Source organism: Schistocerca gregaria, chromosome 9 (genome assembly GCF_023897955.1).
Source record: "Schistocerca gregaria isolate iqSchGreg1 chromosome 9, iqSchGreg1.2, whole genome shotgun sequence".
NCBI lineage: Eukaryota > Metazoa > Arthropoda > Insecta > Orthoptera > Acrididae > Schistocerca > Schistocerca gregaria.
The window spans coordinates 47,103,440-47,175,528 of NC_064928.1; positions in this window are offsets into that span (position 1 = coordinate 47,103,440).

Consider the following 72,089-nt stretch of genomic DNA (forward strand, 5'->3'; position numbering starts at 1 on the left):
TGATGAAACACAGGAATTACATCGGGATTGAATACAACAGTCACCATGCGCCTTCCGCCACGGGAGAAATGTCTCAAAGAGTCTATGCTTTGATCGTTCAATGGAAGACCAGTAGTAGTTTCCGATGCACATCTGGTGGCACTCTGTAATCTGTGGACTATCAGAGTGTTGACGAAACACAGAAATTGCATCGGGATTGAATACAACAGTCACCATGCGCACTTTCCTCCATGTTAGTAATGTCTCAAACAGCTACGCTTTGATCGTTCCCTGGAAGACCAGTGGTAGTTTCCAATGCACATCTGGAGGCATTCTGTAATCTGTGGACCTTCAAAGTGATGATGAAACACAGAAATTGCATCGGGATCGAATACAACAGTCACCATGCGCACTTGCCTCCATGTTAGTAATGTCTCAAAGTGTCTACGCTTTGATCGTTCCCTGGAAGACCAGTGGTAGTTTCCGATGCACATCCGGAGGCATTCTGAAATCTGTGGACTATCAGAGTGTTGATGTAACACAGATATTTAATCGGGATTGAATACAACGGTCCTCATGCGCAACTTCCTAAATGGGAGTAATGTCTCAAAGAGTTTTACGCTTTGATCGTTCCCTGGAAGACCAGTAGTAGTTTCCGATGCACATCTGGAGGCATTCTGTAATCCGTGGACTATCAGAGTGTTGATCAAATACAGAAATTGAATATGGATTTAATATAACAGTCACCATGCTCTCTTTCCTCCATGTTAGTAATGTCTCTAACAGTCTACGCTTTGATCGTTCCCTGGAAGACCAGTGGTAGTTTCCAATGCACATCTGGAGGCATTCTGTAATCTGTGGACCTTAAAAGTGTTGATGAAACGCAGAAATTGCATCAGGATTGAATGCAACAGTCACTATGCTTACTTGCCTCCATGTTAGTTATGTCTCAAAGAGTCTTTGCTATGATCGTTCCATGGAAGACCAGTGGTAGTTTCCGATGCACATCCGGAGGCATTCTAAAATCTGTGGAATATCAGAGTGTTGATGAATCACAGAAATTTAATCGGGATTGAATACAACAGTCTTCATGCGCACCTTCCTCCATGGGAGTAATGTCTCAAAGAGTTTACGCTTTGATCGTTCCCTGGAAGACCAGTAGTAGTTTCCGATGCACATCTGGAGACATTCTGTAATCAGTGGTCTATCAGAGTGTTGATGAAACACAGAAATTGCATCGGGACTGAATACAACAGTCACGTTGCGCACTTTCCTCTATGGGTGTAATGTCTGAAACAGTCCACGCTTTGATCGTTCAATCGATGACCAGTAGTAGTTTCCGATGCACATCTGGTGGCATTCTGTAATCTGTGGACTATCAGAGTGTTGATGAAACACAGAAATTGCATCGGGATTGAATACAACAGTCACCATGCGCACTTTCCTCCACGGGAGGTATGTCTCAAACAGTCTACGCTTTGATCGTTACCTGGAAGACCAGTAGTAGTTTCCGATGCACATCTGGTGGCATTCTGAAACCTGTGGACTACCAGACTGTTGCTGAAACACAGAAATTGCATCGGGATTGAATACAACAGTCACCATGCGCACTTTCCTCCACAGGAGGTATGTCTCAAACAGTCCACGTTTTGATCGTTCCCTGGAAGACCAGTAGTAGTTTCCGATGCACATCTGTGGGCATTCTGTAATCTGAAGACTATCTGTGTGTTGATGACACACAGAAATTGCATCGGGATTGAATTCAACAGTCACCATGCGCACTTTCCTCCACGGGAGGTATGTCTCAAACAGTCTACGGTTTGATCGTTAACTGCAAGACCAGTAGTAGTTTCCAATGCACATCTGGACGCATTCTGTAATCTGTGGACTATCAGAGTGTTGATGAAACACAGGAATTGCATCGGGATTGAATACAGCAGTCACCATGCGACTTTCCGCCACGGGAGTAATGTCTCAAAGAGTCTATGTTTTGATCGTTCAATGGAAGACCAGTAGTAGTTTCCGATGCACATCTGGTGGAACTCTGTAATCTGTGGACTATCAGAGTGTTGACGAAACACAGAAAGTGCATCGGGATTGAATACAACAGTCACCATGCGCCCTTTCCTCCACAGGAGTAATGTCTCAAACAGGCTACGCTTTGATCGTTTCCTGGAAGACCAGTAGTAGTTTCCAAAGCACATCTGGAGGCATTCTGTAACTTGTGGACTATCAGAGTGTTAATAAAACCCAGAAATTTCATCGGGATTAAATACAACAGTAACGTTGCCCACTTTCCTCCATGGGTGTAATGTCTGAAACAGTCCACGCTTTGATCGTTCAATCGATGACCAGTAGTAGTTTCCGATGCACATCTGGTGGCATTCTGTAATCTGTGGACTATCAGAGTGTTGATGAAACACAGAAATTGCATCGGGATTGAATACAACAGTCACCATGCGCACTTTCCTCCACGGGAGGTATGTCTCAAACAGTCTACGCTTTGATCGTTACCTGGAAGACCAGTAGTAGTTTCCGATGCACATCTGGTGGCATTCTGAAAACTGTGGACTACCAGACTGTTGATGAAACACAGAAATTGCATCGGGATAGAATACAACAGTCACCATGCGCACTTTCCTCCACAGGAGGTATGCCTCAAACAGTCCACGATTTGATCGTTCCCTGGAAGACCAGTAGTAGTTTGCGATGCACATCTGTGGGCATTCTGTAATCAGTAGACTATCTGAGTGTTGATGAGACACAGAAATTGCATCGGGATTGATTTCAACAGTCACCATGCGCACTTTCCTCCACGGGAGGTATGTCTCAAACAGTCTACGGTTTGATCGTTAACTGCAAGACCAGTAGTAGTTTCCAATGCACATCTGGACGCATTCTGTAATCTGTGGACTATCAGAGTGTTGATGAAACACAGGAATTGCATCGGGATTGAATACAACAGTCACCATGCGACTTCCCGCCACGGGAGTAATGTCTCAAAGAGTCTATGTTTTGATCGTTCAATGGAAGACCAGTAGTAGTTTCCGATGCACTTCTGGTGGAACTCTGTAATCTGTGGACTATCAGAGTGTTGACGAAACACAGAAATTGCATCGGGATTGAATACAACAGTCACCATGCGCACTTTCCTCCACAGGAGGTATGTCTCAAACAGTCCACGTTTTGATCGTTCCCTGGAAGACCAGTAGTAGTTTCCGATGCACATCTGTGGGCATTGTGTAATCTGTAGACTATCTGAGTGTTGATGAGACACAGAAATTGCATCGGGATTGAATTCAACAGTCACCATGCGCACTTTCCTCCACGGGAGGTATGTCTCAAACAGTCTACGGTTTGATCGATGGTGAACTGCAAGACCAGTAGTAGTTTCCAATGCACATCTGGACGCATTCTGTAATCTGTGGACTATCAGAGTGTTGATGAAACACAGGAATTGCATCGGGATTGAATGCAACAGTCACCATGCGCCTTCCCGCCACGGGAGTAATGTCTCAAAGAGTCTATGTTTTGATCGTTCAATGGAAGACCAGTAGTAGTTTCCGATGCACATCTGGTGGCACTCTGTAATCTGTGGACTATCAGAGTGTTGACGAAACACAGAAATTGCATCGGGATTGAATACAACAGTCACCATGCGCACTTTCCTCCACAGGAGTAATGTCTCAAACAGGCTACGCTTTGATCGTTCCCTGGAAGACCAGTAGTAGTTTCCAAAGCACATCTGGAGGCATTCTGTAACTTGTGGACTATCAGAGTGTTAATAAAACACAGAAATTTCATCGGGATTGAATACAACAGTCACGTTGCGCACTTTCCTCCATGGGTGTAATGTCTGAAACAGTCCACGCTTTGATCGTTCAATCGATGACCAGTAGTAGTCCCCGATGCACATCTGGTGGCATTCTGTAATCTGTGGACTATCAGAGTGTTGATGAAACACAGATATTGCATCGGGACTGAATACAACAGTCACCATGCGCACATTATTTCACGGGAGTAATGTCTCAGACAGTCTACGCTTTAATCGTTCCCTGGAAGACCAGTACTAGTTTCCGATGCACATCTGATGGCATTCTGTAATCTGTGGACTATCAGAGTGTTGATGAAACACAGAAATTGCATCGGGATTGAATACAACAGTCACCATGCGCACTTTCCTCCACAGATTTAATGTCGCAAACAGTCTACGCTTTCATCGTTCCCTAGAAAACCAGTAGTAGTTTCCGATGCACATCTGGTGGCATTCTGAAACCTGTGGACTATCAGAGTGTTGGTGTAACACAGAAATTGCTTCGGGATTGAATACAACAGTCACCAATCGCACTTTCCTCCAAAGGAGTAATGTCTCAAACAGTCTACGCTTTGATCGTTCCCTAGAAGACCAGTAGTAGTTAATGATGCACATCTGGTTGCATTCTGTAATCTGTGGACTATCAGAGTGTTGATGAAACACAGAAATTGCATCGCGATTGAATACAACAGTCACCATGCGCACTTTCCTCCATGGGAGTAATGTCTCAAACAGTCTAAGCTTTGAACGTACCCTGGAAGACCAGTAGTAGTTTCCGATGCACATCTGGTGGCATTCTGAAACCTGTGGACTACCAGACTGTTGATGAAACACAGAAATTGCATCGGGATTGAATACAACGGTCACCTTGCGCACTTTCCTTCACAGGAGGTATGTCTCAAACAGTCCACGTTTTGATCGTTCCCTGGAAGACCAGTAGTAGTTTCCGATGCACATCTGTGGGCATTCTGTAATCTGTAGACTATCTGAGTGTTGATGACACACAGAAATTACATCGGGATTGAATTCAACAGTCACCATGCGCACTTACCTCCACGGGAGGTAAGTCTCAAACAGTCTACGGTTTCCAGAATGAGATTTTCACTCTGCAGCGGAGTGTGCGCTGATATGAAACTTCCTGGCAGATTAAAACTGTGTGCCCGATCGAGACTCGGTCGGGCACACAGTTTTAATCTGCCAGGAAGTTTCAGTCTACGGTTTGATCGTTAACTGCAAGACCAGTAGTAGTTTCCGATGCACATCTAAATTCATTCTGTAATCGGTGGACTATCAGAGTGTTGATGAAACACAGAAATTGCATCGGGATTGAATACAACAGTCACCATGCTCACTTTCCACCATGTTAGTAATGTCTCAGACAGTCTACGCTTTGATCGTTCCCTGAAAGACCAGTGGTAGTTTCCAATGCACATCTGGAGGCATTCTGTAATCTGTGGACGATCAGAGTGTTGATGAAGCACAGGAATTGCATCGGGATTGAATACAACAGTCACCATGCGACTTTCCGCCACGGGAGTAGTCTCAAAGAGTCAATGCTTTGATCGTTCAATGGCAGACCAGTAGTAGTTTCCGATGCACATCTGCTGGCACTCTGTAATCTGTGGACTATCAGAGTGTTGACGAAACACAGAAATTGCATCGGGATTGAATACAACAGTCACCATGCGCACTTTTCTCCATAGGAGTAATGTCTCAAACAATCTACGCTTTGATCGTTCCCTGGAAGACCAGTAGTAGTTTCCAAAGCACATCTGGAGGCATTCTGTAACCTGTGGACTATCAGAGTGTTAATAAGACACAGAAATTTCATCGGGATTGAATACAACAGTCACCATGCGCACTTTCCTCCATGGGAGTAATAAGTCAAAGAGTCTACGCTTTGATCGTTCCCTGGAAAACCAGTAGTAGTTTCCGATTCACATCTGGAGGCATTCTGTAATCTGTGGACTATCAGAGTGTTGATGAAACACAGAAATTGCATCGGGATTGAATACAACAATCACCATGCGCACTTTCCTCTACGGGAGTAATGTCTCAAACAGTCTACGCTTTGATCGTTACCTGGAAGACCAGTAGTAGTTTCCGATGCACATCAATTGGCATTCTGTAATCTGTGGACTATCGGAGTGTTGATGAAACACAGAAATTGCATCGGGATTGAAATCAACAGTCACCATCCGCACCTTCCTCCACGGGAGTAATGTCTCAAACAGTCTACGCTTTGATCGTTCCCTGGAAGACCAGTAGTAGTTTCCGATGCACATCTGGAGGCATTCTGTAATCTGTGGACTATCAGAGTGTTGATGAAACACAGAAATTGCATCGGGATTGAATACAACAGTCACCATGCGCACTTTCCACCATGTTAGTAAAGTCTCAAACAGTCTACGCTTTGATCGTTCCCTGGAAGACCAGTGGTAGTTTCCAATGCACATCTGGACGCATTCTGTAATCTGTGGACTATCAGAGTGTTGATGAAACACAGGAATTGCATCGGGATTGAATACAACAGTCACCAAGCGACTTTCCGCCACGGGAGTAATGTCTCAAGGAGTCTATGTTTTGAACGTTCAATGGAAGACCAGATGTAGTTTCCAAAGCACATCTGGAGGCATTCTGTAATCTGTGGACTATCAGAGTGTTGATGAAACACAGATATTGCATCGGGACTGAATACAACAGTCACCATGCGCACATTATTTCACGGGAGTAATGTCTCAAACAGTCTACGCTTTAATCGTTCCCTGGAAGACCAGTACTAGTTTCCGATGCACATCCGATGGCATTCTGTAATCTGTGGACTATCAGAGTGTTGATGAAACACAGAAATTGCATCGGGATTGAATACAACAATAACGATGCGCACTTTCCTCCAAGGGAGAAGTGTCCCAAACAGTCTGCGCTTTAATCGTTCCCTGGAAGACCAGTAGTAGTTACCGATGCACATCTGGTGGCATTCTGTAAACTGTGGCCTATCAGAGTGTTGATGAAACACAGAAATTGCATCGGGATTGAATACAACAGTCACCATGCTCTCTTTCCTCCATGTTAGTAATGTCTCTAACAGTCTACGCTTTGATCGTTCCCTGGAAGACCAGTGGTAGTTTCCAATGCACATCTGGAGGCATTCTGTAATCTGTGGACCTTCAAAGTGTTGATGAAACACAGAAATTGCATCAGGATTGAATACAACAGTCACAATGCTTACTTGCCTCCATGTTAGTTATGTCTCAAAGAGTCTACGCTATGATCGTTCCATGGAAGACCAGTGGTAGTTTCCGATGCACATTCGGAGGCATTCTAAAATCTGTGGACTATCAGAGTGTTGATGAATCACAGAAATTTAATCGGGATTGAATACAACAGTCTTCATGCACACCTTCCTCCATGGGAGTAATGTCTCAAAGAGTCTATGATTTCATCGTTCAATGGAAGACCAGTAGTAGTTTCCGATGCACATCTGGTGGCACTCTGTAATCTGTGGACTATCAGAGTGTTGACGAAACACAGAAATTGCAACGGGATTGAATACAACAGTCACCATGCGCACTTTCCTCCACAGGAGTGATGTCTCAAACAGGCTACGCTTTGATCGTTCCCTGGAAGACCAGTAGTAGTTTCTGATGCACATCTGGTTGCATTCTGTAATCTGTGGACTATCAGAGTGTTGATGAAACACAGAAATTGCATCGGGATTGAATACAACAGTCACCATGCGCACTTTCCTCCACAGAAGGTATGTCTCAAACAGTCCACGTTTTGATCGTTCCCTGGAAGACCAGTAGTAGTTTCCGATGCACATCTGTGGGCATTCTGTAATCTGTAGACTATCTGAGTGTTGATGAGACACAGAAATTGCATCGGGATTGAATTCAACAGTCACCATGCGCACTTTCCTCCACGGGAGGTATGTCTGAAACAGTCTACGGTTTGATCGTTAACTGCAAGACCAGTAGTAGTTTCCAATGCACATCTGGACGCATTCTGTAATCAGTGGACTATCAGAGTGTTGATGAAACACAGGAATTACATCGGGATTGAATACAACAGTCACCATGCGCCTTCCGCCACGGGAGAAATGTCTCAAAGAGTCTATGCTTTGATCGTTCAATGGAAGACCAGTAGTAGTTTCCGATGCACATCTGGTGGCACTCTGTAATCTGTGGACTATCAGAGTGTTGACGAAACACAGAAATTGCATCGGGATTGAATACAACAGTCACCATGCGCACTTTCCTCCATGTTAGTAATGTCTCAAACAGCTACGCTTTGATCGTTCCCTGGAAGACCAGTGGTAGTTTCCAATGCACATCTGGAGGCATTCTGTAATCTGTGGACCTTCAAAGTGATGATGAAACACAGAAATTGCATCGGGATCGAATACAACAGTCACCATGCGCACTTGCCTCCATGTTAGTAATGTCTCAAAGTGTCTACGCTTTGATCGTTCCCTGGAAGACCAGTGGTAGTTTCCGATGCACATCCGGAGGCATTCTAAAATCTGTGGACTATCAGAGTGTTGATGTAACACAGATATTTAATCGGGATTGAATACAACGGTCCTCATGCGCAACTTCCTAAATGGGAGTAATGTCTCAAAGAGTTTTACGCTTTGATCGTTCCCTGGAAGACCAGTAGTAGTTTCCGATGCACATCTGGAGGCATTCTGTAATCCGTGGACTATCAGAGTGTTGATCAAATACAGAAATTGAATATGGATTTAATATAACAGTCACCATGCTCTCTTTCCTCCATGTTAGTAATGTCTCTAACAGTCTACGCTTTGATCGTTCCCTGGAAGACCAGTGGTAGTTTCCAATGCACATCTGGAGGCATTCTGTAATCTGTGGACCTTAAAAGTGTTGATGAAACGCAGAAATTGCATCAGGATTGAATGCAACAGTCACTATGCTTACTTGCCTCCATGTTAGTTATGTCTCAAAGAGTCTTTGCTATGATCGTTCCATGGAAGACCAGTGGTAGTTTCCGATGCACATCCGGAGGCATTCTAAAATCTGTGGAATATCAGAGTGTTGATGAATCACAGAAATTTAATCGGGATTGAAAACAACAGTCTTCATGCGCACCTTCCTCCATGGGAGTAATGTCTCAAAGAGTTTACGCTTTGATCGTTCCCTGGAAGACCAGTAGTAGTTTCCGATGCACATCTGGAGGCATTCTGTAATCAGTGGTCTATCAGAGTGTTGATGAAACACAGAAATTGCATCGGGACTGAATACAACAGTCACGTTGCGCACTTTCCTCTATGGGTGTAATGTCTGAAACAGTCCACGCTTTGATCGTTCAATCGATGACCAGTAGTAGTTTCCGATGCACATCTGGTGGCATTCTGTAATCTGTGGACTATCAGAGTGTTGATGAAACACAGAAATTGCATCGGGATTGAATACAACAGTCACCATGCGCACTTTCCTCCACAGGAGGTATGTCTCAAACAGTCTACGCTTTGATCGTTACCTGGAAGACCAGTAGTAGTTTCCGATGCACATCTGGTGGCATTCTGAAACCTGTGGACTACCAGACTGTTGCTGAAACACAGAAATTGCATCGGGATTGAATACAACAGTCACCATGCGCACTTTCCTCCACAGGAGGTATGTCTCAAACAGTCCACGTTTTGATCGTTCCCTGGAAGACCAGTAGTAGTTTCCGATGCACATCTGTGGGCATTCTGTAATCTGAAGACTATCTGAGTGTTGATGACACACAGAAATTGCATCGGGATTGAATTCAACAGTCACCATGCGCACTTTCCTCCACGGGAGGTATGTCTCAAACAGTCTACGGTTTGATCGTTAACTGCAAGACCAGTAGTAGTTTCCTATGCACATCTGGACGCATTCTGTAATCTGTGGACTATCAGAGTGTTGATGAAACACAGGAATTGCATCGGGATTGAATACAGCAGTCACCATGCGACTTTCCGCCACGGGAGTAATGTCTCAAAGAGTCTATGTTTTGATCGTTCAATGGAAGACCAGTAGTAGTTTCCGATGCACATCTGGTGGAACTCTGTAATCTGTGGACTATCAGAGTGTTGACGAAACACAGAAAGTGCATCGGGATTGAATACAACAGTCACCATGCGCCCTTTCCTCCACAGGAGTAATGTCTCAAACAGGCTACGCTTTGATCGTTTCCTGGAAGACCAGTAGTAGTTTCCAAAGCACATCTGGAGGCATTCTGTAACTTGTGGACTATCAGAGTGTTAATAAAACCCAGAAATTTCATCGGGATTGAATACAACAGTCACGTTGCCCACTTTCCTCCATGGGTGTAATGTCTGAAACAGTCCACGCTTTGATCGTTCAATCGATGACCAGTAGTAGTTTCCGATGCACATCTGGTGGCATTCTGTAATCTGTGGACTATCAGAGTGTTGATGAAACACAGAAATTGCATCGGGATTGAATACAACAGTCACCATGCGCACTTTCCTCCACGGGAGGTATGTCTCAAACAGTCTACGCTTTGATCGTTACCTGGAAGACCAGTAGTAGTTTCCGATGCACATCTGGTGGCATTCTGAAAACTGTGGACTACCAGACTGTTGATGAAACACAGAAATTGCATCGGGATAGAATACAACAGTCACCATGCGCACTTTCCTCCACAGGAGGTATGCCTCAAACAGTCCACGATTTGATCGTTCCCTGGAAGACCAGTAGTAGTTTCCGATGCACATCTGTGGGCATTCTGTAATCTGTAGACTATCTGAGTGTTGATGAGACACAGAAATTGCATCGGGATTGATTTTAACAGTCACCATGCGCACTTTCCTCCACGGGAGGTATGTCTCAAACAGTCTACGGTTTGATCGTTAACTGCAAGACCAGTAGTAGTTTCCAATGCACATCTGGACGCATTCTGTAATCTGTGGACTATCAGAGTGTTGATGAAACACAGGAATTGCATCGGGATTGAATACAACAGTCACCATGCGACTTCCCGCCACGGGAGTAATGTCTCAAAGAGTCTATGTTTTGATCGTTCAATGGAAGACCAGTAGTAGTTTCCGATGCACTTCTGGTGGAACTCTGTAATCTGTGGACTATCAGAGTGTTGACGAAACACAGAAATTGCATCGGGATTGAATACAACAGTCACCATGCGCACTTTCCTCCACAGGAGGTATGTCTCAAACAGTCCACGTTTTGATCGTTCCCTGGAAGACCAGTAGTAGTTTCCGATGCACATCTGTGGGCATTGTGTAATCTGTAGACTATCTGAGTGTTGATGAGACACAGAAATTGCATCGGGATTGAATTCAACAGTCACCATGCGCACTTTCCTCCACGGGAGGTATGTCTCAAACAGCCTACGGTTTGATCGTTGGTGAACTGCAAGACCAGTAGTAGTTTCCAATGCACATCTGGACGCATTCTGTAATCTGTGGACTATCAGAGTGTTGATGAAACACAGGAATTGCATCGGGATTGAATGCAACAGTCACCATGCGCCTTCCCGCCACGGGAGTAATGTCTCAAAGAGTCTATGTTTTGATCGTTCAATGGAAGACCAGTAGTAGTTTCCGATGCACATCTGGTGGCACTCTGTAATCTGTGGACTATCAGAGTGTTGACGAAACACAGAAATTGCATCGGGATTGAATACAACAGTCACCATGCGCACTTTCCTCCACAGGAGTAATGTCTCAAACAGGCTACGCTTTGATCGTTCCCTGGAAGACCAGTAGTAGTTTCCAAAGCACATCTGGAGGCATTCTGTAACTTGTGGACTATCAGAGTGTTAATAAAACACAGAAATTTCATCGGGATTGAATACAACAGTCACGTTGCGCACTTTCCTCCATGGGTGTAATGTCTGAAACGGTCCACGCTTTGATCGTTCAATCGATGACCAGTAGTAGTCCCCGATGCACATCTGGTGGCATTCTGTAATCTGTGGACTATCAGAGTGTTGATGAAACACAGATATTGCATCGGGACTGAATACAACAGTCACCATGCGCACATTATTTCACGGGAGTAATGTCTCAGACAGTCTACGCTTTAATCGTTCCCTGGAAGACCAGTACTAGTTTCCGATGCACATGTGATGGCATTCTGTAATCTGTGGACTATCAGAGTGTTGATGAAACACAGAAATTGCATCGGGATTGAATACAACAGTCACCATGCGCACTTTCCTCCACAGATTTAATGTCGCAAACAGTCTACGCTTTCATCGTTCCCTAGAAAACCAGTAGTAGTTTCCGATGCACATCTGGTGGCATTCTGAAACCTGTGGACTATCAGAGTGTTGGTGTAACACAGAAATTGCATCGGGATTGAATACAACAGTCACCAATCGCACTTTCCTCCAAAGGAGTAATGTCTCAAACAGTCTACGCTTTGATCGTTCCCTAGAAGACCAGTAGTAGTTAATGATGCACATCTCGTTGCATTCTGTAATCTGTGGACTATCAGAGTGTTGATGAAACACAGAAATTGCATCGCGATTGAATACAACAGTCACCATGCGCACTTTCCTCCATGGGAGTAATGTCTCAAACAGTCTAAGCTTTGAACGTACCCTGGAAGACCAGTAGTAGTTTCCGATGCACATCTGGTGGCATTCTGAAACCTGTGGACTACCAGACTGTTGATGAAACACAGAAATTGCATCGGGATTGAATACAACGCTCACCTTGCGCACTTTCCTTCACAGGAGGTATGTCTCAAACAGTCCACGTTTTGATCGTTCCCTGGAAGACCAGTAGTAGTTTCCGATGCACATCTGTGGGCATTCTGTAATCTGTAGACTATCTGAGTGTTGATGACACACAGAAATTACATCGGGATTGAATTCAACAGTCACCATGCGCACTTACCTCCACGGGAGGTAAGTCTCAAACAGTCTACGGTTTCCAGAATGAGATTTTCACTCTGCAGCGGAGTGTGCGCTGATATGAAACTTCCTGGCAGATTAAAACTGTGTGCCCGATCGAGACTCGGTCGGGCACACAGTTTTAATCTGCCAGGAAGTTTCAGTCTACGGTTTGATCGTTAACTGCAAGACCAGTAGTAGTTTCCGATGCACATCTAAATTCATTCTGTAATCGGTGGCCTATCAGATTGTTGATGAAACACAGAAATTGCATCGGGATTGAATACAACAGTCACCATGCTCACTTTCCACCATGTTAGTAATGTCTCAGACAGTCTACGCTTTGATCGTTCCCTGAAAGACCAGTGGTAGTTTCCAATGCACATCTGGAGGCATTCTGTAATCTGTGGACGATCAGAGTGTTGATGAAGCACAGGAATTGCATCGGGATTGAATACAACAGTCACCATGCGACTTTCCGCCACGGGAGTAGTCTCAAAGAGTCAATGCTTTGATCGTTCAATGGCAGACCAGTAGTAGTTTCCGATGCACATCTGGTGGCACTCTGTAATCTGTGGACTATCAGAGTGTTGACGAAACACAGAAATTGCATCGGGATTGAATACAACAGTCACCATGCGCACTTTTCTCCATAGGAGTAATGTCTCAAACAATCTACGCTTTGATCGTTCCCTGGAAGACCAGTAGTAGTTTCCAAAGCACATCTGGAGGCATTCTGTAACCTGTGGACTATCAGAGTGTTAATAAGACACAGAAATTTCATCGGGATTGAATACAACAGTCACCATGCGCACTTTCCTCCATGGGAGTAATAAGTCAAAGAGTCTACGCTTTGATCGTTCCCTGGAAAACCAGTAGTAGTTTCCGATTCACATCTGGAGGCATTCTGTAATCTGTGGACTATCAGAGTGTTGATGAAACACAGAAATTGCATCGGGATTGAATACAACAGTCACCATGCGCACTTTCCTCTACGGGAGTAATGTCTCAAAAGTTCTACGCTTTGATCGATCCCTGGAATGCCTGTAGTAGTTTCCGATGCCCATGTGGAGGCAATCTGTAATCTGTGGACCTTCAAAATGTTGATGAAACACAGAAATTGCATCGGGAGTGAATACAACAGTCACCATCCGCACTGTCCTCCATGGGAGTAATGTCTGAAACAGTCTACGCTTTGATCGTTCGCAGGAAGACCAGTAGTAGTTTCAATGCACATCTGGAGGCAATCTGTACTCTGTGGACTTTCAGAGTGTTGATGAAAATCAGAAATTGCATCGGGATTGAATACAACAGTCACCATGCGCATTTTCCTCCACGGAAGTAATGTCTCAAACTGTCTACGCTTTGATCGTTCCCTGGAAGACCAGTGGTAGTTTCCGATGCATATCTGGAGGCTTTCTGTAATCTGTGGACTATCAGAGTGTTGATGAAACACAGATATTGCATCAGGACTGAATACAACAGTCACCATGCGCACTTTCCTCCACGGGAGTAATGTCTCAAACAGTCTACGCTTTAATCGTTCCCTGGAAGACCAGTACTAGTTTCCGATGCACATCTGATGGCATTCTGTAATCTGTGGACTATCAGAGTGTTGATGAAACACAGAAATTGCATCGGGATTGAATGCAACAGTCACGATGCGCACTTTCCTAAAAAGGGAGAAGTGTCTCAAACAGTCTGCGCTTTAATCGCTTCCTGGAAGACCAGTAGTAGTTACCGATGCACATCTGGTGGGATTCTGTAATCTGTGGACTATCAGTGTGTTGATCAAACACAGAAATTGCATCTGGATTGAATACAACAGTCACCATGCGCACTTTCCTCCACGGGAGGTATGTCTCAAACAGTCTACGCTTTGATCGTTACCTGGAAGACCAGTAGTAGTTTCCGATGGACATCAATTGGCATTCTGTAATCTGTGGACTATCGGAGTTTTGATGAAACACAGAAATTTCATCGGGATTGAAATCAACAGTCACCATCTGCACTTTCCTCCACGGGAGTAATGTCTCAAACAATCTACGCTTTGATCGTTCCCTAAAAGACCAGTAGTAGTTTCCGATGCACATCCGGTGGCATTCTGAAACCTGTGGACTATCAGAGTGATGGTGAAACACAGAAATTGCATCGGGATTGAATACAACAGTCACCAATCGCACTTTCCTCCACAGGAGTAATGTCTCAAACAATCTACGGTTTGATCGTTCCCTAGAAGACCAGTAGTAGTTTCTGATGCACATCAGGTTGCATTCTGTAATCTGTGGACTATCAGAGTGTTGATGAAACACAGAATTTGCATCGGGATTGAATACAACAGTCACCATGCGCACTTTCCTCCATGGGAGTAATGTCTCAAACAGTTTAAGATTTGAACGTACCCTGGAAGACCAGTAGTAGTTTCCGATGCACATCTGGTGGCATTCTGAAACCTGTGGACTACCAGACTGTTGATGAAACACAGAAATTGCATCGGGATTGAATACAACAGTCACCATGCGCACTTTCCTCTACAGGAGATATGTCTCAAACAGTCCACGTTTTGATCGTTCCCTGGAAGACCAGTAGTAGTTTCCGATGCACATCTGTGGGCATTCTGTAATCTGTGGACTATCTGAGTGTTGATGACACACAGAAATTGCATCGGGATTGAATTCAACAGTCACCATGCGCACTTTCCTCCACGGGAGGTATGTCTCAAACAGTCTACGGTTTGATCGTTAACTGCAAGGCCAGTAGTAGTTTCCGATGCACATCTAAAGGCATTCTGTAATCTGTTGACTATCAGAGTGTTGATGAAACACAGAAATTGCATCGGGAGTGAATACAACAGCCACCATGCGCACTTTCCACCATGTTAGTAATGTCTCAAACAGTCTACGCTTTGGTCGTTCCCTGGAAGACCAGTGGTAGTTTCCAATGCACATCTGGAGGCATTCTGTGATCTGTGGTCTATCAGAGTGTTGATGAAACACAGGAATTGCATCGGGATTGAATACAACAGTCACCATGCGCACTTTCCTCCATGGGAGTAATGTCTCAAACAGTCTACGCTTTGATCGTTCCCTGGAAAACCAGTAGTAGTTTCCGATTACCATCTGGAGGCATTCTGTAATGTGTGGACGATCAGAGTGTTGATGAAACACAGGAATTGCATCGGGATTGAATACAACAGTCACCATGCGCACTTTCCTCTACAGGAGGTATGTCTCTAAAAGTCCACGTTTTGATCGTTCCCTGGAAGACCAGTAGTAGTTTCCGATGTACATCTGTGGGCATTCTGTAATCTGTAGACTATCTTAGTGATGATGACACACAGAAATTGCATCGGGATTGAATTCAACAGTCACCATGCGCACTTTCCTCCACGGGAGGTATGTCTCAAACAGTCTACGGTTTGATCGTTAACTGCACGACCAGTAGTAGTTTCCGATGCACATCTAAAGGCATTCTGTAATCTGTGGACTATCAGAGTGTTGGTGAAACACAGAAATTGCATCGGGAGTGAATACAACAGTCACCATGCGTACTTTCCTCCACGGGAGGTATGTCTCAAACAGTCTACGCTTTGATCGTTACCTGGAAGACCAGTAGTAGTTTCCGATGCACATCAATTGGCATTCTGTAATCTGTGGTCTATCAGAGTGTTGATGAAACACAGGAATTGCATCGGGATTGAATACAACAGTCACCATGCGACTTTCCACCACGGGAGTAATGGCTCAAAGAGTCTATGTTTTGATCGTTCAATGGAAGACCAGTAGTAGTTTCCGATGCACATCTGGTGGCACTCTGTAACCTGTGGACTATCAGAGTGTTAACGAAACACAGAAATTGCATCGGGATTGAATACAACAGTCACCATGCGACTTTCCACCACGGGAGTAATGGCTCAAAGAGTCTATGCTTTGATCGTTCAATGGAAGACCAGTAGTAGTTTCCAAAGCACATCTGGAGGCATTCTGTAACCTGTGGACTATCAGAGTGTTAATAAAACACAGAAATTTCATCGGGATTGAATACAACAGTCACCATGCGCACTTTCCTCCATGGGAGTAATGTCTCAAAGAGTCTACGCTTTGATCGTTCCCTGGAAAACCAGTAGTAGTTTCCGATTCACATCTGGAGACATTCTGTAATCTGTGGACAATCAGAGTGTTGATGAAACACAGAAATTGCATCGGGATTGAATACAACAGTCACCATGCGCACTTTCCTCTACGGGAGTAATGTCTCAAACAGTCTACGCTTTGATCGATCCCTGGAATGCCTGTAGTAGTTTCCGATTCCCATGTGGAGGCAATCTGAAATCTGTGGACCTTCAAAATGTTGATGAAACACAGAAATTGCATCGGGAGTGAATACAACAGTCTCCATCCGCACTTTCCTCCAAGGGAGTAATGTCTGAAACAGTCTACGCTTTGATCGTTCCCAGGAAGACCAGTAGTAGTTTCAATGCACATCTGGAGGCAATCTGTACTCTGTGGACTTTCAGAGTGTTGATGAAAATCAGAAATTGCATCGGGATTGAATACAACAGTCACCATGCGCACTTTCCTCCACGGAAGTAATGTCTCAAACTGTCTACGCTTTGATCGTTCTCTGGAAGACCAGTGGTAGTTTCCGATGCACTTCTGAAGGCATTCTGTAATCTGTGGACGATCAGAGTGTTGATGAAACACAGGAATTGCATCGGGATTGAATACAACAGTCACCACGCGCACTTTCCTCTACAGGAGGTATGTCTCAAAAAGTCCACGTTTTGATCGTTCCCTGGAAGACCAGTAGTAGTTTCCGATGTACATCTGTGGGCATTCTGTAATCTGTAGACTATCTGAGTGATGATGACACACAGAAATTGCATCGGGATTGAATTCAACAGTCACCATGCGCACTTTCCTCCACGGGAGGTATATCTCAAACAGTCTACGGTTTGATCGTTAACTGCACGACCAGTAGTAGTTTCCGATGCACATCTAAAGGCATTCTGTAATCTGTGGACTATCAGAGTGTTGGTGAACACAGAAATTGCATCGGGAGTGAATACAACAGTCACCATGCCCACTTTCCACCATGTTAGTAATGTCTCAAACAGTCTACGCTTTGATCGTTCCCTGGAATGCCAGTAGTAGTTTCCGATTCCCATGTGGAGGCAGTCTGTAATCTGTGGACCTTCAAAATGTTGATGAAACACAGAAATTGCGTCGGGAGTGAATACAACAGTCACCATCCGCACTTTCCTCCATGGGAGTAATGTCTGAAACAGTCTACGCTTTGATCGTTCCCAGGAAGACCAGTAGTAGTTTCCGATGCACATCTGGAGGCATTCTGTAATCTGTGGACTATCAGAGTGTTGATGAAACACAGATATTGCATCGGGACTGAATACAACAGTCACGATGCGCACTTTCCTCCACGGGAGTAATGTCTCAAACAGTCTACGCCTTAATCGTTCCCTGGAAGACCAGTACTAGCTTCCGATGCACATCTGATGGCATTCTGTAATCTGTGGACTATCAGAGTGTTGATGAAACACAGAAATTGCATCGGGATTGAATACAACAGTCACGATGCGCACTTTCCTCCAAGGGAGAAGTGTCTCAAACAGTCTGCGCTTTAATCGTTCCCTGGAAGACCAGTAGTAGTTACCGATGCACATCTGGTGGGATTCTGTAATCTGTGGCCTATCAGAGTGTTGATGAAACACAGATATTGCATCTGGATTCAATACGTCACCATGCGCACTTTCCTCCACGGGAGTAATGTCTCAAACAATCTACGCTTTGATCGTTCCCTGGAAGACCAGTAGTAGTTTCCGATGCACATCTGATGGCATTCTGAAACCTGTGGACTATCAGAGTGTTGGTGAAACACAGAAATTGCATCGGGATTGAATACAACAGTCACCAATCGCACTTTCCTCAACAGGAGTAATGTCTCAAACAATCTACGCTTTGATCGTTCCCTAGAAGACCAGTAGTATTTTCTGATGCACATCAGGTTGCATTCTGTAATCTGTGGACTATCTGAGTGTTGATGACACACAGAAATTGCATCGGGATTGAATTCAACAGTCACCATGCGCACTTTCCTCCACGGGAGGTATGTCTCAAACAGTCTACGGTTTGATCGTTAACCGCAAGACCTGTAGTAGTTTCCGATGCACATCTAAAGGCATTCAGTAATCTGTGGACTATCAGAGTGTTGATGAAACACAGAAATTGCATCGGGATTGAATACAACAGTCACCATGCGACTTTCCACCACGGGAGTAATGGCTCAAAGAGTCTATGCCTTGATCGTTCAATGGAAGACCAGTAGTAGTTTCCGATGCACATCTGGTGGCACTCTGTAATCTGTGGACTATCAGAGTGTTGACGAAACACAGAAATTGCATCGGGATTGAATACAACAGTCACCATGCGCACTTTCCTCTACGGGAGTAATGTCTCAAACAGTCTACGCTTTGATCGATCCCTAGAAGGCCTGTAGTAGTTTCCGATGCACATGTGGAGGCAATCTGTAATCTGTGGACCTTCAAAATGTTGATGAAACACAGAAATTGCATCGGGAGTGAATACAACAGTCACCATCCGCACTTTCCTCCATGGGAGTAATGTCTGAAACAGTCTACGCTTTGATCGTTCCCAGGAAGACCAGTAGTAGTCTCAATGCACATCTGGAGGCAATCTGTTCTCTGTGGACTTTCAGAGTGTTGATGAAAATCAGAAATTGCATCGGGATTGAATACAACAGTCACCATGCTCACTTTCCTCCACGGAAGTAATGTCTCAAACTGTCTACGCTTTGATCGTTCCCTGGAAGACCAGTGGTAGTTTCCGATGCACATCTGGAGGCTTTCTGTAATCTGCGGACTATCAGAGTGTTGATGAAACACAGATATTGCATCGGGACTGAATACAACAGTCACCATGCGCACATTCCTCCACGGAGTAATGTCTCAAACAGTCTACGCTTTAATCGTTCCCTGGAAGACCAGTACTAGTTTCCGATGCACATCTGATGGCTTTCTGTAATCTGTGGACTATCAGAGTGTTGATGAAACACAGAAATTACATCGGGCTTGAATACAACAGTCACGATACGCACTTTCCTCCACAGGAGAAGTGTCTCAATCAGTCTGCGCTTTAATCGTTCCCTGGAAAACCAGTAATAGTTTCAATGCACATCTGGAGGCAATCTGTACTCTGTGGACTTTCAGAGTGTTGATGAAAATCAGAAATTGCATCGGGATTGAATACAACAGTCACCATGCGCACTTTCCTCCACGGAAGTAATGTCTCAAACTGTCTACGCTTTGATCGTTCCCTGGAAGACCAGTAGTAGTTTCCGATGCACATGTGGAGGCATTCTGTAATCTGTGGATTATCAGAGTGTTGATGAAACACAGAAATAGCATCGGGATTGGAGACAACAGTCACCATGCGCACTTTCCTCCATGGGAGTATTGTCTCTAGCAGTCTACGCTTGGATCGTTCCCAGGAAGACCAGTAGTAGTTTCCGATGCACATCTGGAGGCATTCTGTAATCTGTGCGGTATCAGAGTGTTGATGAAACACAGAAATTGCATCGGGATTGAAAACAAAATTCACCATGCGCACTTTCCTCCACAGGAGTAATGTCTCAAACAGACTACGCTTTCATCGTTCCCTGGAAGACCAGTAGTAGTTTCCGATTCACATCTGGTGGCATTCTGTAATCTGTGGAGTATCAGAGTGTTGATGAAACACATAAATTGCATCAGGATTGAATACAACAGTCACCATGCGCACTTTCCTCCACGGGAGTAATGTCTCAAACAGTCTACGCTTTGATCGTTCCCTGGAAGACCAGTAGTAGTTTCCTATGCACATCTATAGGCATTCTGTAATCTGTGGACCTTCAAAGTGTTGATAAAACACAGATTTTGCATCGGGATTGAATACAACAGTCACCATGCGCACTTTCCTCCATGTCAGTAATGTCTCAAACAGTCTACGCTTTAATCGTTCCCTGGAAGACCAGTGGTAGTTTCCAATGCACATCTGGAGACATTCTGTAATCTGCGGACTATCAGAGTGTTGATGAAACACGGAAATTTAAACGGGATTGATTACAACAGTCACCATGCACACCTTCCTCCATGGGAGTAATGTCTCAAAGAGTTTACGTTTTGATCGTTCCCTGGAGGACCAGTAGTAGTTTCCGATGCACATTTGGATGCATTCTGTAATCTGTGGTCTACCAGAGTGTTGATGAAACACAGAAATTGCATCGGGATTGAATATAACAGTCACCATGCGCATTTTCCTCCATGTTAGTAATGTCTCAAACAGTCTACGCTTTGATCGTTCCCTGGAAGACAAGTGGTAGTTTCCAATGCACATCTGGAGGCATTCTGTAATCTGTGCACCTTCAAAGTGTTGATGAAACACAGAAATAGCATCGGGATTGAATATAACAGTCACCATGCGCACTTTCCTCCATGTTAGTAATGTCTCTAACAGTCTACTCTTTGATCGTTCCCTGGAAGACCAGTGGTACTTTGCAATGCACATCTGGAGGCATTCTGAAACCTGTGGACTATCAGAGTGTTGGTGAAACACAGAGATTGCATGGGGATTGAATACAACAGACACCATGCGCACTTTCCTCCACAGGAGTAATGTCTCAAACAGTCTACGCTTTGATCGTACCCTAGAAGACCAGTAGTAGTTTCCGATGCACATCTGGTGGCATTCTGTAATCTGTTGAAAATCAGAGTGTTGATGAAACACAGAAATGGATCGGGTCTGAATACAACAGTCCCCATGCGCAGTTTCCTCCACGGGAGTAGTGTCTCAAACAGTCTACGCTTTGATCATTCCCTGGAAGACCAGTAGTAGTTTCCGATGCACATCTGGAGGCATTCTGTAATCTGTGGAGCATCAAAGTGTTGATGAAACACAGAAATTGCATCGGGATTGAATACAACAGTCACCATGCGCACGTTCCTCCACGGGAGTAGTGTATCAAACAGTCTACGCTTTGATCGTTCCCTGGAAGACCAGTAGTAGTTTCCGATGCTCATCTGGAGGCATTCTGTAATCTGTGGACCTTCAAAGTGTTGATGAAACACAGAAATTGCATCGGGATTGAATACAACAGTCATCTTGCGCACTTTCCTTCATGCTAGTAATGTCTCAAACAGTCTACGCTTTGATCGTTCCCTGGAAGACCAGTTATAGTTTCCAATGCACATCTGGAGGCATTCAGTAATCTGTGGACTATCGGAGTGTTGATGAAACACAGAAATTGCATCGGGATTGAATACAACAGTCACCATGCGCACTTTCCTCAATATGAGTAACGTCTGTAACAACCTATGCTTTGATCATTCACTGGAAGACCAGTCGTAGTTTCCGATGCACATCTGGACGAATTTTGTAATCTGTGGACTATCAGAGTGTTGATGAAACACAGATATTGCATCGGGACTGAATACAACAGTCATGATGCGCACTTTCCTCCACGGGAGTAATGTCTCAAACAGTCTACGCTTTAATCGTTCCCTGGAAGACCAGTACTAGCTTCCGATGCACATCTGATGGCATTCTGTAATCTGTGGACTATCAGAGTGTTGATGAAACACAGAAATTGCATCGGGATTGAATACAACAGTCACGATGCGCACTTTCCTCCAAGGGAGAAGTGTCTCAAACAGTCTGCGCTTTAATCGTTCCCTGGAAGACCAGTAGTAGTTACCGATGCACATCTGGTGGGATTCTGTAATCTGTGGCCTATCAGAGTGTTGATGAAACACAGATATTGCATCTGGATTCAATACAACAGTCACCATGCGCACTTTCCTCCACGGGAGGTATGTCTCAAACAGTCTACGCTTTGATCGTTACCTGGAAGACCAGTAGTAGTTTCCGATGCACATCAATTGGCATTCTGTAATCTGTGGACTATCGGAATGTTGATGAAACACAGAAATTGCATCGGGATTGAAATCAACAGTCACCATCCGCACTTTCCTCCACGGGAGTAATGTCTCAAACATTCTACGCTTTGATCGTTCCCTGGAAGACCAGTAGTAGTTTCCGATGCACATCTGATGGCATTCTGAAACCTGTGGACTATCAGAGTGTTGGTGAAACACAGAAATTGCATCGGGATTGAATACAACAGTCACCAATCGCACTTTCCTCAACAGGAGTAATGTCTCAAACAATCTACGCTTTGATCGTTCCCTAGAAGACCAGTAGTATTTTCTGATGCACATCAGGTTGCATTCTGTAATCTGTGGACTATCTGAGTGTTGATGAAACACAGAATTTGCATCGGGATTGAATACAACAGTCACCATGCGCACTTTCCTCCATGGGAGTAATGTCTCAAACAGTGTAAGCTTTGATCGTACCCTGGAAGACCAGTAGTAGTTTCCGATGCACATCTGGTGGCATTCTGAAACCTGTGGACTACCAGACTGTTGATGAAACACAGAAATTGCATCGGGATTGAATACAACAGTCACCATGCGCACTTTCCTCCACAGGAGGTATGTCTCAAACAGTCCACGTTTTGATCGTTCCCTGGAAGACCAGTAGTAGTTTCCGATGCACATCTGTGGGCATTCTGTAATCTGTGGACTATCTGAGTGTTGATGACACACAGAAATTGCATCGGGATTGAATTCAACAGTCACCATGCGCACTTTCCTCCACGGGAGGTATGTCTCAAACAGTCTACGGTTTGATCGTTAACCGCAAGACCTGTAGTAGTTTCCGATGCACATCTAAAGGCATTCAGTAATCTGTGGACTATCAGAGTGTTGATGAAACACAGAAATTGCATCGGGATTGAATACAACAGTCACCATTCGACTTTCCACCACGGGAGTAATGGCTCAAAGAGTCTATGCTTTGATCGTTCAATGGAAGACCAGTAGTAGTTTCCGATGCACATCTGGTGGCACTCTGTAATCTGTGGACTATCAGAGTGTTGACGAAACACAGAAATGGCATCGGGATTGAATACAACAGTCACCATGCGAACTTTCCTCTACGGGAGTAATGTCTCAAACAGTCTACGCTTTGATCGATCCCTAGAAGGCCTGTAGTAGTTTCCGATGCACATGTGGAGGCAATCTGTAATCTGTGGACCTTCAAAATGTTGATGAAACACAGAAATTGCATCGGGAGTGAATACAACAGTCACCATCCGCACTTTCCTCCATGGGAGTAATGTCTGAAACAGTCTACGCTTTGATCGTTCCCAGGAAGACCAGTAGTAGTTTCAATGCACATCTGGAGGCAATCTGTTCTCTGTGGACTTTCAGAGTGTTGATGAAAATCAGAAATTGCATCGGGATTGAATACAACAGTCACCATGCTCACTTTCCTCCACGGAAGTAATGTCTCAAACTGTCTACGCTTTGATCGTTCCCTGGAAGACCAGTGGTAGTTTCCGATGCACATCTGGAGGCTTTCTGTAATCTGCGGACTATCAGGGTGTTGATGAAACACAGATATTGCATCGGGACTGAATACAACAGTCACCATGCGCACATTCCTCCACGGAGTAATGTCTCAAACAGTCTACGCTTTAATCGTTCCCTGGAAGACCAGTACTAGTTTCCGATGCACATCTGATGGCATTCTGTAATCTGTGGACTATCAGAGTGTTGATGAAACACAGAAATTACATCGGGCTTGAATACAACAGTCACGATACGCACTTTCCTCCACAGGAGAAGTGTCTCAATCAGTCTGCGCTTTAATCGTTCCCTGGAAAACCAGTAATAGTTTCAATGCACATCTGGAGGCAATCTGTACTCTGTGGACTTTCAGAGTGTTGATGAAAATCAGAAATTGCATCGGGATTGAATACAACAGTCACCATGCGCACTTTCCTCCACGGAAGTAATGTCTCAAACTGTCTACGCTTTGATCGTTCCCTGGAAGACCAGTAGTAGTTTCCGATGCACATGTGGAGGCATTCTGTAATCTGTGGATTATCAGAGTGTTGATGAAACACAGAAATAGCATCGGGATTGGAGACAACAGTCACCATGCGCACTTTCCTCCATGGGAGTATTGTCTCTAGCAGTCTACGCTTGGATCGTTCCCAGGAAGACCAGTAGTAGTTTCCGATGCACATCTGGAGGCATTCTGTAATCTGTGCGGTATCAGAGTGTTGATGAAACACAGAAATTGCATCGGGATTGAAAACAAAATTCACCATGCGCACTTCCCTCCACAGGAGTAATGTCTCAAACAGACTACGCTTTCATCGTTCCCTGGAAGACCAGTAGTAGTTTCCGATTCACATCTGGTGGCATTCTGTAATCTGTGGAGTATCAGAGTGTTGATGAAACACAGAAATTGCATCAGGATTGAATACAACAGTCACCATGCGCAGTTTCCTCCACGGGAGTAATGTCTCAAACAGTCTACGCTTTGATCGTTCCCTGGAAGACCAGTAGTAGTTTCCTATGCACATCTATAGGCATTCTGTAATCTGTGGACCTTCAAAGTGTTGATAAAACACAGATTTTGCATCGGGATTGAATACAACAGTCACCATGCGCACTTTCCTCCATGTTAGTAATGTCTCAAACAGTCTACGCTTTAATCGTTCCCTGAAAGACCAGTGGTAGTTTCCAATGCACATCTGGAGACATTCTGTAATCTGCGGACTATCAGAGTGTTGATGAAACACGGAAATTTAAACGGGATTGATTACAACAGTCACCATGCACACCTTCCTCCATGGGAGTAATGTCTCAAAGAGTTTACGTTTTGATCGTTCCCTGGAAGACCAGTAGTAGTTTCCGATGCACATTTGGATGCATTCTGTACTCTGTGGTCTATCAGAGTGTTGATGAAACACAGAAATTGCATCGGGATTGAATATAACAGTCACCATGCGCACTTTCCTCCATGTTAGTAATGTCTCAAACAGTCTACGCTTTGATCGTTCCCTGGAAGACAAGTGGTAGTTTCCAATGCACATCTGGAGGCATTCTGTAATCTGTGCACCTTCAAAGTGTTGATGAAACACAGAAATAGCATCGGGATTGAATATAACAGTCACCATGCGCACTTTCCTCCATGTTAGTAATGTCTCTAACAGTCTACTCTTTGATCGTTCCCTGGAAGACCAGTGGTACTTTGCAATGCACATCTGGAGGCATTCTGAAACCTGTGGACTATCAGAGTGTTGGTGAAACACAGAAATTGCATGGGGATTGAATACAACAGACACCATGCGCACTTTCCTCCACAGGAGTAATGTCTCAAACAGTCTACGCTTTGATCGTACCCTAGAAGACCAGTAGTAGTTTCCGATGCACATCTGGTGGCATTCTGTAATCTGTTGAAAATCAGATTGTTGTTGAAACACAGAAATGGATCGGGTTTGTATACAACAGTCCCCATGCGCAGTTTCCTCCACGGGAGTAGTGTCTCAAACAGTCTACGCTTTGATCATTCCCTGGAAGACCAGTAGTAGTTTCCGATGCACATCTGGAGGCATTCTGTAATCTGTGGACCATCAAAGTGTTGATGAAACACAGAAATTGCATCGGGATTGAATACAACAGTCACCATGCACACTTTCCTCCACGGGAGTAGTGTATCAAACAGTCTACGCTTTGATCGTTCCCTGGAAGACCAGTAGTAGTTTCCGATGCTCATCTGGAGTCATTCTGTAATCTGTGGACCTTCAAAGTGTTGATGAAACACAGAAATTGCATCGGGATTGAATACAACAGTCATCTTGCGCACTTTCCTTCATGCTAGTAATGTCTCAAACAGTCTACGCTTTGATCGTTCCCTGGAAGACCAGTTATAGTTTCCAATGCACATCTGGAGGCATTCAGTAATCTGTGGACTATCGGAGTGTTGATGAAACACAGAAATTGCATCGGGATAGAATACAACAGTCACCATGCGCACTTTCCTCAATATGAGTAACGTCTGCAACAACCTACGCTTTGATCGTTCACTGGAAGACCAGTCGTAGTTTCCGATGCACATCTGGACGCATTTTGTAATCTGTGGACTATCAGAGTGTTGATGAAACACAGAAATTGCATCGGGATTGAATACAACAGTCACCATGCGCACTCTCCTCCATGGGAGTAATTTCTGAAAGGGTCTACGCTTTGATCGTTCCCTGGAAGACCAGTAGAGGTTTCCGATGCACATCTGGAGGCATTCTGAAATCTGTGGACTATTAGAGTGTTGATGAAACACAGAAATTGCATCGGGATTGAATACAACAGTCACCATGGTCACTTTCCTAGACGGGAGTAATGTCTCAAACAATCTAAGCTTTGAACGTACCCTGGAAGACAAGTAGTAGTTTCCGATGCACATCTGGAGGCATTCTGTAATCTGTGGACTATCAGGGTGTTGATGAAACACAGAAATTGCATCGGGATTGAATACAACAGTCACGATGCGCACTTTCCTCCACGGGAGAAATGTCTCAAACAGTCTGCGTTTTAATCGATCCCTGAAAGACCAGTAGTAGTTACCGATGCACATCTGGTGGCATTCTGTAATCTGTGGCCTATCAGAGTATTGATGAAACACAGAAATTGCATGGGGATTGAATACAACAGTCACCATGCGCGCTTTCCTATACAGGAGTAATGTCTCAAACAGTCTACGCTTTGATCGTTGCCTGGAAGACCAGTGGTAGTTTCCAATGCACATCTGGAGGCATTCTGTAATCTGTGGACCTTCAAAGTGTTGATGAAACACAGAAATTGCATCGGGATTGAATATAACAGTCACCATGCGCACTGTCCTCCATGTTAGTAATGTCTCTAACAGTCTACTCTTTGATCGTTCCCTGGAAGACCAGTGGTAGTTTGCAATGCACATCTGGAGGCATTCTGAAACCTGTGGACTAACAGAGTGATGGTGAAACACAGAAATTGCATCGGGATTGCATACAACAGTCATCTTGCGCACTTTCCTTCGTGTTAGTAATGTCTCAAACAGTCTACGCTTTGATCGTTCCCTGTAAGATCAGTGGTAGTTTCCAATGCACATCTGGAGGCATTCTGTAATCTGTGGACTATCGGAGTGTTGGTGAAACACAGAAATTGCATCGGGATTGAATACAACAGTCACCATGCGCACTTTCCTCAATATGAGTAACGTCTGTAACAACCTACGCTTTGATCGTTCCCTGGAAGAGCAATCGCAGTTTCCGATGCACATCTGGAGGCATTCTGTAATCTGTGGACTATCAGAGTGTTGATGAAACACAGAAATTGCATCGGGATTAAATACAACAGTCACCATGCGCACTCTCCTCCATGGGAGTAATTTCTGAAACAGTCTACGCTTTGATCGTTCCCCTGAAGATCAGTAGTAGTTTCCGATGCACATCTGGAGGCATTCTAAAATCTGTGGACTATTAGAGTGTTGATGAAACACAGAAATTGCATCGGGATTGAATACAACAGTCACCATGGGCACTTTCCTCCACGGGAGTAATGTCTCAAACAGTCTAAGCTTTGAACGTACCCTGGAAGACCAGTAGTAGTTTCCGATGCACATCTGGCGTCATTCTGAAACCTATGGACTACCAGACTGTTGATAAAACACAGAAATTGCATCGGGATTAAATACAACAGTCACCATGCGCACTTTCCTCCACAGGAGTTATGTCTCAAACAGTCTACGCTTTAATCGTTCCCTGGAAGACCAGTACTAGTTTCCGATGAACATCTGATGGCATTCTGTAATCTGTGGACTATCAGAGTGCTGATGAAACACAGAAATTGCATCGGGATTGAATACAACAGTCACGATGCGCACTTTCCTCCACGGGAGAAATGTCTCAAATAGTCTGCGCTTTAATCGTTCAATGGAAGACCAGTATTAGTTACCGATGCACATCCGGTGGCATTCTGTATCTGTGGCCTATCAGAGTATTGATGAAACACAGAAATTGCATCGGGATTGAATACAACAGTCACCATGCACAGTTACCTCCACGGGAGTAATGTCTCAAACAGTCTACGCTTTGATCGTTCCCTCGAAGACCAGTAGTAGTTTCCGATGCACATCTGGAGGCATTCTGTAATCTGTGGACCTTCAAAATGTTGATGAAACACAGATATTGAAACGTGATTGAATACAAAAGTCACCATCCGCACTTTCCCCCATGGGAGTATTGTCTGAAACAGTCTACGCTTTGATCGTTCCCTGGAAGACCAGTAGTAGTTTCCGATGCACATGTGGAGGCATTCTGTAATCTGTGGATTATCAGAGTGTTGATGATACACAGAAATAGCATCGGGATTGAAGACAACAGTCACCATGCGCACTTTCCTCCATGGGAGTATTGTCTCTAACAGTCTACGCTTGGATCGTTCCCAAGAAGACCAGTAGTAGTTTCCGATGTACATCTGGAGGCATTCTGTAAACTGTGGAGTATCAGGGTGTTGATGTAACACTGAAATTTCATCGGGATTGAAAACAACATTCACCATGCGCACTTTCCTCCATGTCAGTAATGTCTCAAACAGTCTACGCTTTAATCGTTCCCTGGAAGACCAGTGGTAGTTTCCAATGCACATCTGGAGACATTCTGTAATCTGTGGAGTATCAGAGTGTTGATGAAACACAGAAATTGCATCTGGATTGAATACAACAGTCACCATGCGCACTTTCCTCCACGGGAGTAATGTCTGAAACAGTCTACGCTTTGATCGTTCGGTGTAAGACCAGTAGTGGTTTCCGATGCACATCTGGAGGCATTCTGTAATCTGTGGACCTTCAAAGTGTTGATGAAACACAGAAATTGCATCGGGATTGAATATAACAGTCACCATGCGCACTTTCCTCCATGTTAGTAATGTCTCTAACAGTCTACTCTTTGATCGTTCCCTGGAAGACCAGTGGTAGTTTGCAATGCACATCTGGAGGCATTCTGAAACCTGTGGACTATCAGAGTGTTGGTGAAACACAGAAATTGCATGGGGATTGAATACAACAGTCACCATGCGCACTTTCCTCCACGGGAGTAATGTCTCAAACAGTCTACGCTTTGATCGTTCCCTAGAAGACCAGTAGTAGTTTCCGATGCATATCTGGTGGCATTCTGTAATCTGTTTACTATCAGAGTGTTGATGAAACACAGAAATGGATCGGGATTGAATACAACAGTCACCATGCGCACTTTCCTCCACGGGAGTAGTGTCTCAAACTGTCTACGCTTTGATCGTTCCCTTGAAGACCAGTAGTAGTTTCCGATGCACATCTGGAGGCATTCTGTAATCTGTGGACCTTCAAAGTGTTGATGAAACACAGAAATTGCATCGGGATTGAATACAACAGTCACCATGCGCAGTTACCTCCACGGGAGTAATGTCTCAAACAGTCTACGCTTTGTTCGTTCCCTGGAAGACCAGTAATAGTTTCCGATGCACATCTGGAGGCATTCTGTAATCTGTGGACCTTCAAAATGTTGATGAAACACAGATATTGAATCGTGATTGAATACAAAAGTCACCATCCGCACTTTCCTCCATGGGAGTATTGTCTGAAACAGTCTACGCTTTGATCGTTCCCTGGAAGACCAGTAGTCGTTTCCGATGCACATGTGGAGGCATTCTGTAATCTGTGGATAATCAGAGTGTTGATGAAACACAGAAATAGCATCGGGATTGAAGACAACAGTCACCATGCGCACTTTCCTCCATGGGAGTATTGTCTCTAACAGTCTACGCTTGGATCGTTCCCAAGAAGACCAGTAGTAGTTTCTGATGCACATCTGGAGGCATTCTGTAATCTGTGGAGTATCTGGGTGTTGATGAAACTCAGAAATTGCATCGGGATTGAAAACAACATTCACCATGTGCACTTTCCTCCACAGGAGTAATGTCTCTAACAGTCTACTCTTTGATCGTTCCCTGGAAGACCAGTGGTAGTTTGCAATGCACATCTGGAGGCATTCTGAAACCTGTGGACTAACAGAGTGTTGGTGAAACACAGAAATTGCATGGGGATTGAATACAACAGTCACCATGCGCACTTTCCTCCACAGGAGTAATGTCTCAAACAGTCTACGCATTGATCGTTCCCTAGAAGACCAGTAGTAGTTTCCGATGCACATCTGGTGGCATTCTGTAATCTGCTGACTATCAGAGTGTTGATGAAACACAGAAACTGATCGGGATTGAATCCAACAGTCACCATGCGCACTTTCCTCCACGGGAGCAGTGTCTCAAACAGTCTACGCTTTGATCGTTCCCTGGAAGACCAGTAGTAGTTTCCGAAGCACATCTGGAGGCATTCTGTAATCTGTGGAAATTCAAAGTTTTGAAGAAACACAGAAATTGCATCGGGATTGAATACAACAGTCACCATGCGCACTTTCCTCCACGGGTGTAGTGTCTCAAACAGTCTACGCTTTGATCGTTCCCTGGAAGACCAGTAGTAGTTTCCGATGCACATATGGAGGCATTCTGTAATCTGTGGACCTTCAAAGTGTTGATGAAACACAGAAATTGCATCGAAATTGCAAACAACAGTCATCTTGCGCACTTTCCTTCATGTTAGTAATGTCTCAAACAGTCTACGCTTTGATCGTTCCCTGTAAGATCAGTGGTAGTTTCCAATGCACATCTGGAGTCATTCTGTAATCTGTGGACTATCGGAGTGTTGGTGAAACACAGAAATTGCATCGGGATTGAATACAACAGTCACCATGCGCACTTTCCTCAATATGAGTAACGTCTGTAACAACCTAAGCTATGATCGTTCCCTGGAAGAACAGTCGCAGTTTCCGATGCACATCTGGAGGCATTCTGTAATCTGTGGACTATCAGAGTGTTGATGAAACACAGAAATTGCATCGGGATTGAATACAACAGTCACCATGCGCACTCTCCTCCATGGGAGTAATTTCTGAAACAGTCTACGCTTTGATCGTTCCCTGGAAGATCAGTAGTAGTTTCCGATGCACATCTGGAGGCATTCTAAAATCTGTGGACTATTAGCGTGTTGATGAAACACAGAAATTGCATCGGGATTGAGTACAACAGTCAACATGGGCACTTTCCTCCACGGGAGTAATGTCTCAAACAGTCTAAGCTTTGAACGTACCCTGGAAGACCAGTAGTAGTTTCCGATGCACATCTGGTGGCATTCTGAAACCTGTGTACTACCAGACTGTTGATAAAACACAGAAAATGCATCGGGATTAAATACAACAGTCACCATGCGCACTTTCCTCCACAGGAGGTATGTCTCAAACAGTCTACGCTTCAATCGTTCCCTGGAAGACTAGTACTAGTTTCCGATGCGCATCTGATGGCATTCTGTAATCTGTGGACTATCAGAGTGTTGATGAAACACAGAAATTGCATCGGGATTGAATACAACAGTCACGATGCGCACTTTCCTCCACGGGAGAAATGTCTCAAATAGTCTGCGCTTTAATCGTTCAATGGAAGACCAGTACTAGTTACCGATGCACATCTGGTGGCATTCTGTAATCTGTGGCCTATCAGAGTATTGATGAAACACAGAAATTGCATCGGGATTGAATACAACAGTCACCATGCGCAGTTACCTCCACGGGAGTAATGTCTCAAACAGTCTACGCTTTGATCGTTCCCTCGAAGACCAGTAGTAGTTTCCGATGCACATCTGGAGGCATTCTGTAATCTGTGGACCTTCAAAATGTTGATGAAACACAGATATTGAATCGTGATTGAATACAAAAGTCACCATCCGCACTTTCCTCCATGGGAGTATTGTCTGAAACAGTCTACGCTTTGATCGTTCCCTGGAAGACCAGTAGTAGTTTCCGATGCACATGTGGAGGCATTCTGTAATCTGTGGATTATCATAGTGTTGATGAAACACAGAAATAGCATCGGGATTAAAGACAACAGTCACCAAGCGCACTTTCCTCCATGGGAGTATTGTCTCTAACAGTCTACGCTTGGATCGTTCCCAAGAAGACCAGTAGTAGTTTCCGATCCACATCTGGAGGCATTCTGTTATCTGTGGAGTATCAGGGTGTTGATGAAACACAGAAATTGCATCGGGATTGAAAACAACATTCACCATGCGCACTTTCCTCCACAGGAGTAATGTCTCAAACAGTCTACGCTTTGATCGTTCCCTGGAAGATTAGTAGCAGTTTCCGATTCACATCTGGTGGCGTTCTGTAATCTGTGGAGTATCAGAGTGTTGATGAAACACAGAAATTGCATCTGGATTGAATACAACAGTCACCATGCGCACTTTCCTCCACGGGAGTAATGTCTCCAACAGTCTACGCTTTGATCGTTCGGTGGAAGACCAGTAGTGGTTTCCTATGAACATCTATAGGCTTTCTGTAATCTGTGGACCTTCAAAGTGTTGATGAAACACAGATTTTGCATCGGGATTGAATACAACAGTCACCATGCGCACTTTCCTCCATGTTAGTAATGTCTCAAACAGTCTACGCTTCAATCGTTCCCTGGAAGACCAGTGGTAGTTTCCAATGCACATCTGGAGACATTCTGTAATCTGCGGACTATCAATGTGTTGATGAAACACGGAAATTTAATCGGGATTGATTACAACAGTCACAATGCACACCTTCTCCATGGGGGTAATGTCTCAAAGAGTTTACGCTTTGATCGTTCCCTGGAAGTCCAGTAGTAGTTTCCGATGCACATTTGGAGGATTCTGTAATCTGTGGTCTATCAGAGTGTTGATGCAACACAGAAATGGATCGGGATTGAATACAACAGTCACCATGCGCACTTTCCTCCATGGGAGTGGTGTCTCAAACAGTCTACGCTTTGATCGTTCCCTTGAAGACCAGTAGTTGTTTCCGATGCACATCTGGAGGCATTCTGTAATCAGTGGACCTTCAAAGTGTTGATGAAACACAGAAATTGCATCGGGATTTAATACAACAGTCACCATACGCACTTTCCTCCACGGGAGTAGTGTCTCAAACAGTCTACGCTTTGATCGCTCCCTGGAAGACCAGTAGTAGTTTCCGATGCACATCTGGAGGCATTCTATAATCTGTGGACCTTCAAAGTATTGATGAAACATAGAAATTGCATCGGGATTGCATACAACAGTCATCTTGCGCACTTTCCTTCATGTTAGTAATGTCTCAAACAGTCTACGCTTTGATCGTTCCCTGTACGACCAGTGGTAGTTTCCAATGCACATCTGGAGGCATTCTGTAATCTGTGGACTATCGGATTGTTGATGAAACACAGAAATTGCATCGGGATTGAATACAACAGTCACCACGCGCACTTTCCTCAATATGAGTAACGTCTGTAACAACCTACGCTTTGATCGTTCCCTGGAAGACCAGTCGTAGTTTCCGATGCACATCTGGAGGCATTCTGTAATCTGTGGACTATCAGAGTGTTGATGAAACACAGAAATTGCATCGGGATTGAATACAACAGTCACCATGCGCACTCTCCTCCATGGGAGTAATTTCTGAAACAGTCTACGCTTTGATCGTTCCCTGTAGGACCAGTGGTAGTTTCCATTGCACATCTGGAGGCATTCTGTAATCTGTGGACTATCGGAGTGTTGATGAAACACAGAAATTGCATCGGGATTAAATACAACAGTCACCAAGCGCACTTTCCTCAATATGAGTAACGTCTGTAACAACCTACGCTTTGATCGTTCCCTGGAAGACCAGTCGTAGTTTCCGATGCACATCTGGAGGCATTCTAAAATCTGTGGACTATTAGAGTGTTGATGAAACACAGAAATTGCATCGGGATTGAATACAACAGTCACCATGGGTACTTTCCTCCACGGGAGTAATGTCTCAAACAGTCTAAGCTTTGAACTTACCCTGGAAGACGAGTAGTAGTTTCCGATGCACATCTGGTGGCATTCTGAAACCTGTGGACTACCATACTGTTGATAAAACACAGAAATTGCATCGGGATTAAATACAACAGTCGCTATGTGCACTTTCCTCCACAGGAGGTATGTCTCAAACAGTCCACGTTTTGTTCGTTCCCTGGAAGACCAGTAGTAGTTTCCGATGCACATCTGTGGGCCTTCTGTAATCAGTAGACTATCTGAGTGTTGATGAGACACAGAAATTGTATCGGGATTGAATTCAACAGTCACCAAGCTTACCTTCCTCCACGGGAGGTATGTCTCAAACAGTCTACGGTTTGATCGTTAACTGCAAGACCATTAGTAGTTTCCGATGCACATCTGGAGGCATTCTGTAATCTGTGGCCTATCAGAGTGTTGATGAAACACAGAAATTGCATCGGGATTTGAAGCAAAGCAAGCGCTGTATCATGTATAAGATACAGAGGCGAGCGAGTGCACGGGACTTACCCTAGTTCACTGCTAGTAGCGTCACGTCATCGTAACGCGCCTGCATATAGTATTGCACCACATTTAACATAAAAGTAAAAATTAAGATTTGTGTGTAAAACTTTGTTAAAGTATAGTTCTATGTAATAATGTTTCAGGTAACAAATCTTAATGTTATAAAATTAGTAGTTTACGTAAAATTCACGTTTTGAAAGAAAAATAGGAGGCGCTAAATAATGACGCTAGGAAGCCAAAATTTGGTGAGAAGGTGCAGTAAGAAGTCATTAATGAGTGGTGCTGGTTTCCAAAACCATAAAACTAAAATTGACTCCAGAATCCGCGTTTTTCGGAAAAATCAGAGGCGCGAAATAATAGAGCTACAATATTGAAAATTGGTAGGATGCTTCAGTTCACCCTAATAATAATAATGGAAATACCACAATCAGTTACCTCTTTTAGTTTTTTAGTAATTTAGTAAAAACTACTTTTGTGAGTAAAATGTACATAAGCATTATAGATTAAGTACTTTAAATTTTAATGATAAAACAAATTCTTTAAGACCAATGATCAGATAGGACAATTAACAAAGCTACACCAAGTTTTAGTCTTGTAGCATAATTAACAGCTGATACAAGTCTTGATAAAGCTATGGTTCAGAGGTAACAATCTACCGTTAGTTCCATTGTAAAAATTCTAGAGAGTAAAGTTTTAATTTTAGCGGGCTGAGATTTTCTACGTGCTTCTGAACTGCTCAGATGTATGTATACAAAAATTGAGAAGTTTGTAAAGCTATTATTAAATGTGATATTTAAGATTATGTGCCTGAGATAGCGGTCATTTGGAGGCCGCAGGCATCTGCATATGAACGGAAAGAACAGATGCTCTCTTGGCGGTACGCGCCGGAGCTATATAAAAAGAGCGGCAGAGGCAGTAGTAAGCTCACTCCGCATTTGACCAACGCCTAGTCCACGCGAGCTTAACGTCCGATCGCGCCTAGCCTCGGGTGACGTCATAGCGGGCTGTGACATGTGCGTACTTAGCAATGTAAACGGACATTGAAAATCGCGAGGACTGTACACCGTCCTGGATCGTTTAGACTTCGGTAACAAACTGTTATTGTGCCGTCCGTGTGAAGTATAATTCCGCGTGGCAAGTGGTGACTAACTCCACTTTTAAGGCGAGCATTAATTTTTTTTTAACATTATTGCGAACTATTAATAGAGTACCGTTAGTTAGAGTAATGAACTATTCGGGAGGAACTTGCTGTAGAAGTCGCCTCTGAACTATTAAACGATTGGCTGAATTAACAATATTTAATGTCTTTAGCATTTTCAGAAGTTTCGAGTAATTTGTGTGAGCCTTTAAGATAATAAAATCTTGTTTGGAACTTTAAATTTTATTGAAGCAGCCCTAATCCCGTGAAGAACTATGGATATTTTTCGTTTAGCTGGGCTGTACAGGAATGTGGCCGTGCAGACTGGGAACTAAGGTCAGTAAGTTTCCCTTCGCTTTCTGACTGGCCACCAAATTAGTTGCCAGGCTCGCGTGATTTAAGGTGGCAATGTTCAACTTTCATTCAACATTAAACGACTTCTTCGCCGTCCCACATATGTTGCATCGGCAATAGTCTGTTACGTGAAATGAACATTCAAACAACTCATTCGACTGAACTTCTTCGCCGCCCCACATATGGTGCTTATCGGCCGGGAAAACTGAATTAAAAGCAAATAAAAGTGCTCGATGTGTGAAAGCGATTGGTATAAATTAACGAACTCGGTAGGCAATAACAGGACACTGAATTGAACTAGTGTGGGAACAGTCTTACCAGTAAAGGCAGGTGTAGTGTATAAACAATAAGTGTCTACCGCTGTACGTTGGTTAGTGACGATGGTGAGAAAGGCGACGATGCTGGATCGCGGCTGCCGACGGCGCTGAGACTAAAGGAAGACGGTGCGTCATCGCGGAGCTGCGCTGATCTGCGAGACAGCTGCCGGCTGCGCCGAGCGGTCAACGGTGCCTTGCTGCCCCCCCTGGAGCTATTGCAGTAGGCGATTCCTGTGGCGGTACTCGACGCTACGGCTGCTGCTGCTGCCTTCAATACGTCGCGACGCGTCGCATCACGATTGCTGGTACACCGCGACGACATCATTCGTCGAAATCAAGCATTTAAGTTAAGTCAAAGACTTTTAAAATATTTATTAACTGCTGCTAACAAACTAAAAGATATGGAAAGTAGTGTACATTTCAGAAGGGAACCGGTCTCTGACCAAGAATCCTCACGATCAGGAATTGAGTTTAATGAGGGTGGTTCCATTAATCCCTCAAATATTGAACTAGAACGTAATTTGTCACCAGTAAATTATGACTTTAATTTAAATGAGAGTGCAGGGATGCAATCAATAAGTGAAATAGAAGTCAAAAGGGAGCCAGTAGAGTTGCTAACTTTGTCAGGTAGTGAAACTGAGCTCAATATATCTCCAGCTCAGTCAAGTCAAGAGATACAAAGTATCAAGGTAGAAGCTCCGGATTGGGTGCAAATACTGTTTGCCAAACTCGAATCAAACCAAAATAAAATTGAGGCTAAAATTGAAAATAGTAATAAAGAGTTGGAGAATAAAATTGAGGTTAGTAATAAAGGGTTGGAAAATAAAATTGAAAATAGTAATAAAGAGTTGGAGAATAAAATTGAGGTTAGTAATAAAGGGTTGGAAAATAAAATTGAGGATAGTAATAAAGAACTAAAAGAAGAACTGCAATCAAAATGGAATAGTTTGAATTATAAGATAGATGCTATTCATCATGACATTCAAGTAAAAGTAGGGCAACAGTTAACTAAAATGCATAGTACTTTCAAATGTGAAATAGATCAAATTCAAAAAAATTATCAAGAGGCAGATGAACTTTTGGAAGTGAGGTTGTCCGAAAGATTGAGCAACGAGTCCAAACTTTGCTCTGACAAAGTTAAAGAGGTACAAATTAAAGTAGATACTTGTCAGAAAAACATTGAGAAAGTAAAAGAAACCTGTACCGAAATTCGTGGTGCAGTGGAACAAAGATGTTCTGCCAGGATAGAAGCAGTAGAGTCACAAGTAGAGGAATTAAATACTAACATTGCTAACCTAGAAAATAGAGTAACCTCTGTTAATTCTAGTCATTCTACTGTACAGCATGTGACCTCAGTTGACGCCGCTTTTATAGGGTGTCGACAGTTTTTGCGCTTTGATCCTGATAAGTACATTCACCCTCTTGAATTTTGGAATGACTTTGAGGATGTTCTCCCCAACACTTGGTCAGAAAGAGAAAAAATTTCATTTATAAGAAGTCATTTGTCAGGTGATGCTTTGCGATGGTCAGCGGATGTAATGATCAAATGTAAAACTTTATCTGAATTTAAGTCTGCATTTCTCAACGAATACTGGTCATATAACAAACAAAATGATGTGTTAAGGGAATTCTGGAGTGGTAAGAAGTTTTTCCCAGGGCGTGAATCAGTAAAGGATTTCGCTAGGAAGTGGGTTTCAAGACTGTCACATTTGACAGAAAAGATGAAGCCAGATATGATCATTATGGGTTTAGAAGGTAAGCTGCCGTGGTACTGGCAGAAGAGGATCATTTCCGCCCCTAGAGATAATATAGACAAATTTATTGAATATCTGGAAAGAGTGGAAAGAGTAGCTGCTGCTGAGGAGCAGGTGCAGCAGAATAACAAATCTTCTAACAATCACGTACAAAATAATGGAAACGTGAACGTTAGAAATATGGAAGTTAGGCACACCAAAACAAACTATCGAAACCAAAGCCGTGGCAGAGGAAGAGGGGGTAGATACTCACCACGCTTTCGTAACAACTACTATGACGAAAGTGGAGAAGTAAATCCTATGCCATTAAGACAAGAAGGGAGTCATGATGCTACTATATCTAGTGGTGTCACAGATGAACACAACAGGCTGCGTGTGGGAAACTAAATCCCGTCTATGAGGAAACTGGTGATCACCAGGCGGTAACAGTAACACAGCCAGTAACGGAAACACAGACAATCAGCCAACATACACAGACAGACAACATGGATGACGAAATAAATACAGATAATACCAGTGATGTGTTAAGCCACTCTCACAAAATAGTGGATAGTATTTTGGATACACTAGAAAAATGGGTCAAGGAAGAACAGGAACTCAAGGTAGATAATGGGGAAGAAATAGATAATGGGTTTGAGTCTGATGGGAATAATGATGAAGTAAAAGCTTACATCTTCGATGAAAATGGCAATCTAAAAGCTGAAGTAGAAGTAGCAGAAGTAGAATCAGTACTGCAAAACTTTAGAGAGGAGGAAATGATGAATGAAGGGGGTAGAAATAGTAACGAGGTGAAAGAATCTAGTAGCTGTGTAAACGTGCCACAAATGGTTGAAGGTGACGACATTCTTATGAACAGCAATATTGCGCAGGGACGCAGTTGCTCAGAGGTAGAGGATAGTTTGGCTGATGTGCAGCAAACAAAAGTAGAAAAAGTCGTCAGATGCTTCGATTTAAAGTTAGTGGACAGATTAGAGAAAGCAGCTAAGATTATAGAGCATGATGAGCCCCAGGATGTAAATGTAAATGTAATTGCAACTGATCAGAATTACTTTAGCTGGAAGAACATAGAACGAGATTTATTAGACGAGGTGTGTGAGCAACCTGTTCAATGTAAAATAACTCACCCTGTTATCAAAGTAAACATATCAGGAGTCACTGTGCGTTGTCTGCTTGACAGTGGCAGTGAAGCAAGTGCTTTATCACAAACATTTTTTGACACCATACCCAATAAAGAGAAGTTAACAGTTATGAAAGTAAGTGGCTTAAAGATTATAGGTGCTACTGGAAAAGTCTCTAGACCAGTTCAACACGAAGCTTTGATACCCATTGGTATAAATGACGTAGTAATAGATCATCCTTGTTTGATTGTGCTAGGCTTAAGTGTTGATATGTTGATTGGTACTGATTTCTTATCAAAGTACCAGGGAAAGATCAATTTTGATCAGAACAACTTAATTTTAACTTTACCTGACTCTAAAGTGATAAGAGAGTCTCTTATAGGAAGTCATATAGGCGGTAGTAATGAAACTTGGGAACTGCCTATTAGAGTAATAAAGAATAAAGGATACTTGCAGGAAAATTTGGTTTTCAGTGAGAATGAGGAAAGTGCTAAGGTTGAAGAGAGACACATCCTAAAGGAAATAGAGGAAAAGGTACAATCAACAAAGCAAATTGCTGACGAACAAAGATCAGAGTTAAAGAGTGTGTTAACTAAGCATAAGAGAGAACTAGGTCTAAGAAATATTGTGGATCTAAAGGAATTTAAAATTAACAGTAATTAATTACTGTAGGGAGTCTGCCACTCTTTGGCGGATACACGGTTTGGCGTACCGTGCAGTCCCAGCTGGGTGAAACTTTATTTCCTTTTCAAGTTTCATTCCCTTCTTCTGGTCTATCATAACAGGTAAGAATCACATATGTCTTCATGTTGTATATATGCTATTAGGTTTTAAGTATTCTTAGTAAGGATCTACCTAGTGAATGGCAAAACAAAAGTCTGAGTACCAATAAGAGGCAAACATGGCTAAAATAAATAAATTAAAATATTTCATGTAATTGTAAAGGGTTAGAAACTACAACTAAGAGAGACACTTTGCAGTATACGAAGTACGGTATGAATATGAATAATCCATGAGATTATGCAGAAGGTAGTATGTTGCTAGAAATAAGGTTGTCTGAAGGAAAACAGCGTAAGAAGGTAATGCTCATAGAGGCAAGCAATGGCGTTTTAGAATTAAATAAATGGAGATGTGTGGAAGTGGTGTGAGGATCGCACCAAATATAAAGAAACAGGACGTCAATAGGCTGACAAAAGGAAAAGGGAGAAAGAAGTGGAGAAATGAAGTATTTTGAATCTGGAAGAAAAGGGAGAAAATGAATAAGGTGAAGAAGTGAAGTAAGTAAATTGAAGTAAATGATGTAGGATTAAAGAATAATTCCCTCACGTCTCGTGAAATGGTGAAAAACGCTAAATCTTGCTTGAGGCAAATAAATAGTTAAACAGACAACAGAAACACACAAATATTGGAAAATGCAGAAATTTGGAATCGGTATACTGAAAATAACTAATTTCTTTAGTAATTCATACAATAAAGCAAAGTGCTGGTCAGCAAATGACTTCTTTGATGAACTAATCCATACGATAATTAAGCCAGAGTACATTAAAACTAAAAGGTTACTCAATTTTCTAAGTTGAAGCAAGATCTTAATATATTAATTTGCTAAAAGAATTTTCACTATTCAGGAACCTAAAAGATTATTTATGAAAGAAGAAAGTAGGAGCTATTGTATCAGATACGACTTAGTGCTAAATGTCTTTCTGACAACTTCACAATTAGTAAAATAGTGCCAGAATATAAACTATAAAATGTACTTTGTCCTACCTTAGATATAAGTTGAAAACAGAAACTTAGACTGTATTGTCTGTTTCTCAGGGACATGCAGGCTGCATGAATGACTGACAACAAGCGGTAGGGAGATTGGAAGTAGAGACGCAAACCACAGTGAATACAATTTCCTCCCACAATTTTGTCAATCAGTGAAATTAAATGAGTGTTACAATAGGACACCCACCACAGTGCCGAGTATTATAGTAAAAGAAAAATGTGAGTGCGTTGCAGTGATAAAAGTCGTGTGTATTTTCTTTTTCAGGAAGAGACTGATTTAAAAAAAAAAAAATAACTATTTTGTAACCATTGAAAAATTTATATTTCCATGTAAATATATGTAAATAATTTGTGAATGTCTTCTAAACTAGGTTTTCTATGTGTATATGAGTATGGTTATTTTGTGTATGTAGTAATAAGGAATTTCCTAAGAAGAAGCAACTTCAGTTGAAAGAGGTATACTAAAGTAATCCATCGCTTGTTTGTTCTTTTAGAAATTTAATTTTGTTCAAAAATAGATTTTCACGAAAATTAAAAAGGGGGTGATGAAGCAAAGCAAGCGCTGTATCATGTATAAGATACAGAGGCGAGCGAGTGCACGGGACTTACCCTAGTTCACTGCTAGTAGCGTCACGTCATCGTAACGCGCCTGCATATAGTATTGCACCACATTTAACATAAAAGTAAAAATTAAGATTTGTGTGTAAAACTTTGTTAAAGTATAGTTCTATGTAATAATGTTTCAGGTAACAAATCTTAATGTTATAAAATTAGTAGTTTACGTAAAATTCACGTTTTGAAAGAAAAATAGGAGGCGCTAAATAATGACGCTAGGAAGCCAAAATTTGGTGAGAAGGTGCAGTAAGAAGTCATTAATGAGTGGTGCTGGTTTCCAAAACCATAAAACTAAAATTGACTCCAGAATCCGCGTTTTTCGGAAAAATCAGAGGCGCGAAATAATAGAGCTACAATATTGAAAATTGGTAGGATGCTTCAGTTCACCCTAATAATAATAATGGAAATACCACAATCAGTTACCTCTTTTAGTTTTTTAGTAATTTAGTAAAAACTACTTTTGTGAGTAAAATGTACATAAGCATTATAGATTAAGTACTTTAAATTTTAATGATAAAACAAATTCTTTAAGACCAATGATCAGATAGGACAATTAACAAAGCTACACCAAGTTTTAGTCTTGTAGCATAATTAACAGCTGATACAAGTCTTGATAAAGCTATGGTTCAGAGGTAACAATCTACCGTTAGTTCCATTGTAAAAATTCTAGAGAGTAAAGTTTTAATTTTAGCGGGCTGAGATTTTCTACGTGCTTCTGAACTGCTCAGATGTATGTATACAAAAATTGAGAAGTTTGTAAAGCTATTATTAAATGTGATATTTAAGATTATGTGCCTGAGATAGCGGTCATTTGGAGGCCGCAGGCATCTGCATATGAACGGAAAGAACAGATGCTCTCTTGGCGGTACGCGCCGGAGCTATATAAAAAGAGCGGCAGAGGCAGTAGTAAGCTCACTCCGCATTTGACCAACGCCTAGTCCACGCGAGCTTAACGTCCGATCGCGCCTAGCCTCGGGTGACGTCATAGCGGGCTGTGACATGTGCGTACTTAGCAATGTAAACGGACATTGAAAATCGCGAGGACTGTACACCGTCCTGGATCGTTTAGACTTCGGTAACAAACTGTTATTGTGCCGTCCGTGTGAAGTATAATTCCGCGTGGCAAGTGGTGACTAACTCCACTTTTAAGGCGAGCATTAATTTTTTTTTAACATTATTGCGAACTATTAATAGAGTACCGTTAGTTAGAGTAATGAACTATTCGGGAGGAACTTGCTGTAGAAGTCGCCTCTGAACTATTAAACGATTGGCTGAATTAACAATATTTAATGTCTTTAGCATTTTCAGAAGTTTCGAGTAATTTGTGTGAGCCTTTAAGATAATAAAATCTTGTTTGGAACTTTAAATTTTATTGAAGCAGCCCTAATCCCGTGAAGAACTATGGATATTTTTCGTTTAGCTGGGCTGTACAGGAATGTGGCCGTGCAGACTGGGAACTAAGGTCAGTAAGTTTCCCTTCGCTTTCTGACTGGCCACCAAATTAGTTGCCAGGCTCGCGTGATTTAAGGTAGCAATGTTCAACTTTCATTCAACATTAAACGACTTCTTCGCCGTCCCACATATGTTGCATCGGCAATAGTCTGTTACGTGAAATGAACATTCAAACAACTCATTCGACGACTTCTTCGCCGCCCCACAGATTGAATACAACAGTCACCATGCGCACTTTCCTCCATGTTAGTAATGTCTCAAACAGTCTACGCTTTTATCGTTCCCTGGAAAACCAGTAGTAGTTTCCGATGCACATCTGGACCCATCTGTAATCTGTGGACTATCAGAGTGTTGATGAATCACAGAAATTGCATCGGGATTGAATACAACAGTCACCATGCGCACTTTCCTCCATGTTAGTAATTTCTCTAACAGTCTACTCTTTTATCGTTCCCTGGAAGACCAGTGGTTGTTTGCAAGGCACATCTGGAGGCATTCTGAAACCTGTGGACTATCAGAGTGTTTGTGAAACACAGAAATTGCGTGGGGATTGAATACAACAGTCACCATGCGCACTTTCCGCCACAGGAGTAATGTCTCAAACAGTCTAGGCTTTGATCGTTCCATAGAAGACCAGTAGTAGTTTCCGATGCACATCTAGTGGCAATCTGTAATCTGTTGACTATCAGAGTGTTGATGAAACACAGAAATTGCATCGGGATTGAATACAACAGTCATCATGCGCACTTTCCTTCATGTTAGTAATGTCTCAAACAGTCTACGCTTTGATCGTTCCTTGGAAGACCAGTGGTAGTTTCCAATGCACATCTGGAGGCATTCTGTAATCTGTGGACTATCGGAGTGTTGATGAAACACAGAAATTGCATCGGGATTGAATACAACAGTCACCATGCGCACTTTCTTCAATATGAGTAACGTCTGTACCAGTCTACGTTTTGATCGTTCCCTAGAAGACCAGTAGTAGTTTCCGATGCACATCTGGTGGCATTCTGTAATCTGTTGACTATCAGAGTGTTGATGAAACACAGAAATGGTTCGGGATTGAATACAACAGTCACCATGCGCACTTTCCTCCACGGGAGTAGTGTCTCAAACAGTCCACGCTTTGATCTTTCCCTGGAAGACCAGTAGTAGTTTCCGATGCACATCTGGAGGCATTCTGTAATCTGTGGACCTTCAAAGTGTTGATGAAACACAGAAATTGCATCGGGATTTAATACAACAGTCATCATGCGCACTTTCCTCGAAGTTAGTAATGTCTTAAACAGTCTACGCTTTGATCGTTCCCTGTAAGACCAGTGGTAGTTTCCAATGCACATCTGGAGGCATTCTGTAATCTGTGGACTATCGGAGTGTTGATGAAACACAGAAATTGCATCGGGATTGAATACAACAGTCACCATGCGCACTTACTCAATATGAGTAACGTCTGTAACAACCTACGCTTTGATCGTTCCCTGGAAGACCAGTCGTAGTTTCCGATGCACATCTGGAAGCATTCTGTAATCTGTGGACTATCAGAGTGTTGATGAAACACAGAAATTGCATCGGGATTGAATACAACAGTCACCATGCGCACTCTCCTCCATGGGAGTAATTTCTGAAACAGTCTACGCTTTGATCGTTCCCTGTAAGACCAGTGGTAGTTTCCAATGCACATCTGGAGGCATTCTGTAATCTGTGGACTATCGGAGTGTTGATGAAACACAGAAATTGCATCGGGATTGAATACAACAGTCACCATGCGCACTTTCCTATACGGGAGTAATGTCTCAAACAGTCTACGCTTTGATCGTTCGGTGGAAGACCAGTAGTGGTTTAATATGCACATCTATAGGCTTTCTGTAATCTGTGGACCTTCAAAGTGTTGATGAAACACAGATTTTGCATCGGGATTGAATACAACAGTCACCATGCGCACTTTCCTCCATGTTAGTAATGTATCAAACAGTCTACGCTTCAATCGTTCCCTGGAAGACCAGTGGTAGTTTCCAAAGCACATCTGGAGACATTCTGTAATCTGCGGACTATCAATGTGTTGATGAAACACGGAAATTTAATCGGGATTGATTACAACAGTCACCATGCACACCTTCACCATGGGAGTAATGTCTCAAAGAGTTTACGCTTTGATCGTTCCCTGGAAGTCCAGTAGTAGTTTCCGATGCACATTTGGAGGCATTCTGTAAGCTGTGGTCTATCAGAGTGTTGATGAAACGCAGAAATTGCATCGGGATTGAATATAAGAGTCACCATGCGCACTTTCCTCCATGTTAGTGATGTCTCAAACAGTCTACGCTTTGATCGTTCCCTGGAAGACCAGTGGTAGTTTTCGATGCACATCTGGAGGCATTCTGAAACCTGTGGACTATCAGAGTGTTGGTGAAACACAGAAATTGCATGGGGATTGAATACAACAGTCACCATGCGCACTTTCCTCCACAGGAGTAATGTCTCAAACAGTCTACGCTTTTATCGTTCCCTAGAAGACCAGTAGTAGTTTCCGATGCATATCTGGTGGCATTCTGTAATCTGTTTACTATCAGAGTGTTGATGAAATACAGTAATGGATCGGGATTAAATACAACAGTCACCATGCGCACTTTCCTCCACGGGAGTAGTGTCTCAAACAGTCTACGCTTTGATCGTTCACTTGAAGACCAGTAGTACTTTCCGATGCACATCTGGAATCATTCTGTAATCTGCGGACCTTCAAAGTGTTGATGAAACACAGAAATTGCATCGGGATTTAATACAACAGTCACCATGCGCACTTTCCTCCACGGGAGTAGTGTCTCAAACAGTCTACGCTTTGATCGCTCCCTGGAAGACCAGTAGTAGTTTCCGATGCACATCTAGATGCATTCTATAATCTGTGAACCTTCAAAGTATTGATGAAACATAGAAATTGCATCGGGATTGCATACAACAGTCATCTTGCGCACTTTCCTTGATGTTAGTAATGTCTCAAACAGTCTACGCTTTGATCGTTCCCTGTAAGACCAGTGGTAGTTTCCAATGCACATCTGGAGGCATTCTGTAATCTGTGGACTATCGGAGTGTTGATGAAACACAGAAATTGCATCGGGATTGAATACAACAGTCACCATGCGCACTTTCCTCAATATGAGTAACGTCTGTAACAACCTACGCTTTGATCGTTCCCTGGAAGACCAGTCGTAGTTTCCGATGCACATCTGGAGGCATTCTGTAATCTGTGGACTATCAGAGTGTTGATGAAACACAGAAATTGCATCGGGATTGAATACAACAGTCACCATGCGCACTCTCCTCCATGGGAGTAATTTCTGAAACAGTCTACGCTTTGATCGTTCCCTGTAAGACCAGTGGTAGTTTCCAATGCACATCTGGAGGCATTCTGTAATCTGTGGACTATCGGAGTGTTGATGAAACACAGAAATTGCGTCGGGATTGAATACAACAGTCACCATGCGCACTTTCCTCAATATGAGTAACGTCTGTAACAACCTACGCTTTGATCGTTCCCTGGAAGACCAGTCGTAGTTTCCGATGCACATCTGGAGGCATTCTAAAATCTGTGGACTATTAGAGTGTTGATGAAACACAGAAATTGCATCGGGATTGAATACAACAGTCACCATGGGCACTTTCCTCCACGGGAGTAATGTCTCAAACAGTCTAAGCTTTGAACGTACCCTGGAAGACCAGTAGTAGTTTCCGTTGCACATCTGGTGGCATTCTGAAACCTGTGGACTACCAGACTGTTGATAAAACACAGAAATTGCATCGGGATTAAATACAACAGTCGCTATGCGCACTTTCCTCCACAGGAGGTATGTCCCAAACAGTCCACGTTTTGTTCGTTCCCTGGAAGACCAGTAGTAGTTTCCGATGCACATCCGTGGGCCTTCTGTAATCTGTAGACTATCTGAGTGTTGATGAGACACAGAAATTGTATCGGGATTGAATTCAACGGTCACCATGCTCACTTTCCTCCACGGGAGGTATGTCTCAAACAGTCTACGGTTTGATCGTTAACTGCAAGACCATTAGTAGTTTCCGATGCACATCTGGAGGCATTCTGTAATCTGTGGACTATCAGAGTGTTGGCGAAACACAGAAATTGCATCGGGATTGAATACAACAGTCACCATGCGCATTTTCCTCCACGGGAGAAATGTCTCAAACAGTCTGCGCTTTAATCGTTCCCTGGAAGACCAGTAGTAGTTACCGATGCACATCTGGTGTCATTCTGTAATCTGTGGCCTATCAGAGTGTTGATGAAACACAGAAATTGCATCGGGATTGAATACAACAGTCACCATGCGCACTTTCCTCCATGTTAGTAATGTCTCAAACAGTCTACGCTTTAATCGTTCCCTGGAAGACCAGTGGTAGTTTCCAATGCACATCTGGAGACATTCTGTAATCTGCGGACTATCAGAGTGTTGATGAAACACGGAAATTTAATCGGGATTGATTACAACAGTCACCATGCGCACCTTCCACCATGGGAGTAATGTCTCAAAGAGTTTACGCTTTGATCGTTCCCTGGAAGACCAGTAGTAGTTTCCGATGCACATTTGGAGGCATTCTGTAATCTGTGGTCTATCAGAGTGTTGATGAAACACAGAAATTGCATCGGGATTGAATACTACAGTCACCATGCGCACTTTCTTCCATGTTAGTAATGTCTCTAACAGTCTACTCTTTGATCGTTCCCTGGAAGACCAGTGGTAGTTTCCAATGCACATCTGGAGGCATTCTGTAATCTGTGGACCTTCAAAGTGTTGATGAAACACAGAAATTGCATCGGGATTGAATATAACAGTCACCATGCGCACTTTCCTCCATGTTAGTAATGTCTCTAACAGTCTACTCTTTGATCGTTCCCTGGAAGACCAGTGGTAGTTTGCAATGCACATCTGGAGGCATTCTGAAACCTGTGGACTATCAGAGTGTTGGTGAAACACAGAAATTGCATGGGGATTGAATACAACAGTCACCATGCGCACTTTCCTCCACAGGAGTAATGTCTGAAACAGTCTAGGCTTTGATCGTTCCATAGAAGACCAGTAGTAGTTTCCGATGCACATCTGGTGGCAATCTGTAATCTGTTGACTATCAGAGTGTTGATGAAACACAGAAATTGCATCGGGATTGAATACAACAGTCATCATGCGCACTTTCCTTCATGTTAGTAATGTCTCAAACAGTCTACGCTTTGATCGTTCCTTGGAAGACCAGTGGTCGTTTCCAATGCACATCTGGAGGCATTCTGTAATCTGTGGACTATCGGAGTGTTGATGAAACACAGAAATTGCATCGGGATTGAATACAACAGTCACCATGCGCACTTTCTTCAATATGAGTAACGTCTGTAACAGTCTACGTTTTGATCGTTCCCTAGAAGACCAGTAGTAGTTTCCGATGCACATCTGGTGGCATTCTGTAATCTGTTGACTATCAGAGTGTTGATGAAACACAGAAATGGATCTTGATTGAATACAACTGTCACCATGCGCACTTACCTCCACGGGAGTAGTGTCTCTAACAGTCCACGCTTTGATCTTTCCCTGGAAGACCAGTAGTAGTTTCCGATGCACATCTGGAGGCATTCTGTAATCTGTGGACTATCAGAGTGTTCATGAAAGACAGAAATTGCATCGGGATTCAATACAACAGTCACCATGCGCACTCTCTTCCATGGGAAATATGTTTCAAAGAGTCTACGCTTTGATCGTTCCCTGGAAGACCAGTAGTAGTTTCCGATGCACATCTGGAGGCATTCTGTATTCTGTGGAGTATCAGAGTGTTGATGAAACACAGAAATTGCATCGGGATTGAATACAACAAATAATATGCGCACCTTCCTCCATGGGAGTAATGGTTCAAAAAGTTTACGCTTTGATCGTTCCCTGGAAGAACAGTAGTAGTTTCCGATGCACATCTGGAGGCATTCTGAAACCTGTTTACTATCAGAGCGTTAATGAAACACAGAAATTGCATCGGGATTGAATATAACAGTCACCATGCGCACTTTCCTCCATGTTAGTAATGACTCTAACAGTCTACGCTTTGATCGTTCCCTGGAAGACCAGTGGTAGTTTCCAATGCACATCTGGAGGCATTCTGTAAACTGTGGACTATCAGAGTGTTAATGAAAGACAGAAATTGCATCGGGATTGAATACAACAGTCACCATGCGCACTCTCCTCCATTGGAGTAATGTCTGAAACAGTCCACGCTTTGATCGTTCCCTCGATGACCAGTAGTAGTTTCCGATGCACATCTGGTGGCATTCTGAAAGCTGTGGACTACCAGACTGTTGATGAAACACAGAAATTGCATCGGGATTGAATACAACAGTCACCATGCGCACATTCCACCACGGAAGTAATGTCTCGAACAGTCTATGCTTTGATCGTTCCCTGGAAGACCAGTAGTTGTTTCCTATGCACATCTGGTGGCATTCTGTAATCTGTGGACTATCAGAGTGTTGACGAAACACAGAAATTGCATCGGGATTGAATACAACATTCACCATGCGCACTCTCCTCTATGGGAATAACGTCTCAAACAGTCCACGCTTTGATCGTTCCCTGGAAGACCAGTAATAGTTTCCGATGCACATCTGGAGGCATTCTGAAATCTGTGGACTAACTGAGTGTTGATGAAACACAGAAATATCATCGGGATTGAATACAACAGTCACCATGCGCACTTTATTCCATGGGAGTAATGTCTCTAACAGTCTACGCTTGGATCGTTCCCAGGAAGACCAGTAGTAGTTTCCGATGCACATCTGGAGGCATTCTGTAATCTGTGGACTATCAGAGTGTTGACGAAACACAGAAATTGCAGCTTGATTGAATACAACAGTCACCATGCGCACTTTCCTCCACAGGAGTAATGTCTCAAACAGTCTACGCTTTGATCGTTCCCTGGAAGACCAGTAGTAGTTTCCAAAGCACATCTGGAGGCATTCTGTAACCTGTGGACTATCAGAGTGTTAATAAAACACAGAAATTTCATCGGGATTAAATACAACAGTCACCATGCGCACTTTCCTCCATGGGAGTAATGTCTCAAACAGTCTACGCTTTGATCGTTACCTGGAAAACCAGTAGTAGTTTCCGATGCACATCTGGAGGCATTCTGTAATCTGTGGACTCTCAGAGTGTTGATGAATCAAAGAAATTGCATCTTGATTGAATACAACAGTCACCATGCGCACTTTAGTCCACGCGAGTTATGTCTCAAACTGTCTACGCTTTGATCGTTCCCTGGATGACCAGTAGTAGTTTCCGATGCACATCTGGAGGCATTCTGAAATCTGTGGACTATCAGAGTGTTGATGAAACACAGAAATTGCATCGGGATTGAATACAACAGTCACCATGCGCACTTTCCTCCACGGGAGTAATGTCTCAAACAGTCTACGCTTTGATCGATCCCTGGAAGACCTGTAGTAGATTCCGATGCACATGTGAAGGCATTCTGTAATCTGTGGACCTTCAAAATGTTGATGAAACACAGAAATTGCATCGGGAGTGAATACGACAGTCACCATCCGCACTTTCCTCCATGGGAGTAATGTCTGAAACAGTCTACGATTTGATCGTTCCCTAAAAGACCAGTAGTAGTTTCCGATGCACATCTGGAGGCATTCTGAAATCTGTGGACTAACTGAGTGTTGATGAAACACAGAAATATCATCGGGATTGAATACAACAGTCACCATGCGAACTTTATTCCATGGGAGTAATGTCTCAAACAGTCTACGCTTTGATCGATCCCTGGAAGACCTGTAGTAGTTTCCGATGCACATGTGGAGGCATTCTGTAATCTGTGGAACTTCAAAATGATGATGAAACACACAAATTGCATCGGGAGTGAATACAACAGTCACCATCCGCACTTTCCTCCATGGGAGTAATGTCTGAAACAGTCTACGCTTTGATCGTTCCCTGGAAGACCAGTAGTAGTTTCCGATGCACATATGGTGGCATTCTGTAATCTGTGGACTATCAGAGTGTTGACGAAACACAGAAATTGCATCGGGATTGAATACAACAGTCACCATGCGCACTCTCCTCCATGGGAGTAACGTCTCAAACAGTCCACGCTTTGATCGTTCCCTGGAAGACCAGTAGTAGTTTCCGATGCATATCTGGAGGCATTCTGAAATCTGTGGACCTTCAAAGTGTTGATGAAACACAGAAATATCATCGGGATTGAATGCAACAGTCACCATGCGCACTTTCCTCAATATGAGTAACGTCTGTAACAACCTACGCTTTGATCGTTCCCTGGAAGACCAGTCGTAGTTTCCGATGCACATCTGGAGGCATTCTGTAATCTGTGGACTATCAGAGTGTTGATGAAACACAGAAATTGCATCGGGATTGAATACAACAGTCACCATGCGCACTCTCCTCCATGGGAGTAATTTCTGAAACAGTCTACGCTTTGATCGTTCCCTGTAAGACCAGTGGTAGTTTCCAATGCACATCTGGAGGCATTCTGTAATCTGTGGACTATCGGAGTGTTGATGAAACACAGAAATTGCGTCGGGATTGAATACAACAGTCACCATGCGCACTTTCCTCAATATGAGTAACGTCTGTAACAACCTACGCTTTGATCGTTCCCTGGAAGACCAGTCGTAGTTTCCGATGCACATCTGGAGGCATTCTAAAATCTGTGGACTATTAGAGTGTTGATGAAACACAGAAATTGCATCGGGATTGAATACAACAGTCACCATGGGCACTTTCCTCCACGGGAGTAATGTCTCAAACAGTCTAAGCTTTGAACGTACCCTGGAAGACCAGTAGTAGTTTCCGTTGCACATCTGGTGGCATTCTGAAACCTGTGGACTACCAGACTGTTGATAAAACACAGAAATTGCGTCGGGATTAAATACAACAGTCGCTATGCGCACTTTCCTCCACAGGAGGTATGTCCCAAACAGTCCACGTTTTGTTCGTTCCCTGGAAGACCAGTAGTAGTTTCCGATGCACATCTGTGGGCCTTCTGTAATCTGTAGACTATCTGAGTGTTGATGAGACACAGAAATTGTATCGGGATTGAATTCAACGGTCACCATGCTCACTTTCCTCCACGGGAGGTATGTCTCAAACAGTCTACGGTTTGATCGTTAACTGCAAGACCATTAGTAGTTTCCGATGCACATCTGGAGGCATTCTGTAATCTGTGGACTATCAGAGTGTTGACGAAACACAGAAATTGCATCGGGATTGAATACAACAGTCACCATGCGCATTTTCCTCCACGGGAGAAATGTCTCAAACAGTCTGCGCTTTAATCGTTCCCTGGAAGACCAGTAGTAGTTACCGATGCACATCTGGTGTCATTCTGTAATCTGTGGCCTATCAGAGTGTTGATGAAACACAGAAATTGCATCGGGATTGAATACAACAGTCACCATGCGCACTTTCCTCCATGTTAGTAATGTCTCAAACAGTCTACGCTTTAATCGTTCCCTGGAAGACCAGTGGTAGTTTCCAATGCACATCTGGAGACATTCTGTAATCTGCGGACTATCAGAGTGTTGATGAAACACGGAAATTTAATCGGGATTGATTACAACAGTCACCATGCGCACCTTCCACCATGGGAGTAATGTCTCAAAGAGTTTACGCTTTGATCGTTCCCTGGAAGACCAGTAGTAGTTTCCGATGCACATTTGGAGGCATTCTGTAATCTGTGGTCTATCAGAGTGTTGATGAAACACAGAAATTGCATCGGGATTGAATACTACAGTCACCATGCGCACTTTCTTCCATGTTAGTAATGTCTCTAACAGTCTACTCTTTGATCGTTCCCTGGAAGACCAGTGGTAGTTTCCAATGCACATCTGGAGGCATTCTGTAATCTGTGGACCTTCAAAGTGTTGATGAAACACAGAAATTGCATCGGGATTGAATATAACAGTCACCATGCGCACTTTCCTCCATGTTAGTAATGTCTCTAACAGTCTACTCTTTGATCGTTCCCTGGAAGACCAGTGGTAGTTTGCAATGCACATCTGGAGGCATTCTGAAACCTGTGGACTATCAGAGTGTTGGTGAAACACAGAAATTGCATGGGGATTGAATACAACAGTCACCATGCGCACTTTCCTCCACAGGAGTAATGTCTGAAACAGTCTAGGCTTTGATCGTTCCATAGAAGACCAGTAGTAGTTTCCGATGCACATCTGGTGGCAATCTGTAATCTGTTGACTATCAGAGTGTTGATGAAACACAGAAATTGCATCGGGATTGAATACAACAGTCATCATGCGCACTTTCCTTCATGTTAGTAATGTCTCAAACAGTCTACGCTTTGATCGTTCCTTGGAAGACCAGTGGTCGTTTCCAATGCACATCTGGAGGCATTCTGTAATCTGTGGACTATCGGAGTGTTGATGAAACACAGAAATTGCATCGGGATTGAATACAACAGTCACCATGCGCACTTTCTTCAATATGAGTAACGTCTGTAACAGTCTACGTTTTGATCGTTCCCTAGAAGACCAGTAGTAGTTTCCGATGCACATCTGGTGGCATTCTGTAATCTGTTGACTATCAGAGTGTTGATGAAACACAGAAATGGATCTTGATTGAATACAACTGTCACCATGCGCACTTACCTCCACGGGAGTAGTGTCTCTAACAGTCCACGCTTTGATCTTTCCCTGGAAGACCAGTAGTAGTTTCCGATGCACATCTGGAGGCATTCTGTAATCTGTGGACTATCAGAGTGTTCATGAAAGACAGAAATTGCATCGGGATTCAATACAACAGTCACCATGCGCACTCTCTTCCATGGGAAATATGTTTCAAAGAGTCTACGCTTTGATCGTTCCCTGGAAGACCAGTAGTAGTTTCCGATGCACATCTGGAGGCATTCTGTATTCTGTGGAGTATCAGAGTGTTGATGAAACACAGAAATTGCATCGGGATTGAATACAACAAATAATATGCGCACCTTCCTCCATGGGAGTAATGGTTCAAAAAGTTTACGCTTTGATCGTTCCCTGGAAGAACAGTAGTAGTTTCCGATGCACATCTGGAGGCATTCTGAAACCTGTTTACTATCAGAGCGTTAATGAAACACAGAAATTGCATCGGGATTGAATATAACAGTCACCATGCGCACTTTCCTCCATGTTAGTAATGACTCTAACAGTCTACGCTTTGATCGTTCCCTGGAAGACCAGTGGTAGTTTCCAATGCACATCTGGAGGCATTCTGTAAACTGTGGACTATCAGAGTGTTAATGAAAGACAGAAATTGCATCGGGATTGAATACAACAGTCACCATGCGCACTCTCCTCCATTGGAGTAATGTCTGAAACAGTCCACGCTTTGATCGTTCCCTCGATGACCAGTAGTAGTTTCCGATGCACATCTGGTGGCATTCTGAAAGCTGTGGACTACCAGACTGTTGATGAAACACAGAAATTGCATCGGGATTGAATACAACAGTCACCATGCGCACATTCCACCACGGAAGTAATGTCTCGAACAGTCTATGCTTTGATCGTTCCCTGGAAGACCAGTAGTTGTTTCCTATGCACATCTGGTGGCATTCTGTAATCTGTGGACTATCAGAGTGTTGACGAAACACAGAAATTGCATCGGGATTGAATACAACATTCACCATGCGCACTCTCCTCTATGGGAATAACGTCTCAAACAGTCCACGCTTTGATCGTTCCCTGGAAGACCAGTAATAGTTTCCGATGCACATCTGGAGGCATTCTGAAATCTGTGGACTAACTGAGTGTTGATGAAACACAGAAATATCATCGGGATTGAATACAACAGTCACCATGCGCACTTTATTCCATGGGAGTAATGTCTCTAACAGTCTACGCTTGGATCGTTCCCAGGAAGACCAGTAGTAGTTTCCGATGCACATCTGGAGGCATTCTGTAATCTGTGGACTATCAGAGTGTTGACGAAACACAGAAATTGCAGCTTGATTGAATACAACAGTCACCATGCGCACTTTCCTCCACAGGAGTAATGTCTCAAACAGTCTACGCTTTGATCGTTCCCTGGAAGACCAGTAGTAGTTTCCAAAGCACATCTGGAGGCATTCTGTAACCTGTGGACTATCAGAGTGTTAATAAAACACAGAAATTTCATCGGGATTAAATACAACAGTCACCATGCGCACTTTCCTCCATGGGAGTAATGTCTCAAACAGTCTACGCTTTGATCGTTACCTGGAAAACCAGTAGTAGTTTCCGATGCACATCTGGAGGCATTCTGTAATCTGTGGACTCTCAGAGTGTTGATGAATCAAAGAAATTGCATCTTGATTGAATACAACAGTCACCATGCGCACTTTAGTCCACGCGAGTTATGTCTCAAACTGTCTACGCTTTGATCGTTCCCTGGATGACCAGTAGTAGTTTCCGATGCACATCTGGAGGCATTCTGAAATCTGTGGACTATCAGAGTGTTGATGAAACACAGAAATTGCATCGGGATTGAATACAACAGTCACCATGCGCACTTTCCTCCACGGGAGTAATGTCTCAAACAGTCTACGCTTTGATCGATCCCTGGAAGACCTGTAGTAGATTCCGATGCACATGTGAAGGCATTCTGTAATCTGTGGACCTTCAAAATGTTGATGAAACACAGAAATTGCATCGGGAGTGAATACGACAGTCACCATCCGCACTTTCCTCCATGGGAGTAATGTCTGAAACAGTCTACGATTTGATCGTTCCCTAAAAGACCAGTAGTAGTTTCCGATGCACATCTGGAGGCATTCTGAAATCTGTGGACTAACTGAGTGTTGATGAAACACAGAAATATCATCGGGATTGAATACAACAGTCACCATGCGAACTTTATTCCATGGGAGTAATGTCTCAAACAGTCTACGCTTTGATCGATCCCTGGAAGACCTGTAGTAGTTTCCGATGCACATGTGGAGGCATTCTGTAATCTGTGGAACTTCAAAATGATGATGAAACACACAAATTGCATCGGGAGTGAATACAACAGTCACCATCCGCACTTTCCTCCATGGGAGTAATGTCTGAAACAGTCTACGCTTTGATCGTTCCCTGGAAGACCAGTAGTAGTTTCCGATGCACATATGGTGGCATTCTGTAATCTGTGGACTATCAGAGTGTTGACGAAACACAGAAATTGCATCGGGATTGAATACAACAGTCACCATGCGCACTCTCCTCCATGGGAGTAACGTCTCAAACAGTCCACGCTTTGATCGTTCCCTGGAAGACCAGTAGTAGTTTCCGATGCATATCTGGAGGCATTCTGAAATCTGTGGACCTTCAAAGTGTTGATGAAACACAGAAATATCATCGGGATTGAATGCAACAGTCACCATGCGCACTTTATTCCATGGGAGTAATGTCTCTAACAGTCTACGCTTTGATCGTTCCCAGGAAGACCAGTAGTAGTTTCCGATGCACATCTGGAGGCATTCTGTAATCTGTGGAGTACCAGAGTGTTGATGAAACACAGAAATTGCATCGGGATTCAATACAATAGTCACCATGCGCACTTTCCTCCACAGGAGTAATGTCTCAAACAGTCTACGCTTTGATCGTTCCCTGGAATACCAGTAGTAGTTTCCAAAGCACATCGGGAGGCATTCTTTAACCTGTGGACTATCAGAGTGTTAATAAAACACAGAAATTTCATCGGGATTGGATAGAACAGTCACCATGCGCACTTCCCTCCATGGGAGTAATGTCTCAAACAGTCTACGCTTTGATCGGTCCCTGGAAAACCAGTAGTAGTTTCCGATGCACATCTGGAGGCATTCTGTAATCTGTGGACTTACAGAGTGTAGATGAACACAGAAATTGCATCGGGATTGAATACAACAGTCACCATGCGCACTCTCCTCCATGGGAGTAACGTCTCAAACAGTCAACTCTTTGATCGTTCCCTGGTAGACCAGTAGTAGGTTCCGATGCACATCTTGAGGCATTCTGTAATCTGTGGACTAGCTGAGTGTTGATGAAACACGGAAATATCATCGGAATTGAATACAACAGTCACCATGCGCACTTCCCTCCACGGGAGTAATTTCTCAAACAGTCTACGCTTTGATCGTTCCCTGGAAGACCAGTAGTAGTTTCCGATGCACATCTGATGGCATTCTGTAATCTGTGGACTATCAGAGTTTTGATGAAACACAGAAATTGCATCGTGATTGAATACAACGGTTACGATGCGCACTTTCCTCCATGGGAGAATTGTCTCAAACAGTCTACGCTTTAATCGTTCCCTGGAAGACCAGTAGTAGTTTCCGATGCACATCTGGGGGCATTCTGTAATCTGTAGACTATCAGAGTGTTGATGAGACACAGAAATAGCATCGGGATTGAATTCAACAGTCACCATGCGCACTTTCCTCCATGGGAGGTATGTCTCAAACAGTCTACGCTTTGATCGTTAACTGCAAGACGAGTAGTAGTTTCCGATGCACGTCTGGAGGCATTCTGTAATCTGTGGACTATCAAAGTGTTGATGAAACACAGAAATTGCATCGGGACTGAATACAACAGACACCATGCGCACATTCCTCCACGGGAGTAATGTCTCAAACAGTCTACGCTTTGATCGATCCCTGGAAGACCTGTAGTAGTTTCCGATGCACATGTGAAGGCATTCTGTAATCTGTGGACTATCAGAGTGTTGACGAAACACAGAAATTGCATCGGGATTGAATACAACATTCACCATGCGCACTCTCCTCTATGGGAATAACGTCTCAAACAGTCCACGCTTTGATCGTTCCCTGGAAGACCAGTAATAGTTTCCAATGCACATCTGGAGGCATTCTGAAATCTGTTGACTAACTGAGTGTTGATGAAACACAGAAATATCATCGGGATTGAATACAACAGTCACCATGCGCACTTTATTCCATGGGAGTAATGTCTCTAACAGTCTACGCTTGGATCGTTCCCAGGAAGACCAGTAGTAGTTTCCGATGCACATCTGGAGGCATTCTGTAATCTGTGGACTATCAGAGTGTTGACGAAACACAGAAATTGCAGCTTGATTGAATACAACAGTCACCATGCGCACTTTCCTCCACGGGAGTAATGTCTCAAACAGTCTACGCTTTGATCGATCCCTGGAAGACCTGTAGTAGTTTCCGATGCACATGTGAAGGCATTCTGTAATCTGTGGACCTTCAAAATGTTGATGAAACACAGAAATTGCATCGGGAGTGCATACGACAGTCACCATCCGCACTTTCCTCCATGGGAGTAATGTCTGAAACAGTCTACGATTTGATCGTTCCCTAAAAGACCAGCAGTAGTTTCCGATGCACATCTGGAGGCATTCTGAAATCTGTGGACTAACTGAGTGTTGATGAAACACAGAAATATCATCGGGATTGAATACAACAGTCACCATGCGAACTTTATTCCATGGGAGTAATGTCTCAAACAGTCTACGCTTTGATCGATCCCTGGAAGACCTGTAGTAGTTTCCGATGCACATGTGGAGGCATTCTGTAATCTGTGGAACTTCAAAATGATGATGAAACACACAAATTGCATCGGGAGTGAATACAACAGTCACCATCCGCACTTTCCTCCATGGGAGTAATGTCTGAAACAGTCTACGCTTTGATCGTTCCCTGGAAGACCAGTAGTAGTTTCCGATGCACATCTGGTGGCATTCTGTAATCTGTGGACTATCAGAGTGTTGACGAAACATAGAAATTGCATCGGGATTGAATACAACAGTCACCATGCGCACTCTCCTCCATGGGAGTAACGTCTCAAACAGTCCACGCTTTGATCGTTCCCTGGAAGACCAGTAGTAGTTTCCGATGCATATCTGGAGGCATTCTGAAATCTGTGGACCTTCAAAGTGTTGATGAAACACAGAAATATCATCGGGATTGAATGCAACAGTCACCATGCGCACTTTATTCCATGTAAGTAATGTCTCTAACAGTCTACGCTTTGATCGTTCCCAGGAAGACCAGTAGTAGTTTCCGATGCACATCTGCAGGCATTCTGTAATCTGTGGAGTACCAGAGTGTTGATGAAACACAGAAATTGCATCGGGATTGAATACACCAGTCACCATGCGCACTTTCCTCCACAGGAGTAATGTCTCAAACAGTCTACGCTTTGATCGTTCCCTGGAATACCAGTAGTAGTTTCCAAAGCACATCGGGAGGCATTCTTTAACCTGTGGACTATCAGAGTGTTAATAAAACACAGAAATTTCATCGGGGTTGGATACAACAGTCACCATGCGCACTTCCCTCCATGGGAGTAATGTCTCAAACAGTCTACGCTTTGATCGGTCCCTGGAAAACCAGTAGTAGTTTCCGATGCACATCTGGAGGCATTCTGTAATCTGTGGACTTACAGAGTGTTGATGAACACAGAAATTGCATCGGGATTGAATACAACAGTCACCATGCGCACTCTCCTCCATGGGAGTAACGTCTCAAACAGTCAACGCTTTGATCGTTCCCTGGTAGACCAGTAGTAGGTTCCGATGCACATCTTGAGGCATTCTGTAATCTGTGGACTAGCTGAGTGTTGATGAAACACGGAAATATCATCGGAATTGAATACAACAGTCACCATGCGCACTTCCCTCCTCGGGAGTAATTTCTCAAACAGTCTACGCTTTGATTGTTCCCTGGAAGACCAGTAGTAGTTTCCGATGCACATCTGATGGCATTCTGTAATCTGTGGACTATCAGAGTTTTGATGAAACACAGAAATTGCATCGTGATTGAATACAACGGTTACGATGCGCACTTTCCTCCATGGGAGAATTGTCTCAAACAGTCTACGCTTTAATCGTTCCCTGGAAGACCAGTAGTAGTTTCCGATGCACATATGATGGCATTCTGTAATCTGTGGACTATCAGAGTTTTGATGAAACACAGAAATTGCATCGGGATTGAATACAACAGTTACGATGCGCACTTTCCTCCATGGGGAGAATTGTCTCAAACAGTCTACGCTTTAATCGTTCCCTGGAAGACCAGTAGTAGTTTCCAATGCACATCTGGGGGCATTCAGTAATCTGTAGACTATCAGAGTGTTGATGAGACACAGAAATTGCATCGGGATTGTATTCAACAGTCACCATGCGCACTTTCCTCCACGGGAGGTATGTCTCAAACAGTCTACGCTTTGATCGTTAACTGCAAGACCAGTAGTAGTTTCCGATGCACATCTGGAGGCATTCTGTAATCTGTGGACTATCAAAGTGTTGATGAAACACAGAAATTGCATCGGGACTGAATACAACAGACACCATGCGCACTTTCCTCCACAGGAGTAATGTCTCAAACAGTCTACGCTTTGATCGATCCCTGGAAGACCTCTAGTAGTTTCCGATGCACATCTAGTGGCATTCTGTAATCTGTGGACAATCAGCGTGTTGATGAAACACAGAAATTGCATCGGGATTGAAGACAACAGTCACCATGCGCACTTACCTCCACAGGAGTATTGTCTCAAACAGTCTACGCTTTGATCGTTCCCTGGAAGACCAGTAGTAGTTTCCGATGCACATCTGGTGGCATTCTGTAATCTGTGGACAATCAGCGTGTTGATGAAACACAGAAATTGCATCGGGATTGAAGACAACAGTCACCATGCGCATTTACCTCCACGGGAGTAATGTCTCAAACAGTCTACGCTTTGATCGTTCCCTGGAAGACCAGTAGTAGTTTCCGATGCAGATCTGTAGGCATTCTGTAATCTGTGGACCTTCAAAATGTTGATGAAACACAGATATTGCATCGTGATTGAATACAAAAAACCATCCGCACTTTCCTCCATGGGAGAAATGTCTGAAACAGTCTACGCTTTGACCGTTCCCTGGAAGACCAGTAGTAGCTTCCGATGCACATCTGGATGCATTCTGTAATCTGTGGACCTTAAAAATGTTGATGAAACACAGAAATTGCATCGGGAGTGAATACAACTGTCTCCATCCGCACTTTCCTATATGGGAGTAATGTCTCTAACGGTCTACGCTTTGATCGTTCCCAGGAAGACCAGTAGTAGTTTCCGATGCACATCTGGAGGCAATCTGTAATCTGTGGACTATCAGAGTGTTGATGAAACACAGAAATTGCATCGGGATTGAATACAACAGTCACCATGCGCACTTTCCTCCATGGGAGTAATGTCTCTAAGGGTCTACGCTTTGATCGTTCCCTGGAAGTCCAGTAGTAGTTTCTGATGCACGTCTGGTGGCATTCTGTAATCTGTGAACTATCAGAGTGTTGATGAAACACAGAAATTGCATCGGGATTGAATACAACAGTCAAGATCCGCACTTTGCTCCACGGGAGTAATGTCTCAAACAGTCTACGCTTTGACCGTTCCCTGGAAGACCAGTAGTAGTTTCCGATGCACATCTGGAGGCATTCTTTAATCAGTGGACCTTCAAAATGTTGATGAAACAAAGAAATTGCATCGTGAGTGAATACAACAGTCACCATCCGCACTTTCCTCCATGGGAGTAATGTCTGAAACAGTCTACGCTTTGACCGTTCCCTGGAAGACCAGTAGTAGCTTCCTATGCACGTCTGGTGGCATTCTGTAGTCTGTGGACCAGCAGAGTGTTGATGAAACACAGAAATTGCATCGGGATTGAATACAACACTCACCATGCGCAGTTACCTCCATGGGAGTAATGTCTCAAACAGTCTACGCTTTGATCGTTCCCTGGAAGACCAGTAGTAGTTTCCGATGCACATCTGGATGCATTCTGTAATCTGTTGACCTTCAAAATGTTGATGAAACACAGATATTGCATCGTGCTTAAATACAAAAGTCACCATCCACACTTTCGTCCATGGGAGTAATGTCTGAAACAGTCTACGCTTTGATCGTTCCCTGGAAGACCAGTAGTAGTTTCGGATGCACATCTGGAGGCATTCTGTAATCTGTGGACCTTCAAAATGTTGATGAAACACAGAAATTGCATCGGGAGTGAATACAACAGCCACCATCAGCACTTTCCTCCATGGGGGTAATGTCTCAAACAGTCTACGCTTTGATCGTTCCCAGGAAGACCAGTAGTAGTTTCCGATGCATGTCTGGTGGCATTCTGTAATCTGTGGACCACCCGAGTGTTGATGAAACACAGAAATTGCATCGGGATTGAATACAACAGTCACCATGCGCACTTTCCTCCATGGAGTAATGTCTCTAACGGTCTACGCTTTGATCGTTCCCTGGAAGTCCAGTAGTAGTTTCCGATGCACGTCTGGTGGCATTCTGTAATCTGTGGACCAGCAGAGTGTTGATGAAACACAGAAATTGAATCGGGATTGAATACAACAGTCACCATGCGCACTTTCCTCCACGGGAGGTATGTCTCAAACAGTCCACGCTTTGGTCGTTCCCTGTAAGACCAGTAGTAGTTTCCGATGCACATCTGTATGCAATAAGTAATCTGTGGACGTTCAGAGTGTTGATGAAAATCAGAAATTGCATCGGGATTGAATACAACAGTCACCATGCGCACTTTCCTCCATGGGAGTAATGTCTCTAACGGTCTACGCTTTGATCGTTCCCTGGAAGTCCAGTAGTAGTTTCCGCTGCACGTCTGGTGGCATTCTGTAGTCTGTGGACCAGCAGAGTAATGATGAAACACAGAAATTGAATCGGGATTGAATACAAGTGTCACCATGCGCACTTTCCTCCACGGGATGTATGTCTCACACAGTCCACGCTTTGTTCGTTCCCTGGAAGACCAGTAGTAGTTTCCGATGCACATCTCGAGGCAATATGTAATCTGTGGACTTTCAGAGTATTGATGAAAATCAGAAATTGCATCGGGATTGAATACAACAGTCACCATGCGCACTTTCCTCCACGGGAGTAATGTCTCAAACAGTCTACGTTTTGATCGTTCCCTGGAAGACCAGTAGTAGTTTCCGATGCACATCTGATGGCATTCTGTAATCTGTGGACTATCAGAGTGTTGATGAAACACAGAAATTGCATCGGGATTGAATACAACAGTCACCATGCGCACATTCCTCTATGGGAGTAAAGTCTCTAACGGTCTACGCTTTGATCGTTCCCTGGAAGTCGAGCAGTAGCTTCCGATGCACGTCTGGTGGCATTCTGGAATCTGTGGACTATCAGAGTGTTGATGACACACAGAAATTGCATCGAGATTGAATACAACAGTCACCATGCGCACTTTCCTCCCCGGGAGTAATGTCTCAAACAGTCTACGCTTTGATCGTTCCCTGGTAGACCAGTAGTAGTTTCCGATGCACATCTGGTGGTATTCTGTAATCTGTGGACCTTCAAAATGTTGATGAAACACAGAAATTGCATCGGGAGTGAATACAACAGTCACCATCCGCACTTTCCTAAATGGGATTAATGTCTCAAACAGTCTACGCTTTGATCGATCCCTGGAAGACCTCTAGTAGTTTCCGATGCACATCTAGTGGCATTCTGTAATCTGTGGACAATCAGCGTGTTGATGAAACACAGAAATTGCATCGGGATTGAAGACAACAGTCACCATGCGCACTTCCCTCCACAGGAGTATTGTCTCAAACAGTCTACGCTTTGATCGTTCCCTGGAAGACCAGTAGTAGTTTCCGATGCACATCTGGTGGCATTCTGTAATCTGTGGCCTATCAGAGTGTTGATGAAACACAGAAATTGCATCGGGATTGAATACAACCGTCACCATGCGCATTTACCTCCACGGGAGTAATGTCTCAAACAGTCTACGCTTTGATCGTTCCCTGGAAGACCAGTAGTAGTTTCCGATGCAGATCTGTAGGCATTCTGTAATCTGTGGACCTTCAAAATGTTGATGAAACACAGATATTGCATCGTGTTTGAATACAAAAAACCATCCGCACTTTCCTCCATGGGAGAAATGTCTGAAACAGTCTACGCTTTGACCGTTCCCTGGAAGACCAGTAGTAGCTTCCGATGCACATGTGGATGCATTCTGTAATCTGTGGACCTTCAAAATGTTGATGAAACACAGAAATTGCATCGGGAGTGAATACAACAGTCTCCATCCGCACTTTCCTATATGGGAGTAATGTGTCTAACGGTCTACGCTTTGATCGTTCCCAGGAAGACCAGTAGTAGTTTCCGATGCACATCTGGAGGCAATCTGTAATCTGTGGACTATCAGAGTGTTGATGAAACACAGAAATTGCATCGGGATTGAATACAACAGTCACCATGCGCACTTCCCTCCATGGGAGTAATGTCTCTAAGGGTCTACGCTTTGATCGTTCCATGGAAGTCCAGTAGTAGTTTCTGATGCACGTCTGGTGGCATTCTGTAATCTGTGGAATATCAGAGTGTTGATGAAACACAGAAATTGCATCGGGATTGAATACAACAGTCAAGATCCGCACTTTGCCCCACGGGAGTAATGTCTCAAACAGTCTACGCTTTGACCGTTCCCTGGAAGACCAGTAGTAGTTTCCGATGCACATCTGGAGGCATTCTTTAATCAGTGGACCTTCAAAATGTTGATGAAACACAGATATTGCATCGTGCTTGAATACAAAAGTCACCATCCAAACTTTCCTCCATGGGAGTAATGTCTGAAACAGTCTACGCTTTGACCGTTCCCTGGAAGACCAGTAGTAGCTTCCTATGCACGTCTGGTGGCATTCTGTAGTCTGTGGACCAGCAGAGTGTTGATGAAACACAGAAATTGCATCGGGATTGAATACAACACTCACCATGCGCAGTTACCTCCACGGGAGTAATGTCTCAAACAGTCTACGCTTTGATCGTTCCCTGGAAGACCAGTAGTAGTTTCCGATGCACATCTGGAGGCATTCTGTAATCTGTGGACCTTCAAAATGTTGATGAAACACAGAAATTGCATCGGGAGTGAATACAACAGTCTCCATCCGCACTTTCCTATATGGGAGTAATGTGTCTAACGGTCTACGCTTTGATCGTTCCCAGGAAGACCAGTAGTAGTTTCCGATGCACATCTGGAGGCAATCTGTAATCTGTGGACTATCAGAGTGTTGATGAAACACAGAAATTGCATCGGGATTGAATACAACAGTCACCATGCGCACTTTCCTCCATGGGAGTAATGTCTCTAAGGGTCTACGCTTTGATCGTTCCCTGGAAGTCCAGTAGTAGTTTCTGATGCACGTCTGGTGGCATTCTGTAATCTGTGGAATATCAGAGTGTTGATGAAACACAGAAATTGCATCGGGATTGAATACAACAGTCAAGATCCGCACTTTGCCCCACGGGAGTAATGTCTCAAACAGTCTACGCTTTGACCGTTCCCTGGAAGACCAGTAGTAGTTTCCGATGCACATCTGGAGGCATTCTTTAATCAGTGGACCTTCAAAATGTTGATGAAACAAAGAAATTGCATCGTGAGTGAATACAACAGTCACCATCCGCACTTTCCTCCATGGGAGTAATGTCTGAAACAGTCTACGCTTTGACCGTTCCCTGGAAGACCAGTAGTAGCTTCCTATGCACGTCTGGTGGCATTCTGTAGTCTGTGGACCAGCAGAGTGTTGATGAAACACAGAAATTGCATCGGGATTGAATACAACACTCACCATGCGCAGTTACCTCCACGGGAGTAATGTCTCAAACAGTCTACGCTTTGATCGTTCCCTGGAAGACCAGTAGTAGTTTCCGATGCACATCTGGAGGCATTCTCTAATCTGTTGACCTTCAAAATGTTGATGAAACACAGATATTGCATCGTGCTTGAATACAAAAGTCACCATCCAAACTTTCCTCCATGGGAGTAACGTCTGAAACAGTCTACGCTTTGATCGTTCCCTGGAAGACCAGTAGTAGTTTCCGATGCACATCTGGAGGCATTCTGTAATCTGTTGACCTTCAAAATGTTGATGAAACACAGATATTGCATCGTGCTTGAATACAAAAGTCACCATCCACACTTTCCTCCATGGGAGTAATGTCTGAAACAGTCTACGCTTTGATCGTTCCCTGGAAGACCAGTAGTAGTTTCCGATGCACATCTGGAGGCATTCTGTAATCTGTGGACCTTCAAAATGTTGATGAAACACAGAAATTGCATCGGGAGTGAATACAACAGTCACCATCAGCACTTTCCTCCATGGGAGTAATGTCTCAAACAGTCTACGCTTTGATCGTTCCCAGGAAGACCAGTAGTAGTTTCCGATGCATGTCTGGTGGCATTCTGTAATCTGTGGACCATCCGAGTGTTGATGAAACACAGAAATTGCATCGGGATTGAATACAACAGTCACCATGCGCACTTTCCTCCATGGAGTAATGTCTCTAACAGTCTACGCTTTGATCGTTCCCTGGAAGTCCAGTAGTAGTTTCCGATGCACGTCTGGTGGTATTCTGTAATCTGTGGACCAGCAGGGTGTTGATGAAACACAGAAATTGAATCGGGATTGAATACAACAGTCACCATGCGCACTTTCCTCCACGGGAGGTATGTCTCAAACAGTCCACGCTTTGGTCGTTCCCTGTAAGACCAGTAGTAGTTTCCGATGCACATCTGTATGCAATAAGTAATCTGTGGACGTTCAGAGTGTTGATGAAAATCAGAAATTGCATCGGGATTGAATACAACAGTCACCATGCGCACTTTCCTCCATGGGAGTAATGTCTCTAACGGTCTACGCTTTGATCGTTCCCTGGAAGTCCAGTAGTAGTTTCCGCTGCACGTCTGGTGGCATTCTGTAGTCTGTGGACCAGCAGAGTAATGATGAAACACAGAAATTGAATCGGGATTGAATACAACAGTCACCATGCGCACTTTCCTCCACGGGAGTAATGTCTCAAACAGTCTACGTTTTGATCGTTCCCTGGAAGTCGAGCAGTAGTTTCCGATGCACGTCTGGTGGCATTCTGGAATCTGTGGACTATCAGAGTGTTGATGACACACAGAAATTGCATCGAGATTGAATACAACAGTCACCATGCGCACTTTCCTCCCCGGGAGTAATGTCTCAAACAGTCTACGCTTTGATCGTTCCCTGGTAGACCAGTAGTAGTTTTCGATGCACATCTGGTGGTATTCTGTAATCTGTGGACCTTCAAAATGTTGATGAAACACAGAAATTGCATCGGGAGTGAATACAACAGTCACCATCCGCACTCTCCTCCACGGGAGTAATAACTCAAACAGTCTACGCTTTGATCGAACCCTTGGAAGACCTCTAGTAGTTTCCGATGCACATCTAGTGGCACTCTGTAATCTGTGGACAATCAGCGTGTTGATGAAACACAGAAATTGCATCGGGATTGAAGACAACAGTCACCATCCGCACTTCCCTCCACAGGAGTATTGTCTCAAACAGTCTACGCTTTGATCGTTCCCTGGAAGACCAGTAGTAGTTTCCGATGCACATCTGGTGGCATTCTGTAATCTGTGGCCTATCAGAGTGTTGATGAAACACAGAAATTGCATCGGGATTGAATACAACAGTCACCATGCGCATTTACCTCCACGGGAGTAATGTCTCAAACAGTCTACGCTTTGATCGTTCCCTGGAAGACCAGTAGTAGTTTCCGATGCAGATCTGTAGGCATTCTGTAATCTGTGGACCTTCAAAATGTTGATGAATCACAGATATTGCATCGTGATTGAATACAAAAAACCATCCGCACTTTCCTCCATGGGAGAAATGTCTGAAACAGTCTACGCTTTGACCGTTCCCTGGAACACCAGTAGTACCTTCCGATGCACATGTGGATGCATTCTGTAATCTGTGGACCTTCAAAATGTTGATGAAACACAGAAATTGCATCGGGAGTGAATACAACAGTCTCCATCCGCACTTTCCTATATGGGAGTAATGTCTCTAACGGTCTACGCTTTGATCGTTCCCAGGAAGACCAGTAGTAGTTTCCGATGCACATCTGGAGGCAATCTGTAATCTGTGGACTATCAGAGTGTTGATGAAACACAGAAATTGCATCGGGATTGAATACAACAGTCACCATGCGCACTTTCCTCCATGGGAGTAATGTCTCTAAGGGTCTACGCTTTGATCGTTCCCTGGATGTCCAGTAGTAGTTTCTGATGCACGTCTGGTGGCATTCTGTAATCTGTGGACTATCAGAATGTTGATGAAACACATAAATAGCATCGGGATTGAATACAACAGTCAAGATCCGCACTTTGCCCCACGGGAGTAATGTCTCAAACAGTCTACGCTTTGACCGTTCCCTGGAAGACCAGTAGTAGTTTCCGATGCACATCTGGAGGCATTCTTTAATCAGTGGACCTTCAAAATGTTGATGAAACAAAGAAATTGCATCGTGAGTGAATACAGCAGTCACCATCCGCACTATCCTCCATGGGAGTAATGTCTGAAACAGTCTACGCTTTGACCGTTCCCTGGAAGACCAGTAGTAGCTTCCTATGCACGTCTGGTGGCATTCTGTAGTCTGTGGACCAGCAGAGTGTTGATGAAACACAGAAATTGCATCGGGATTGAATACAACACTCACCATGCGCAGTTACCTCCACGGGAGTAATGTCTCAAACAGTCTACGCTTTGATCGTTCCCTGGAAGACCAGTAGTAGTTTCCGATGCACATCTGGAGGCATTCTGTAATCTGTTGACCTTCAAAATGTTGATGAAACACAGATATTGCTTCGTGCTTGAATACAAAAGTCACCATCCACACTTTCCTCCATGGGAGTAATGTCTGAAACAGTCTACGCTTTGATCGTTCCCTGGAAGACCAGTAGCAGTTTCCGAAGCACATCTGGAGGCATTCTGTAATCTGTGGACCTTCAAAATGTTGATGAAACACAGAAATTGCATCGGGAGTGAATACAACAGTCACCATCAGCACTTTCCTCCATGGGAGTAATGTCTCAAACAGTCTACGCTTTGATCGTTCCCAGGAAAACCAGTAGTAGTTTCCGATGCATGTCTGGTGGCATTCTGTAATCTGTGGACCATCCGAGTGTTGATGAATCACAGAAATTGCATCGGGATTGAATACAACAGTCACCATGCGCACTTTCCTCCATGGAGTAATGTCTCTAACGGTCTACGCTTTGATCGTTCCCTGGAAGTTCAGTAGTAGTTTCCGATGCACGTCTGGTGGCATTCTGTAATCTGTGGACCAGCAGAGTGTTGATGAAACACAGATATTGAATTGGGATTGAATACAACAGTCACCATGCGCACTTTCCTCCACGGGAGGTATGTCTCAAACAGTCCACGCTTTGGTCGTACCCTGTAAGACCAGTAGTAGTTTCCGATGCACATCTGTATGCAATAAGTAATCTGTGGACGTTCAGAGTGTTGATGAAAATCAGAAATTGCATCGGGATTGAATACAACAGTCACCATGCGCACTTTCCTCCATGGGAGAATTGTCTCTAACGGTCTACGCTTTGATCGTTCCCTGGAAGTCCAGTAGTAGTTTCCGCTGCACGTCTGGTGGCATTCTGTAGTCTGTGGACCTGCAGAGTAATGATGAAACACAGAAATTGAATCGGGCTTGAATACAAGTGTCACCATGTGCACTTTCCTCCACGGGATGTATGTCTCAAACAGTCCACGCTTTGATCGTTCCCTGGAAGACCAGTAGTAGTTTCCGATGCACATCTCGAGGCAATATGTAATCTGTGGACTTTCAGAGTGTTGATGAAAATCAGAAATTGCATCGGGATTGAATACAACAGTCACCATGCGCACTTTCCTCCACGGGAGTAATGTCTCAAACAGTCTACGTTTTGATCGTTCCCTGGAAAACCAGTAGTAGTTTCCGATGCACATCTGATGGCATTCTGTAATCTGTGGACTATCAGAGTGTTGATGAAACACAGAAATTGCATCGGGATTGAATACAACAGTCACCATGCGCACATTCCTCTATGGGAGTAAAGTCTCTAACGATCTACGCTTTGATCGTTCCCTGGAAGTCGAGCAGTAGTTTCCGATGCACGTCTGGTGGCATTCTGGAATCTGTGGACTATCAGAGTGTTGATGACACACAGAAATTGCATCGAGATTGAATACAACAGTCACCATGCGCACTTTCCTCCCCGGGAGTAATGTCTCAAACAATCTACGCTTTGATGGTTCCCTGGTAGACCAGTAGTAGTTTCCGATGCACATCTGGTGGTATTCTGTAATCTGTGGACCTTCAAAATGTTGATGAGACACAGAAATTGCATCGGGAGTGATTACAACAGTCACCATCCGCACTTTCCTCCACGGGAGTAAAGTCTGAAACAGTCTACGCTTTGATCGTTCCCTGGAATACCAGTAGTAGCTTCCGATGCACATCTGGATGCATTCTGTAATCTGTGGAGCTTCAAAACGTTGATGAAAGACAGAAATTGCATCGTGAGTGAATACAACAGTCACCATGCGCACTTTCCTCCATGGGAGTAATGTCTGAAACAGTCTACGCTTTGATCGTTCCCTGGAAGAGCAGTAGTTGCTTCCGATACACATCTGGAGGCATTCTGTAATCTGTGGACCTTCAAAATGTTGATGAAACACAGAAATTGCATCGGGAGTGAATACAACAGTCACCATCCGCACTTTACTCAATGGGAGTAATGTCTCTAACCGTCTACGCTTTGATCGTTCCCAGGAAGACCAGTAGTAGTTTCCGATGCAAATCTGAAGGCAATCTGTAATCTGTGGACTATCAGAGTGTTGATGAAAATCAGGAATTGCATCGGGATTGAATAAAACAGTCACCATGCGCACTTTCCTCCATTGGAGTAATGTCGCAAACAGTCTACGCTTTGATCGTTCCCTGGAAGACCAGTGGTAGTTTTTGAAGCACATCTGGAGACATTCTGTAATCTGCGGACTATCAGAGTGTTGATGAAACACAGAAATTGCATCGGGATTGAATACAACAGTCACCATGCGCACTTTCCTCCATGGGAGTAATGTCTCTAACGGTCTACGCTTTCATCGTTCCCTGGAAGTCCAGTAGTAGTTTCCTATGCACGTCTGGTGGCATTCTGTAGTCTGTGGACCAGCAGAGTGTTGATGAAACACAGAAATTGAATCGGGATTCGATACAACAGTCACCATGCGCACTTTCCTCCACTGGATGTATGTCTCAAACAGTCCACGCTTTGATCGTTCCCTGGAAGACCAGTAGTAGTTTCCGATGCACATCTGCAGGCAATATGTAATCTGTGGACTTTCAGAGTGTTGATGAAAATCAGAAATTGCATCGGGATTGAATACAACAGTCACCATTCGCACTTTCCTCCACGGGAGTAATGTCTCAAACAGTCTACGTTTTGATCGTTCCCTGGAAGACCAGTCGTAGTTTCAGATGCACATCTGGAGGCATTCTGTAATCTGTGGACTATCAGAGTGTTGATGAAACACAGATATTGCATCTGGATTTAATACAACAGTCACAATGCGCACTTTCCTTCATGTTAGTAATGTCTCAAACAGTCTACGTTTTGATCGTTCGCTGGAAGACGAGTAGTAGTTTCCGATGCACGTCTGGTGGCATTCTGGAATCTGTGGA